This window comes from Nannobrachium achirus, assembly GCF_963921795.1.
Source record: "Nannobrachium achirus genome assembly, chromosome: 18".
Classification (NCBI taxonomy): domain Eukaryota; kingdom Metazoa; phylum Chordata; class Actinopteri; order Myctophiformes; family Myctophidae; genus Nannobrachium; species Nannobrachium achirus.
The window spans coordinates 39,033,997-39,105,765 of NC_137825.1; the positions used below are offsets into that span (position 1 = coordinate 39,033,997).

General features: G+C 42.2%; 5 protein-coding genes across 6 annotated transcripts in view; 4 read left to right on the forward strand and 1 right to left on the reverse strand.

Annotated features, from left to right (window-relative positions):
• The first annotated feature begins 2,570 nt into the window (after window positions 1-2,570).
• On the forward strand, window positions 2,571-26,854 carry LOC308303709 (methionine synthase-like). The gene is made up of 33 exons (XM_080748183.1): window positions 2,571-2,685; window positions 4,091-4,302; window positions 6,057-6,146; window positions 6,564-6,633; window positions 7,192-7,284; window positions 7,393-7,499; window positions 7,679-7,738; window positions 7,854-7,948; window positions 8,445-8,545; window positions 9,011-9,072; window positions 9,500-9,567; window positions 9,830-9,909; window positions 10,848-10,960; window positions 11,038-11,178; window positions 11,569-11,754; window positions 12,147-12,326; window positions 12,744-12,860; window positions 13,257-13,397; window positions 13,867-13,956; window positions 14,168-14,320; window positions 14,974-15,081; window positions 15,804-15,904; window positions 15,991-16,058; window positions 16,322-16,442; window positions 16,591-16,672; window positions 17,263-17,361; window positions 17,950-18,025; window positions 18,142-18,297; window positions 18,849-19,048; window positions 21,317-21,517; window positions 22,882-23,077; window positions 23,497-23,609; window positions 24,420-26,854. The coding sequence occupies exons 1-33, from the start codon at window positions 2,649-2,651 to the stop codon at window positions 24,507-24,509; spliced, it is 3,807 nt and encodes a 1,268-aa protein (XP_080604309.1). The 5' UTR covers window positions 2,571-2,648; the 3' UTR covers window positions 24,510-26,854.
• Window positions 26,855-37,170: 10,316 nt separating this feature from the next.
• Window positions 37,171-46,186, forward strand: LOC308303088 (tectonic-3-like; the record flags this gene model as incomplete). The annotated part of the gene is made up of 14 exons (XM_080747408.1): window positions 37,171-37,646; window positions 38,068-38,182; window positions 38,274-38,371; window positions 39,298-39,419; window positions 40,349-40,457; window positions 41,699-41,811; window positions 42,668-42,706; window positions 42,894-42,968; window positions 43,426-43,545; window positions 43,678-43,776; window positions 44,252-44,355; window positions 44,939-45,086; window positions 45,450-45,584; window positions 45,944-46,186. Exons 1-14 carry the CDS (start codon window positions 37,304-37,306, stop codon window positions 46,184-46,186), a joined length of 1,863 nt encoding a protein of 620 aa, XP_080603534.1. The 5' UTR covers window positions 37,171-37,303.
• A 258-nt stretch (window positions 46,187-46,444) lies between these two features.
• Window positions 46,445-60,080, reverse strand: mto1 (mitochondrial tRNA translation optimization 1; the record flags this gene model as incomplete). Its single annotated transcript, XM_080747022.1, has 13 exons — window positions 59,941-60,080; window positions 56,251-56,456; window positions 55,015-55,214; window positions 54,785-54,902; window positions 54,170-54,468; window positions 50,642-50,754; window positions 49,944-50,134; window positions 48,720-48,850; window positions 48,265-48,469; window positions 47,979-48,150; window positions 47,613-47,722; window positions 47,069-47,226; window positions 46,445-46,621 (listed from the first exon to the last, which is right to left on the reverse strand). The coding sequence occupies exons 2-13, from the start codon at window positions 56,441-56,443 to the stop codon at window positions 46,445-46,447; spliced, it is 2,067 nt and encodes a 688-aa protein (XP_080603148.1). The 5' UTR covers window positions 56,444-56,456; window positions 59,941-60,080.
• On the forward strand, window positions 57,523-58,899 carry LOC308303089 (beclin 1-associated autophagy-related key regulator-like; the record flags this gene model as incomplete). The annotated part of the gene is made up of 1 exon (XM_080747409.1): window positions 57,523-58,899. One exon carries the CDS (start codon window positions 57,523-57,525, stop codon window positions 58,897-58,899), a length of 1,377 nt encoding a protein of 458 aa, XP_080603535.1.
• Window positions 60,081-61,364: 1,284 nt separating the features above from the next.
• LOC308302674 (ataxin-2-like protein) overlaps window positions 61,365-71,769 on the forward strand; it is a 16,208-nt gene continuing 5,803 nt past the window's right edge. The window contains exons 1-17 of one of the 2 annotated variants that reach the window (XM_080746960.1): window positions 61,365-62,069; window positions 63,235-63,274; window positions 63,591-63,647; window positions 64,037-64,108; window positions 64,514-64,673; window positions 65,586-65,707; window positions 65,889-65,980; window positions 66,468-66,716; window positions 67,041-67,468; window positions 67,745-67,855; window positions 67,963-68,076; window positions 68,302-68,382; window positions 68,617-68,678; window positions 69,156-69,493; window positions 69,816-69,885; window positions 70,146-70,280; window positions 71,133-71,193. In XM_080746960.1, the coding sequence (XP_080603086.1) occupies window positions 61,945-62,069; window positions 63,235-63,274; window positions 63,591-63,647; window positions 64,037-64,108; window positions 64,514-64,673; window positions 65,586-65,707; window positions 65,889-65,980; window positions 66,468-66,716; window positions 67,041-67,468; window positions 67,745-67,855; window positions 67,963-68,076; window positions 68,302-68,382; window positions 68,617-68,678; window positions 69,156-69,493; window positions 69,816-69,885; window positions 70,146-70,280; window positions 71,133-71,193 (2,317 nt within the window). In that variant the 5' untranslated portion in view covers window positions 61,365-61,944. The remainder of the gene's footprint in view (window positions 62,070-63,234; window positions 63,275-63,590; window positions 63,648-64,036; window positions 64,109-64,513; window positions 64,674-65,585; window positions 65,708-65,888; window positions 65,981-66,467; window positions 66,717-67,040; window positions 67,469-67,744; window positions 67,856-67,962; window positions 68,077-68,301; window positions 68,383-68,616; window positions 68,679-69,155; window positions 69,494-69,815; window positions 69,886-70,145; window positions 70,281-71,132; window positions 71,194-71,769) is intronic. The other variant, XM_080746961.1, reaches the window with a different exon arrangement.

Sequence of the window (71,769 nt, forward strand, 5' to 3'; positions counted from 1 at the left end):
ACATTCACCAGGTTAACATTCACCTGGTTAGTATTCACCAGTTTAGGTTTAGGCATAGTTTTACTGAGGTTAGGGTTAGGATTAGGGTTAGGTTTAGGCATATTAGCATTCACCAGGTTAACATTCACCAGGTTAGCATTCAACAGCGTCGGACTAATGGGAACAATGGAGGAACAATGAGACGTTGGACCAATGCAGTCAAATGCTCTACACTGAGCTATACCCCCAATGCCATGTCATCGGCTTCTTCCGGGGACTGTGAACTAAAACTACCGCTCCGGTCCCAATCTCACTGGTGCCTCAAAAAAAACTGTAACATATATACAAAGATATATATTTACAGTGCCAGGTACCAGGTGCCCATTTGGCTATTGCTGGTCCATAGCCTGCATGTCATAGCCTTGTATCCCACAGCTTGGAGGAATGATTGCTCTACAATAAAAATCTGGGTCGTTGCCCACTGTCAGTGTGCCGTGCACAACAAATAGGAAGCTGATCGGCTGACCTTACCAGGCCTTACCAGTTATCACACATGCACACACATGTCACAGACACGCACACAAACAGGGTTGACACATGATCTCCTGGCAGAGATAACAAATATTGCATTTCATGTATTTGACTGAGGTCTGCATTTACAGTACCATGGTTTCCACTGGCCTAATTATGAATGTATTTCTATTTCTTTCTCTCACGCTCACATTCTCAAGTTGCACAAGTAAATATTCAGAATCAAGTTGCATTATTATTTGAAATGAATGGTGCCACAAACTAATTTTGATTTCCACTTTCTAGGAATCATAAAACAATTAACATATTAAATTGAAGATTGTTTTTGTGAACCTTGTTAATGTGACAACACATATCTAATTTGAATTAGTTACAATACCAAAACACTTTACAATAACAAAACACATAACACATCTGACTACAATGAGATCTGTAGTCTACAGTATGCTATCACTGGAAACAACTTTAAATTCTAAAACATAAAGTTGAAAAGCTGGTCTAGTATTTCACCCTGTAGTAATCACTGAAAAACATTAACAGCAAAACGGAAAGTTGTTTTACTTTGTCTTTGATCATACAAGAAAACTAGAACAAATAATAATAATAAACAATAAAAGGTAAAATATATATATATATATATATATAATAAATAATAATAATAAAAAATAAAAAAAAACAATCTCAATGAACCATAAATCATAGATGCGTTAGGAAAGGAGCAGGAATCTTATTGTCACTATTCTGGAAATGGACTTTCCGTCTGAAATACTATCCTGTCGTCTGGCTAAACGCGACTAATATTTAGCAGGTGCATGCATAATCTGTGCAATGTAAACCACTATGGAAGGAAGGAGATGACTGCATTTGTGGTGCAAATGCCCAGGCCTACCCTACTGACCTAAATGTATTTTTAATAAGCCAGCATAAGAAAAATGGATATAGGTCAATAGCTTTAATTGAAGGATGGGGATAGGCTACACAACATAGTGCCTTATTAAGCATGTTATCAGAGATACAGTATTTGAAATATTTAAGACATTTGAACATCTTCACAATAAAACACAGTTTTTTTAAAATGTGGTCGTCGTGAGGGGTTTCCAAGCTGGTCCCCAGCTAAATGATTATAGTGTGTAGGCCTACAAATGGAACTAAATACACATTTCATTGTGTAGATTGGGGTTCCAGAGAAAATTAAATAGTCTACTTCTGGGCAAGTGACTGGTAGACACACGTACATGCACGCGCACGCGCGCGCGCACGCACACACACACACACACACACACACACACACACACACACACACACACACACACACACACACACACACACACACACACACACACACACACACACACACTATGGGGTCCATGGCATATAATGCAAGAATTTAGTACAAAAGGACCCCAATGCAAACAAGCCATTTCACTTTCTTGTGGTCTAAATCCTTAGTAGACCTTGTATCTGAATTGTTCTGTATCCTATGCAAACTTCCAATAAAGTGTTCAATCAATCAATCAATCAATCAATCAATCAATCAATCAATCAATCAATCAATCAATCAATCAGCAAACTTCTAATAAAGTATTCAAACAATCAATTGGATCAATCAATCAATCAATGCATATATTGGATCAAGAGTCAAGACTAGATGTAGCCTATTTGTAGCCTACTATTTTATCTAATCTGACATGCCAATCTATTGCCTGTCTCACTGTCTGTCAGACTTGATGAAATACATGACATCTATGTATGCATTCATTGTGACATTTCAAATGAAAAAGGTTAATCGCAGAAGAAGAAGCAGAATGGATAGGACAGGTGGTATGGAAATATGCACCGTGATAAAAACGTGAGGGTAGCAGTCACGTTTGGCACCCGTTGGCACCACCACTCAGCTCCCACCCGGCACCCACCCATGATTGGGCGCGCACCAGTCACGTTACCAGTGACCGTTCATTCAATCAACCGCTGCGCATGCGCACTTTGGGCACTCGTAGGACGCATCATGATGCCGGTGGAAAAGTTCTCATGAAAGTTAAAACATTTCTCTTCCAAACTGGATAAGGTTGGTCCTCAGAAACTGGAACAGAGTTGACGTGAAGTCAACTTGGACACGCAGACGGATACTTCTACACCAAATGGCCCCAACAGCCCACGAATACTCATCAGAAACAGGTAAAGAAATAACTCAGAACTGTCATTAGCCTCTAGTAGCCTGTTAGCTTTCTACTTTCAGCTTTTGTTTACTTATGCAAGTCCTGACTGTCACTGTCAATCTGACCATGTTGCTGCTCACCCATGCAGCAGACATAGCCATAAATTATAACTACCAGGAGATATGTCGCTAATATGTCGGACGTTGTGTCTCTCACAACGTCCGAATATTAGCGACATATCTCCTGGTAGTTATAATTTATGGCTACAGCAGACACACAGCCAGTGGTGGAAAAAGTATCAATACTACAATGCAGAAATACTGTTAGAAGCAGAAGTCCCTAGAGTGAACAAAAGTATTGTTTCAAAATGTACTTAAAAGTAAAAGTACTCATGCAGAATCTCACATTAAACACTTTTTTAAATGTAGAAAACTTTTGAAAATGGCAGATCTACAAGCTTGAGTAGAAGTAAAGGTATTGGACATTCATAGGTCTATGTCTAGACCTATGAACCTATGAAAGGTCTAGATATCAAAGCATTAAACATATGAGGACATAAATCCTAGAGGTAAAACCACTAGACACGTGTATTCTTCTTTAGCAACAGTACGTGTAGGGATGGATTGGACAGGTAGAGTAGCTCTGGTATATAGAGTTCTAACGCTATGGATCAGAGCTATTGAATACCCTAAGTGCAGCCATTGACATAACGTCAACACTTACATATAGCTCTGTTATATTGAGTGATAGTGAAATGTTTGGCATTTGACTGGGTATTCTTTACTCAATTTCACCATACCCCAACTCACTCTGTATCACTAAACTGGCATCAACAGACTAATCATGCATAAATAAAAAATATGCTTTAAACTTAAATTTCGTTTTCAAGATACCACATACCATTGCATCATATAGCAATGTAATGACCGATACGTTGAATTTGTGAGCTGCAAAAATAACAAACAACGTCCCTTTCTGGAAAGTCAAAAGTCTTCAGGATAAAGAAAGTAAGCAGTCAATAACGTCTGTAATATGTTTGGTTAAATGAAAAGCAACAACATTGATTTAAGGTTTTTGCAGGACACTTTCAATAAAACATTGTACCATTACCACCCGTCATGTCATTGATTGATTGAAGAATTTATTAGAAGGTTGCATAGGAAAAGGTACAGTTTCATGACAGTACAAGGTCAACTAAAAGGAGGATCCTAGTAAGCTTTTCGACATATTTATTTACACAGGAATCACTTTATGTATCTCATATACAGTACATGTAACATTGAGTACTTTGCATAGCATATCATCAATAACAAAAGGGGAAAAAAGCAGTCATAAAGAAGAAAAAAAGAAAGGGAAAATAAAAAGAAATAGAAGATATTTACAGTGATATTTACATTGATCTTTAAATGTTATTATCTCCCCAGGAATGCGGTGTCCCCTGGAGGTAGAGCTGCGCTCGGTGCTCCAGAAAAGGATCATGGTCCTGGATGGAGGCATGGGGACTATGATCCAGCAGCACAGACTGGAAGAGGAGCACTTTAGGGGGAAAGAGTTCAAAGACCACCTTCACCTGCTGAAGGGAAACAATGACGTGCTGAGCATCACCCAGCCGGATATCATTTACCAGATACACAAGGTAAATGGTGCAGTTTATCCAAGGCGCTTTACAATGTGCATTACATTCATCCATTCATACACAGACGGTGGAGGAAACCATGCAAGGCACTAGCTTTGGTCCATAGCATTAGTGGAGTTCTCCCTAACGCTATGTTCGTCTTCCTCCGTATCTCCTTGGCAAAACCGGAAAACCCCGCCGTCTGGTCCGAAAATAACAAAAACGGTTTCGCCCCTCACCAAACCAAAGGTATCAGTGGACAGTTGAAAGCTGATATTATTGTCTAGATACAGATAGACTATTATGTAAATATCTTAAGTTGCCCTTATGTGGGTGGGGTCGGGTGGGGGGGCGACAATCTGTCATTTACATTGACTTCTTGTGCACTGGGATTGGAATTTTCCATTCAGTGTCAAATATACTACTCGGGGATCTCAGGACAACTCTTGGCCTACTTGTTGTGTCTTGAGTGTGTTATATACAAGCTAACTTAACCAAGCTATATTTATCTCACAAGTAAACCTCTCTGACATATAATACTGACAGCAGTCATCCAAGGATTGGATCACTTTGATCACATGGGCCCGGGCATCCCAATGGCCATGATGTTGTTAGAGAGCATAGCATAGCACGTGCGTGCCCTGATCAACGAGTCCCTGATAGGATTCCAGGCCAGACAATTTACTGAATGTCATTCCTCTACTCTGTATTACTTTCTCTCTGTCCACAGTTGCTTTCGATTAAATGTTTAAAAAGTAAAAAATACATTAGATGTTCACTATTTGTTGTATGAAAATGTGTATAGGGCTTAGTGGTGATCTACATACAGCATTGCATCTTGCCACAGGATACCAAAGAAATGTATGAGGCGATTGAAAGGCCTCTTTGCATTTCAAGGATTTTCCACACAGCAAATCTTCATTTCTGTCTGTCTGTTTAGGACTATCTGGTTGTTGAATGAGAACAACAGAGACAGCAAGATAGCGAAAAGTGTGTGTTGTACTTTTAGGGGGAGCGAATGCCCCATTTTGAATAGGACTAGTGCAGTGTGAATAATCTTGTGTGAAATCCATTGTGCTGTGCAGTTGACACTCAGTGATACAGACAGACATGACAACTGTGTGGAAATTCATTTGAGTTGTGCATTTATTTGGGTATGAAATCCCTTACTAATAGGGGATATAATTATACGCAGACCTGGGCATTGTGCGGCCCGGGGGCCGTATGCGGCCCTTTGGTTCACTCTGACTGGCCCTTGTAGGGTTAATGGCAAATTACAAAATAAACACATTTTCTAATTTTACCTCATGCATGGACTAAAGCTGCATTTCTTTTATTTTGACGTATTTTATTCACCTACATATGGCAATGTGTACATCAGCACGTGTGTGTGATCACTGGATTGTTGTCTCAATAACAAGCAGGTGGTCAGACTGGTCACAAGTCAAGACGACCTGCCCTTTAGCCTTTAGTGGCAAAAAAAAGAAAAGTCGATGCCAAATGCTGGGTTTTCAACAAAAAATGTAGGTCGGAGGTAAAGCTGTGTGTTTAGTTTGCGGGGAGCACATCTTGCGGGGAGCGCTGCTTTTTGGCCCGGCCCTGCACAATATTTTCTGTTGATCATGTGGCCCCATGGAAAATATAATTGCCCACCCCTGAATTATAGCGACAGAAAGCATTTATCACATCAGTGTGTGTTTGTTTTAAAATAGACGGTGCTGACACAAATCATGAAACGGACACACTAATGTGCATTTCTCTGTGCTTGTCCACAGGAATACCTGCTTGCTGGTGCAGACATTATAGAGACTAACACATTTAGTAGCACCAGCATTGCGCAGGCTGACTATGGACTGGAGCACATGGTAAGAACTGTCATAACAAATATCAATCACCAATCAATCACTGAAGGGAAGTTTTGCAGAAGCTTACTCCATCAGTCACAAACCACAGCTGCTCTTAAGACATTCATACATTTGCGACTGCTTTGAGTTTTGACTTCATCAATATCTTTTTGAAATCATCAATATCTTCCCATTAGTAGGTAAAGATCATCAAAATCTCATCAATTATTCAGACCCCATGCGACAACGAGCTTTTGCATTGCTTATTTTAAGATACATTTTAGTTTATTGCCATGTATGAAAATGGCAAGGACTTGTACATAGACCTGTGTTGGCTGGCAATACAAAAATATTACAATTTCAACTGCAAATGTTTTCTGTATTTCTGTAAGTAATTGTCTGTTTTTGAATTGCGCTGTATCTGACTGTGACTTGCAGGCTTATCGCCTCAACCGAACATCAGCAGAAATTGCCAGGCAAGCAGCCGATGATGTCAGCAAAAAGACAGGTGAGCTGGGTTTGGGGGCTGTGGTGGTTGGTTTGCAAAGACAGACACTACAGGGTTTCCTGCAGGAAAAAGTCTTGACCAGGGGGGATTCAATTTTTTGATAGTTAATTAATTAATTATTCAAGTAATTAATTCACTTAATTTGTAATATTAATTCTTAATTTTGCCCTATAAAAAACACATAAATGTGCCCATGATGACGGAAAACACAACTAAATTAATTCCCTTATTTTAGACTAATTCTTATTTTTGCCCTCAACATAAAAGGAGAGGTTGACTCTTGTCTCTTGGCCAGGGGGGACAGATTTTAGGCCAGGGGGCCCCCCTGGCCAATAAAGTGCTGCAGGAAACCCTGCACTAGACAGGACAGCTCTTATGAATAGCTCTAATGATAACATGGGTCAATGCCACAGTTCTCTGAGTATAGACAGACAGTTCTCTGGATTGATGGATAATTCCCAGGCAAAGAAATGGTGACATGTCAGGGGGTTTCCTCTCCGTCTGGTCTGGGGATTTCCCTCTATCTGTAACACATGTGACCTGTTTCATCACCACTAGGTTGTAAACGTTACGTGGCGGGAGCATTGGGTCCCACCAACAAAACTCTTTCGGTGTCGCCCTCTGTGGATAGACCCGACTTCAGGAACATCAGTAAGAGAATGTTTTTTTCCCCAAAAAAATGTTTTTAATACAGAATCCACATTAATAAGTGGTAACGTATAGAGTATTTTGTAACATGTTTGGGTGTGTCGTCCCCAGCGTTCAATGAGCTGGCAGAGGCATACACAGAGCAAGCCAGAGGCTTATTAGACGGAGGAGCAGACATTCTATTAGTGGAGACCATCTTTGACACTGCCAATGCTAAGGTAATCTCTCTCACCTGACTGCTTTATCCCACCCAAATGTGTCTATAGATGAAGCATGGAGTTGTGGTCATCTATGGGCAGTGGGCACAAGCCTAAAAAGGACTTTAATTGAATGTTCAACATCCATAATGAGTTTTATCAATATATGAATCTCGTTTGTCCTTGGTTTTATTTTACAGGCAGCCTTGTTTGCCATCAGCACGCTTTTTGAAAAGAACTACGAGCCAAGACCAATATTTGTATGTACACTGTTATTTATATGCAATATACCGTATCTAGAATAAATCAGTTCTAAATAGTCGTGTGAAGGTTTGTGATTGCTCATTGTGATCGCTTGTTGATCTGTTCCTCCAGATCTCAGGAACTATTGTGGACAGGAGTGGACGTACTCTTTCGGGGCAGACAGGAGAGGCTTTTGTGGTCAGTGTATCCCACGCTAAGCCACTATGGTGAGGATCATTATGTTACATTTTGACATTATTATTAGTATAATCTACATATTTAGCAGGTGTGATCGGTAGATTCGGTATGGTATATCCCATACATGAACACTATTTTGACTAGTTTAACAGTTTACGCTGACACAGCTCTGTTGCACTTTTTTTGTTAATAAAACACAGGGCATGTGATTGTGGTAATTCTGATTCACGTTTGATGTCACAATATTGACATGGTGCATTTCAATAGATAATATTTAGACTGTACTAAACTGTTTTTTCAAATAGTTTTTCCCATGCCCACTAAAGGTCCATACTTCCCCTGTATTCTGTGCCTCAAATGCATTTTACTGGTAGTCTTTTAATGTAAAGTTAAGCATTCTGTTGTACATTTTTCCACCTAATATTGTGCATCTGTTACCAAAGGTTTTTGTATCTGCTTCAGTGTATTGATAAATGAGAGCAGTAACAGTTTGGTATTGATCATAACTGTATGTCTTTGTTTCAGTATTGGTCTGAACTGTGCACTGGGGGCCACAGAGATGAGGCCCTTTATAGAGGCCATAGGGAAGAGCACCACAGCTCTCATTATCTGTTATCCTAATGCAGGTAAACCCACTCATAGTTTAGGCCTAATGCCTGGTGTTAGCCTGATAAGCTTAATGCATGTTTTTTTATGGAAATAGGACTTAAATGGTTAATTTATGTCTGCGTGACAACGTGTTGTGCAACATGTCAGCGACAATAATTATGGAAATTCCGACAGGTCTGGCAATGGATGTCATGTACCTACTGATTGTTGTCGCAGACACTGTCTTAAGTGTGTATACTCGTGGGACATGTGATTGGATTGGCTGAAGCCAAAGCCGTAGTGATGATGCTATTAGAACCAGACTACTTTATGAAGGAAGACGTTCGGCTACCATATTTGCAGAATGTAAACCTCGGCTGGGCGTGGCATCTATTTGCCATAGCATCAATGTGCACTGCCCCTGAACAATTAATAAAAGTAAAACTTGGCTTGGAATAAGTACTTGCCTGGTAATGAGATTCCCGGGTTATGTTTTGTCTTAGGCCTCCCAAACACGTTTGGAGAGTATGACGAGACTCCAGATGTGACGGCTTCTCATCTGAAGGTATGTATATGGAGCATGGAATACACACACGCACGCACGCACACACACACACACACACACACACACACACACGTACAGATATTGGTGAAAACAAAAACAGTGTCAACATAGACATTATTTCACCTCTGTCAGATAATGTGCATCTGTATTGGCCTTTGCTTTCATTAGTCATCAACAGGGATGGGGATTGTTCCTTTTTCATCGATTTTTTTTATCGAACCTGCTTATTATCGATCCAATTCCTAATTGATCCCACTATCGATACTTTTCTATTATTGGCAGTTGTTGACAAATTTGTGCTAATATGGGGCACTCTCACTTTTATTTAATTTGATAACCTTCCTGTACGCTGAAACCTAGTTGACACTGTTCTGGAGCAACTGTTGGGCAGATTTGTGTTAATTTCCCTGTTTATCTCAATCTGTAGGAGTTTGCAATGGATGGTCTTGTGAATATAGTAGGAGGCTGCTGTGGAACCACACCAGCTCACATCAGGTCATTATAGCCTTATTTATTATTTGCCTGTACTGTATTATTGCAATTACTGTCTTTGTTATTATACATGGTCCTCATGTGCATTCTTGAATGGCATAGGGAGAGAACTTACAATAGGCTTTGTCCAAGTTCACACACGTTTTATAAATGTACTTAATTAATATACATTTTCTATTTATATCACTGTTTTTTAAATGCACTTTGAAAACACATTTTTAAACTTATGATTTTGTTCTCTCTATCTCTCTCTTTGACTTTCCAGGGCCTTGGCTGAGGCAGTCAAGCAGTGCCAGCCTAGAGTGCCCCCTGCTGACATCTTTCGGGACTACATGCTGCTCGCAGGTATAATCCTGAGTTTTCATTTAACTTCAAAGATGTGCTGCGGAATGATGTGCAGAGTGTGTGTTATGGGGTGTGCACATTATAGGAGGGATGGAAACTAATTTGCTTGCATGAGAATATGTAGCAGCATCCTAAGAAATGTAGGAGAACCCAGCAAAATGTAAGGAGCAGACCTGCAATTGTAGATTAGGTTAACCCATGGAGGGAGTACAATGTATTGAGACAGACGGTGTTGATAAATGTGTAGAAGGATTGCTTTGCTATTGTGAATATAGATGATCAGTAAAAATGGAATAACAGTACATCATACTTTGAAATGAAAGTAGCATCACTACCAATAGTGTATTTATGATTAATAAAAAAGTAATGTGGGTGCATTTGGTGTTGTCCTCCTCATTGATTAGCAAGATTCTGAGTTGCAGCTGTTGGCAACTGTGCTTGCTTTGCTTCTACATAGTTATTCCATATCCGTTCAAAGACATGAGCGTCAGCAATGGATAGTAACTTTGTACTTAATATAGGCTATCTCAACAGTTAAAAGACACACTAATAACAGCTTGATGTGGGAGTCGGGAGAAGTGGCAAATGTTTTACACTCACAGTCACACCCATGCGTCCTTGTGGACCAACACTGGTAGCTAACAGTATGGAGGTTGCTGCAGTGTACACGGTGCGTGGTAGCGTGCACGTGTGCGACCCACGTAACGGTGGACACTCTAATAACAGCTTGATGTAGAAGTTGGGGAGAAGTGAGAAATGTTCTTCCGCACTGTCGCGCCGCAAGCCTCTTTTTTTAATTTTGAACGCACTTCACGTTGTGGTACCGCAACGTCTGTGTTAAGTCCGAGTCACACACTGAAGCAGATACAAAAACCTTCCTTAAAACCTGTTCAGCATAGGTGCCTACAATAACCTAATTTAAACTCCCTGGTTATTAGGGCTGGAGCCGTTCAGGATCGGGCCCTACACTAACTTCGTCAACATCGGAGAGCGCTGTAACGTGGCGGGGTCGCGGAAGTTCGCCAAACTGATAATGGCAGGCAACTACGAAGTGAGTCAGATTTTCTGTTGTTTGAATGTTTTTGTGTAGCCCAAAACAGAGATTAGCTAATGTCCTCTCCTCTCCAGGATGCATTGAGCATAGCTAAGGCCCAGGTGGAGATGGGAGCCCAGGTTCTAGACATTAACATGGATGAGGGGATGCTGGAGGGTCCCACCGCCATGGCTCGCTTTTGTAACTACATCGGCTCTGAACCTGACATAGCCAAGGTGAGACATTTGACCTGTTGTGGGAACGTTTTATTGGATTTCTCTTCTTTGGAATATTATTAGACAATTGAGTTCAGGGGTGCAACAGCTATTGAATCAATTATACAAATACTCCATAATTTAATATAATCAAATCATAATGGATCCATTTTTTTTTTCTTTTTGGCATGACATGACACTACTAAATAATAAATGTTGTGAAAATATCCGAACTACAAGATCACAAAGTGTCGCGTTGGCGAGTTCTGAGCTAGTAGCTATTCAGCTATTTTCAAATGTTTAGTATAAAATTGGGCTTGGGTTAATTCGCTGGAGGAAAAAAAAACAGTGATTATTTGATTAATCAAATTGAATAATGGCTCTCGTGTCTTGTCGTGGACTCCTCTCCAGGTTCCTCTGTGCATCGACTCCTCCAACTTCTCTGTGATCGAGGCGGGGCTGCAGTGCTGCCAGGGGAAGTGTATTGTCAACAGCATCAGCCTGAAGGAAGGTGAAGAGGAGTTCCTGGACAGAGCTAAAACTGTGAGGCGCTACGGGGCTGCTGTGGTGGTCATGGCCTTTGACGAAGAGGGACAGGTCAGTAGCCGCACGCACACACACTCACGCACGCACGCATGCGCACGCACGCACACACACAGATGGATGTGTGCACAATGCGCACCAGGTTCATGGAAGCTCTGACTGGAAGCGGTGCAGAATAACTAGCGTCATGTCTACAGGGTGTACATTTACATCATGGCCCTGGAACATATTTGTATATCAAGCCGCCTCACGCTACAGACTCAGGGGATGGGCTCTTGACATATGCTTAGTATAGCATTTACTCAAGTGCCATCTGTATGCCAAAATGTCCACTTGCCCACAATATAGCTCAAAATGTAATGGGCGATTGGGCGCACGCATTGTCATGAAACTTTCACAAACAATAGTGCACACACAAGCTCTCTTCTTTTTCCAATATTCTGCAGGCAACAGACACAGAACAAAAGGTCCAGATCTGCACTCGAGCCTACAACCTGCTGGTGGACAAAGTGGGATTTGACCCCAACGACATCATCTTTGACCCCAACATCCTCACCATCGGCACAGGCATGGAAGAACACAGTGATTATGCCATCAACTTCATCCGTGCCACCAGGCTTATTAAGGTAGTGTGCACACATACACATTACACACTCCTATTGAGCCATGTGTGTTTTGTAGGCGTTTGATTAATGATAGATTATGTATCCATATCATGATTGGATGACAAAGGCTGCATGGTAGTCCTCTGTACCAAGTTTTAAATATTTTAGCGAGATAGAATAACAAACTCAACTGTACAGAGAAATGGAAAAGAATGTGATCCACATACTGTAGATTTTATTTTTATGCCAGCTGCCAGTTGATAGCTGTAAACTCATTGCACTGCCTGCCCATGCTGTGTCCCCCACTGTTGTCAGCAGACGTTAGGGAAAATCAATGAATGTATTGGTGGCCTTGGTTCTGTGGCATGCTTGTGTCTCATGTATAATTGTGTGTGTATGTGCATGCGTGTGTGTGTGTGTGTGTGTGTGTGTGTGTAGGAGACCTTACCGGGAGCCAGAGTAAGTGGCGGTCTGTCCAACCTGTCATTCTCCTTCAGAGGGATGGAGGCCATCAGAGAAGCCATGCACGGAGCATTTTTATACCACGCCATCAAGGTAGACGCACTATCACACGCATACACTGGTACACACACCACCAACACACATGCAGACCCAAGTACAGCCACCACCATACATGGTTTTCTCTGTATAATAGTGGGTTGGGCATGGTGCTAAAGTGCTAGAATCAGAGCTGGAGCCAAACATACACTAATGGAGAAAGGCAACCTTCAAACAATGCTACTTTTGAAGGAAGGAAGGCATACACCTGGAGCATGGTGTATGCAAGCTCTCTCACACTCTCTCTCTCTGTGTATCTCTTTCTCAAATTCAAATACGTTTTATTAGCTGGACAAATTGCAAACAGGGAAAAAACTAAAGGGATACAATCTATTAGTTCCAAACCTTAAAGGTTGACAAGTTATGCTCTTGCCCTCTCGCCTTTGCCCCCAGGATGGCATGGACATGGGCATAGTGAATGCGGGCAATCTACCTGTGTATGACGACATCGATAAAGAACTGCTGCTCATGTGTGAGAACCTCATCTGGAACAGAGATGATGACGCTACCGAGAAACTGCTGGCCTACGCACAGGTACACACACACACACACACACACACACACACACACACACACACACACAAAACACACACACTTGTATACACAGAGATGCTTCTACCTAGACATACTGTAAACATGATACAGTATAATACACATGGATTGCTCATGCAACACACAAATTGAGATGCAACATGTGTGCAGATAAGTGCTACACATAGATCTACACATCGATGACCACACACACACGCACACTCGGTTGTAAAATACTCTACATCTGTTGTTACGAATATTCATAGATCAAATAGTCACTTGCACACTTGAAAGATTTCAACCACTGCCTTATATATATTTCATTATGCAGCAAATAGTGAAACTATCTGCATTGTGATGCTTTGTGAGCTTGTTGATCAACAACATCTCTTGATCAACAACTTAAGTCCAAAATGGGGACATGTGCTGAAACCACCGAATCCTTTGTAACTCAAAAGACTGTTGTCTACAGAACCATGCCAAAGGAGGGAAGAAGGTGGTTCAGACAGATGAGTGGAGAGAGGGAACAGCAGAAGAGAGACTGGAGTATGCTCTCGTCAAAGTAAGATCTGTCATCTGTGATTATAGAGCTATCTCAACAAACATTATGTTAATAAGAAAGTTTGATTTACCAAATAATATATTCAACACTCCACTCCCAGTCCAGACAATATTTTTCCAAGATGTTGTTTGGGACCAAATGGAGGGATGGACCCACACACAGCTATCCATTGAGCCTCACTTCCTGTCCTCATCTACTTGTGTATGTTCAGGGTATAGAGAAGTACGTGGTGGCGGATACAGAAGAGTGTCGATCTCAGGTGGAGCGCTACCCGCGGCCCCTCCACATCATCGAGGGTCCGCTGATGAACGGCATGAAGGTGGTTGGAGATCTGTTTGGAACTGGCAAGATGTTCCTCCCACAGGTAACGCACTCATAGGAATGGAACCATATGAAAATGTCACAATTATTGTGACCAAAGAAATCACGATTTACGATATTATCGCGATAATCAAAATATCAGCAACATCCTATTATTCTGGGGCGGAACGTTTGCCAAAAAACTGCCGATCTACAAGCCCACTGCAAATAAAAGGTGAATTGATCCCAGTGCATGACGGAGGACGATTTCACGATAAATTACATCTCCACAATACGATTACCATGAGTGTTTTTATCAAAACGATAAACGATAATATCGCTTATTGTCACATCCCTATACACTCAAGTTGTACACAATCCCAGAATAGAGATCAACCACATGGGGTTAAAGGTGTCTCTGTGTGTGTGTGTAGTACACATCTGTGTCCGGTTTCCTTACAAAGTTGCATAGTAAACGATCCAGTCCAATTTTCTGACAACATTTCAGATTACCTGTTATTTTCCAAAGCCTGAAATGATTCTGAAACAGCTGCAAACAGGACAGAGGAAAAAAAACTCACATTAGTGCATGAATGTGTTTTCTCTAACCCCTAATAATAATGTTTCATGCATTATGAATGTGCATTGCACTACTTGTGTTATGTACTGTATATGCATTATGTACTGTAGTATTGTAGTATATGTGTGTCTTTGCAGGTGATCAAGTCGGCTCGTGTGATGAAGAAGGCGGTGGGCTATCTGATCCCCTTCATGGAGAAGGAGAGAAAACAGATGATGTTGGCATCAGGGACGATAGAGGAAATGGTTAGTCAGCAGCGAGTTACTGATCCAAATGGAATATGCTGATAGTCTATGATCTAGAGCCTAGATCAGGGGTCAGCAAGTAAGTCTGATCTCGGGCCAAACTTTTTCAAAGATGGTGGGCCAGAATACAATCAATGGCTAATTTAGGACCTGGAACTTACAACAAACAACCTTATATAAAATAATAATAAGTTAGGTATAATAATTGATAGAAAAGCATGTGGAATCAAATGTTACAGGAGCACACAGAAATGCTAATGTAATCATTTTGGCTCTTTAAAATGTTTCAAAATAATATTTTATCTGGAGACAGATACTCCTTTTTGACCAAGAGCTCTTTTATGGTTCAGGGTCTCATAGAACGGAGAGAAACAATGTATTATTTAAGGCATGTGTTTTTCATCCAAAAGTCTCAAGAGGAAAGTTGACAGTGAAAACATAACATTCAAAGAAAGGAAATGGAACTATTTGTTCATCCTACCCGATTATCAATTCAAATATATTGCTGTCCATATCCTACCTGGACTGTCAGTCAGCTATTGTAAATGATTTGCAAAATAATTTGTCGAGCCAGATGTTATCGCTGGCGGGCCAGTTCTGGGCTTCTAGCCCACAGGCCGCCTGTTGACTACAACTGGCCTAGATGGTAATTACTAAAATCTCAGCAAGTGACACTTGTGTTTACTTTATGTTCAACTTCACGTTCTGTACGCCTGCTACAGGATCCATACCGGGGCACCATTGTCTTGGCGACAGTGAAAGGAGACGTCCACGACATCGGAAAGAACATCGTAGGCGTGGTACTGGGCTGCAACAACTTCAGGTAAAGGACTTAAGTCTGTCAGAGTGAAAGATCTGGATGTTCCACGTCTTTCAGAGTGATAGATCTGGGTGTTCCATGTCTTTCAGAGTAATAGATCTGGGTGTGATGGTACCGTGTGATAAGATACTGAGAGCAGCCATAGAGCACAAAGCCGGTAAGTTCCTACAATCTTTTACATTTTTTGAATTTTTCAATAAAGGCTTTGAATTTGTCTCCTAGTTCTGCGGCAAAACTTGATTTGTATGTCGTTGTATGACAGTGTTGCTCAACACCGACTTAAAATAGTCAGTCTGCAAGCTCACAACATGTCGCACCATGAAGTGTTGTGAGCATCACTCACGGCCATTAGAAATGGTCTGGGAAAGGTAGTCTTGGCTAAGGAGTGGTTCTCTGTGGTCATGTGACGTGTTCCTCCAGACATTATTGGTCTCTCTGGCCTCATCACCCCCTCTCTGGAGGAGATGATCTACGTAGCCAAAGAGATGGAGAGACTTGGCGTGAAGACTCCACTGCTTATAGGGGGAGCTACCACATCCAAGTAAGTCTGTAATACACATACAGTACTTACATTCACACATACACTCATGTACATTCAGTCATGAATATATATACTTGCAACTTGTCATATAATGGTTTTCATACAGTACTTACAGTGTTTGTGTTGTATTGTTTTTGGTGTTGTGTAGGACCCACACAGCGGTGAAGATTGCCCCTCGCTACAGTTCTCCTGCAGTTCACGTTCTGGATGCCTCCAGAAGTGTAGTGGTGGTAAGCTGATTGAGCGGCACACTACAAGTCATCACATTTAAAAAGAAAAAATATAATAATATAACTCATTGGGCTTGTTTCCATCACCTATGAGTTGGTTTCAGATCCACATGACCATAAACAGTGCACAGTTTTTAAATAGTTCGTTTTAGTTATTTAAAAAATCTTTATTTTTTAAATAACTTTTTTGATCAACCAGGCTTTCAAAGAAGGCTTATTTAGCAATAATAGTTGGAGAGCTTCTGTTTTAGGCTGTCATCCCCTCGCGGAAGTCCTCTCGTTTTAGTTCTTAGTTTTGTTCATAAACTGGCCACATACACAATGTACCCACATTTAGCTAGAGACTTCATTTGGGCCTATTTGGGTTAGTATGTAGGAATAATGTTGCACAGCTATTTGTAATAATGGGAGTATACTGATATATTCACACAGGGGATATATATATATATATATATATCACACAGGAGATATATATATATTGATAGCATGATCTGCTCTCTTATGTCTCTGTGTTAACCACTGTACTGCAGTTCTGCTACTGACCATTGTCTCTCTGTCTGTTCCTTACCACTGCTCTATGTATGTACCAGTGCTCCCAGCTCCTGGATGAGAACTTGAGGGACGAGTACTTTGAGGAGGTGACTGAAGAGTATGAAGACATCAGACATGAGCACTATGATTCACTAAAGGTATAGAAGGTTTCTGGCAGCTCACTCTTATGGCAGCTCACTCCTTATGACAGACCTAGAATGAAGCTGCCAAGAAGGTTTAATATATTTATAACGTATTTATAACTGCACCTTAAGATGACAATAGCACGGTTCAAGTGCCCCTTGAGTCTGAAGCATGTCTGCCTGATGACACTGAGTTGTGACATCACTGATAAATCTTATTTAAGGTGGTTAGATGAAGTGTATAAAGAATATGAAGAGATCAGAGAGCATTACATCTGACATGTAAGTGTGCATGAATATATATGAGGGCTGTACTTGAACAGTTGTCAGCCTTCTGATTGGTTTTGAAAATCCAGAAAAATCCACATTATGCACAGTAACTAACCAAGTTTAACTAACCAAGTTTTTTGGATTTTGGATTTTTGTCCAAACAAGCAAAGGAGTAGTACCACATTAGGCCAGAAGAGTGGCAGGACCACGGGCGGGACTTGACAAAGGGTGTCTAGTGTTGTCAGATTAGTTATTAGTATGATGATGTGAGGTAAAGTAGCATAGAAACCGTAGTACCATTCTCATAACTTCTTCCCCTTTTGTCCCTTTCAGGATCGTCGGTACCTGTCTCTGTCCCAGGCCAGAGAGAAGGGTCTGCATATAGACTGGCTCTCACTACCCAGACCAGGTAAATGTTTTTTCCTAAATGTCTCCTGGGTCTGGGAAGAAAAGAAAAAAAATCTTACATATTGCAGCTTTAACACTCAGGATATTACAGTTTATGTGTGCGTCTCTCTATTTTAGTGCGTCCTCAGTTCCTGGGTACCCATGTGTTCAAGTCATACGACCTGCGTAGTCTGGTGGACTTCATCGACTGGAAGCCATTCTTTGACGTCTGGCAGCTGAGGGGAAAGTACCCAAACAGAGGATACCCCAAGATTTTCAAGGACAAGACCGTGGGTATGTGGAAAGTATTTTATCCCTGGTTTTGTTGCTCACCATGCCCTTTTTAAATGACTTAAGTTGTATTTTGAGGAGACATTTTGTATATAATTTGAACAAGTACATTTATGTTAAAGACAGACCTTTTCATATATCGTTGATTCTCCAATAATAAGCGAGTTGTAATCTAGCGTGAACATACCTTAACACTCTCTTAGAGTAGTAGATCGGGAACATTTATTTCTGTCTTTAGTGGCTATAAATAGAGAAAATCAGTCTCTCCTTGGGTAAAATGTGGTGCAGGTTTATTTCAGGGTTGAAGGGCAGTTGATTAATGTTAACTTTGATATGTTTTGCCAGCGTTTTTATTAATGTGATGTAAAATTTGTTTACAGCCCGACAGATTTCAAGGTGTAATCGGACGCTCCATAGCTATCCTTAGAAACGTTTAATTTAAACCCTGCTGTAGATGATAGAACCCATTCTTTACATACTAAAATAAAAACCCATATGCAGTTAATAATCCAAGAAATCATTATGATGGAAAGTCTTTCTTTTGAATGATGCAGGTGCGGAGGCCAGGAAAGTGTTTGACGATGCACAGCGGCTGCTCAACTGTTTGATTGACAGCCGTGGTCTCCAGGGGCGGGGCTTGGTGGGGTTCTGGCCTGCTCAGAGTGCCGGCGACGACATACATGTTTATGCTAATGATGTAGCGCCACACGGTGACACTGAGCCCATAGCCACGTTCTATGGCCTACGGCAACAGGTGAGGTTATATAAAGCCTAAGAGACACATTTTTTAAGGGCAGGGATGTTATTACATGTTTTGGTTAGACGATTAACTCATAGGATGTTTTTTGATTATAATTCTTTTTTCTTTTATTTGCCATCTGGCATCCCATGAGTTAATCGTCATACAAAATAATCGCGATTGACGAATATATTGTCTATTTTTCCCCCTTCATTATGTACCTATACCACTATTATAGTAGGCTATAAGCTTTGATAATCCACATACTGTACTCCTTAATGAAGGAAAAGAGCAATTTAATTGCTTTTTGAACATCAAGAAAGACTAAAATGTCTCCCACATGGAGAGAATTCAGCTGGAAAAATGTGTCTCGTTTCTTCTGTACTCCAGCACAGAAAAGCAAATACTCTATTCAGACTGACTGCTGGAGATCATGTGGAGAGACGTTGGCGAACCATTTTCATATTTTCTGGGGTTGCCCTTCTGTGGTTCCATTTTGGAGAAGTGTTCACAGTGTCCTGGAAGCAGTTTTCAGAGTTACAATTGAATTTGATTTCAAAACCTTGTACCTAGCTGATATAGAAGAACTTCACTGTTCAAAGCAGGATCAATATTTGCTAAGGGTACTATTAGTAGCATCTAAAAAGGCCATAACAAAAAAATGGCTCACTAATGTTATACCAACTATAGATGAATGGATTGATTTAATCTATAATATATATATTATGGAGAGAATCACATTTAACTTTAGGGGTCAAGGGGAGATTTTCATCGACAACTGGTCTAAATGGCTTACTCATGTCGCTAATATAAGGCCTGATTTAATTTTTTCTTTTATATGACATTTATTCTATGTATATTTTGACCTCCTGTTAAGAGATGTGGTTTGAGTTCGCCCCATAGCGGACCGTGCATTTTGAAATGAATGTGCTATATGTATAGAGAGTAACTAATGTGTAGAGTGGCAGATACCTCCCCCTTGGATGTGTGTGTATTTCTATAAGTGTTTATTTTTTTATTTTATGATTATGTTTGCTTTGTTTTTGTGATTTATATGAAAAATACAATAAAACATAAATGGAAAAAAAAAAAAAGAAAGACTAAAATGTTAGGATGGGACTAGTGGAAAAGAGATCGACCCAGTTGCACTCTGAAAATAGAAGATCTACAAGATCAGAACGCGTCGCGTTGACGGGCTAGACCAGCTACTGCCTGTTGGACTTGCCATTGCCGTTTTTCCCAGTTCTGCGTATTGGTGTGGGCGGTGGATCTGTAGATTTGTTGTATTAGCAGCACGTCTGACTGGCTTCTTTTTATGGCAAAGTGTACAGATCGCTTCCTCCACGTTACTGGACTGGGCTCTCCTTTATTGTTGGAATTAAAACCGCTCGTACCACAGCGGTGCGGTGGTACGTGGCTTTGGAAACAAACTTTCATCCTCCATGACACAAACTAGTTATCCTAGCCTCTATGCTAGCGCATCCGACCAAGACAACCTGACGACGACGACACAAGAAAAACATTAACAACAGTGTGGCTGCTGCTGCTGCGTGTGCGTGCTGCTGCCTGCTACTGCGTGTGGTTGCAGCTGTGTGTGCCCCTTGCGGCTCGCAACACGATGATTGCGAGCGAGTAAAACATAGAACTTTGTTACATTTCTGTTGATTTCAACCAAGGGTCGAGTTTATTTTATTTTTGATTCCCCCATATCCATATAAAAATACACATGATGATAGAACAGAATTAAATTACGTTTCACAGAAGATCTTTTTAATTCAAATGGATAATTGACGATAATCGCAAATATGAAAAATAATCGCAAATTAATAATAATCGCGACTTCCCTAGTTTTGGTATCCTAATGAAACTGAAGGTCTGACATCAGTGAACCTGATTATATGCACACTATTAATCCCTGTATACGACGAATAGCGAAAATAGATGATCAAGTAGGTTAGCTATTTTTGAAAAACGTTGATGTTTTTGGAATCCTTGAAATTTTTTGAAAATGTTTGCCTATAATGAAAGGTGTGTGTGTGTGTGTGTGTGTGTGTGTGTGTGTGTGTGTGTGTGTGTGTGTGTGTGTGTGTGTGTGTGTGTGTGTGTGTGTGTGTGTGTGTGTGTGTGTGTGTGTGTGTGTGTGTGTGTGTGTGTGTGTGTGTGTGTGTGTGTGTGTGTGTGTGTGTGTGTGTGTGTGTGTGTGTGTGTGTGTGTGTGTGTGTGTGTGTGTGTGTGTGTGTGTGTGTGTGTGTGTGTGTGTGTGTGTGTGTGTGTGTGTTGCAGGCAGAAAAGGACAGTGCCAGCTCGGAACCCTACATGTGTCTGTCTGATTTTGTGGCTCCCAGAGACAGCGGCGTGTCAGACTATATAGGTGTTTTCGCTGTGGGCATTTTCGGAGCCGAGGCGATAAGCAAGACGTTTGAAGCCCAGGGAGATGACTACAACGGCATTATGGTCAAAGCCCTTGCTGACCGTTTGGCTGAGGTATGGACCACGTTATGGTCACATTCACACAACACTGATACACAACACATACACTTAAAGCTATCTCCAGTCTCAGACACTGTCCATGATATAGGACAATTGTCAAATATGTGCAAATGTACAGTGACAGAAAATACCCCAAGGGGGTGGGACTCTCCAAGTAGACAATAAATGATTTTGTAATGGAAGTCCACAGGGCTCAGATCGGGCTGAAACCTTGCCTAAATTTGGAGTCACAAGTGGCGTTTCCATAAAGCCACTTTTTGCGCATTAACGGCTTATTCGCAAAATGTTTTTATGGAAACACTTCAAAATGCGAATAAACTTTCATTATCCGCAAAAAAAGTTATCCGCTTGGAGGAGGATGATTTTGAGCCTTTATCGAATAAACTAAATGCGCATAAGTGAATGGAAACGGGTCAGACAATAAATGCGAATAGATTATGACGTTCTAGGTCCATTTCCCCTGCCGCTTTACGTCCATGGTATAGCGTTAGCCCACAAAACAAACCAGTTGTTTGTTACACACGGAGTGACACGGACCGTGTGTAAATTCCTCCCGTTTTCACCTCAAGCCATCGGTGGCGAACCCTTCCTCATCCCACGGTGTTGCGTGCCTGTAGTGCCCAATCTACAAGCTCAGAGCAGCTCGCATCCACGTCTCCGCGCCGCGTTGTGAGTTTGCAGATCGGCCACCTGACCTTCCAGAGGACGCTGAAACTTGCAGGATGAGCAGCACTGTGTAGCGACGCGACCGCGGTTTTCCCGGTGAACCGGTAGCTTTATGTATTGAGAGGAACTCTTGCCAATTTCGTAAGAGACTCGTTGCCAATTGTAATATATTTAAAAGTTATTTGGGGCCATGATGATGACTGATAACCCCCTTCTTCCCACTACTAGACAGCGACCGAGTCACAGCAGTCAGACGTGCAGACGGTGCAGTGCTCAGGTTCGGTCTGAAAAAAAATCAGCCCGATCAACTCTTGCGACCGTTGCTAATTCGAATGACACCCGCAAATGGAAACATGCTAAATTCGCTTTGTCTTAATGCGTATTTCTGATAATTCGCTTCCCTAATTCGAATACGTTTATGGAAACATGGCTACAGTTATGTCATAGAAGACAAGTTTGCCACATTAGGTCTGAGATACAAACTGGAGCCACACTGTTCCCATGTGCATTCCTGAGATCCACGATTCAATTTATTTTACTAAGCAAACATCCACATTTCACAAAGCAATCAATCTACCTTGATTTAGTTTAGATTGATGTTCTAGATTGATGGCTTTCTTGAACAACCCTTAGTCCCACTCCGATTCCACATGTTTGTCACCCATTGGCCTTCTCAATCTGTTTCTCTCCAGGCCTTTGCAGAGGAGCTCCACGTCCGCGTTCGTAGGGATCTTTGGGGCTACAGCACAGAGGAGGGACTTCTAGAAGCCGCAGACCTCCACAAAATCCGCTACCAGGGCATCAGGCCCGCTGCAGGCTACCCCAGCCAGCCTGACCACATGGAAAAGACTACCATGTGGGACCTAGCCAGCATAAATGAAAAGACGGGTAGGTACACAGCCTTTCACTTTAAAGATTGAGTGCTGACGGCCTATTTCCTAAAAAGCTGTATTTCAGCTCATCAAAATGTCTTTCCCCAAGATATTCTCTAGCCGTCTGTGTCCTTTGTCAAATGGAAATGGTGATCTTTTTAAACGCTTGTCCTATTATTAAAACCAATTAGTTTTATACATTAATTACACCTTTTCCTTATTTCTGTACACATACAGTACCACTTACACTACATTTTAATTGCTTTTTGGTACAAGTTCATGGATTTTTATTTGGCTTCTTTGAATCAAATTATGACGGCAACAGGAATATTCCAAGTAGAGAATATTTTTGTTACTGATGTGATCTTTTTTTTTTAAACGTCTGCTGTATTATGCTGCTCTGATGCCTTATGATTTGTGTGTGTGTTCCTTCAGGTATTAGTTTGACAGAGTCTCTTGCCATGACTCCAGCTGCTTCAGTCTCTGGACTCTATTTCTCCAACCCCCAGTCCACCTATTTCGCTGTGGGAAAGATCACTAAAGAACAGGTCACTGAACAACTCCTCATGACTTACTTTAGTGACGTAACATATCGCTGTCAGGCAGAAACCTTGTATCTCCACATTGCATTGAAATTAATGCCCTGTTTTATACTTGTCACACACATATAGACAATATGACCAATATTGGGACACCAGGTTGAAAATGGTTAAAGCTGTTTGTGGATTTTGTAAATATTTAAAGCTCAACATTTTTTTTACAACAAGGGTGAATGTTAAAATGTTTTCATTTACCCCCTTTCTATCGTTTTCGCGATTATAGCGAGTGGGTGGGGGCATGCGTACGGTGGCTAAATAAAGACAGAGACAAAATAAGACGTTTATTTTTTTATTTTTTGCTATTTACAGTAACACTACCAAGTCACATCTGCCCGTGAAAGATTGCAGTGCGTCTTGGGAATGGGCCTATTGTGTCTAAAAAGACATTTAGCCACTTGTACATATCAAAATCAAAATCCTTAAAATCGCTAAAACGATATAAGGCAGTAAATGAAAACATTTTAACTCACACAATTACTATTTAAAATATGAACCCTTGTTGTAAAAAAAACAAAGTGGTCCTTTAACCAAGAAAAATAACAAGAACTTGACTAAATAGTAACTACGTATATTTCTTGAAAAGTAACTGCTTTGTACTTTTGTACTACATGTTTTCCACCCAACATTGATATGAAATTTTGTCCATTACTCAAGGTGAATGGACAGGAACCCTTATCTCTAATGTCTATCTGTCGTCATGCTTCTTGTCTGGTCTCCACCTACAACTCATGTCGCTCTATTCTGTTCTCCTCCATCTAGGTGGAGGATTATGCAGAGCGGAAGGAGATGGCTGTGTCAGAAGTGGAGAAATGGCTGGGGCCCATACTGGGATATGATGCTGACGAGTAGCCCGGGTGTCGCTCTCCATTCCGACATGTCGCCACTCCGAAATTGACTTCTTATTGTCGGAGTGGCGACACTTCCATAGAGGTTAAGTTTAGGGTAAGGGTTAGAGATAGGGTTAGTGTCGGAATGGAGACATGTCGGAAAGGCGGGGTGTAACCGAGTAGCCCAGAGATCCTTGGACCCCAATCTACACTGTAAAGTCCTCAGTGCTCTGAGAGTGTACAAATGGACCTGACCTCTGGCGGACAAACGTTGACTCAACAGCAGTACATCACTGCACATCAATACAAGAGAGAATCACATTTCCAACCTTCCAGACGCCAAAGACACAATCTTACCATGACTGCAAAAAAAAAACTGTCTACGCCTTGTCTTGGTGCCTGTATGAAAAAACAAACTGTCAGAGATGACAGACAAATTTAATTTTCAATGGTTATAAAAAAAGAAAAACACTAAGCTCTAAGCGGAGTTCTACGTTTACTGTGTGTGAACACACCTGTCCTGTTACATCAGGTTGCCTCACAATGAACAAATGTAAGGCGCAGAGCCTTACTTGTGTCTGCTAGAGGAGGTATTCTGGAGGATATTATCTTATTTTTTATGCTGCTATTATTACTACTACATGTACTCACTGGCCACTGAATTCTGCATGTTGCAGAAAGCAGACTAGTGGTTTATTAATCTAAAATAAGTGACCCCTACCATGAGACTTTTACTGCCAACTGGAGTGAGATTTTTTTTAAACGACAGATGAAGAGTGTCTGAGCAATTAACAGCAGCAGACGGAGCACTTCAGATATCCAGAGCGCTTCACATGCACAGGACTAGGATTGGGGGGTAAAAAGTAAAAACGGTTCCAAAAGTCATGGAACCGATTCCGGTTCCAGTGTCAAATTACAACTCTACTTAAACGAGACGCCTCTTCTCAAAGATTGTGGGCATTTCTCTTCAACCTCTCTGCATAGGAAAGTGACACCAACAGTGCGTCTTTACTATTTACCATAGAAAAGCATGGCAGAAAGGTGCTGGCAGCTCAGAAAAGGCTTTCTGAGGACCCGGTCCCTGAATGGTCCTAATAGTTAGAATGGGAAAGATTCAATTAGCTGGGGCCCACAGAGGTATGGATTCTCCCCCATCCGAATGCATGTCTTGCCGGTGGGGATATGTTTTATCCAGCTTGTGGTCCGACTGAATCAAATAAATGCATTTCCTTTTGGGAAATGTAGACTGATATGTTTTATAATAGTTTGATATATCATCACAGATTGGTATGTTAACCACATTCACTGTGGCATAGCTGTTTTCTCTTTCCATCTTTCTTTCAAAGAACAAAATGCAATTCCAAATTATCTTAAAACAGGAGAACTACAAGCTCGCTACGTGTCGCAATGTGGTGATGTTTGCTTGGTAAACAATGTGCAGCAGACAATGGTTTACCAGGCTACTGCGTTATGAGCTTGTAGATATTGTTGTGCAATAAAGTACAGTAGTACAATGGTTAAGAGTTGGCCCACAAAACTAAACTAGTCATATAAATGTATTCATTGGTTTTGGTACTGTAACTGACTGTACAAGTGTGGGGGTAGGCCTTTTCCGTTAACTCTTAAACACTTACTGTAAGCCCTATTTTAAATGTATGAAGATACAAATCATATTGATTATGAACAATTTTGCAGATTGCGTTGCAAAGGTAGATTGAGTAATCTTTCTTTTACTTTTTTTTTAAAAAAATTTTTACATTCAAAACACAACAAAAGCAAAACTCAGACAAACGAAAAACCCCACAAAAAGCAAAAAATACAAAATAATCATCTTTCTTTTACTTTGAAGTTTGTAAATAGTTTTCTGTATTAGATTAACATATTAGATTAAAAAATCAAACGTTCAAGTTGGCTAGAGATGCGTCCGATACATTCACTCATTGATTTGTCATTGCTGAGCACTTGTTTAGTGTGTGTGTGTGTGTATACATTTGTGGGAGGTGTAGATGGCTGCTTTTATTCAGTTACATGATTTTGTGAAATTCAAGTGCAAGTTGTATTTAGTTGTATTCACATTCTCAGGTTCATCTCATGTGGTACATCTTACTGCTCAAATACTCAAAGAAACATGAAAAATGAAGGCAAAAATATATCTGTAAGCTCCCAACTTGACTGCAACGCATGAGCTACAACAAATCATGGATTTCACAAGCCCCTAATGTAATGTACAGTAAATTACTTAGGGCTATAAATGTCATTAATCACACATTTCTTTGTAATGCATTTCCAAATTGTCTTTCTTAAATGTTTTGTATTTATGATGGGATCAACATTGTTTATACTGATGACTCAAATGTTTTGTTTAAAATAAATATGCAATGGCTCAGCCCTTTGACTAAAGCATTTTACTACAATTTAGCAGAGCGACATTAGAGTAAGCAAGGTAAATAACCACATGCATAGAATGCAGAGTGAATGAATCAAAGGAAGCAGACCTGGAATATATCTTGTACATTTATCCCATAGTACATTTTTTTTCAATGTAAAACATTTTTTTGTGTAAAGTTATTTTAGTGCAAAAACATCACTGTCTACTCACTTTGTTAGACGGTGCAAACATTTTTCGTGTGCATATTGTTTGCTATAATTATGGCACCTGTGAGGTTTTGCTACTATGCACATTCGCTTTTTTCAAAGATATCTATATGGGCCATGCTGGTCAGCAGACCTAAAAACGTGGATGATTTTTCTCCCATGTATGAATTTTAATTTCTTTCAAAGTCACTCTTTGAATGGAGTGATCACCACAAATACAACATTTAGGTATGTGTCCTATTGCCTCTCATGTGACGTCTCAAAGTGGAAAGGCATTTGAAAACCTTTCCGCAGACTTTGCAACAGAATCTTTTGAGCCCAGTATGATGGCTCTTCATGTGCCTTTTCACATTTCGGCGATATTCAAATCTTTTGCCACAGAAACTGCAATAAAACTGGTTTAGCGGTTTTTCCCCTTTATGATTACTCTTAACATGCATTTTCATGTTTCTGTGATACTTGAACCCTTTCCCACAAAACTGGCAATAATAATGGTTTTGATTAGGTTGTTGTCCACCCTGATTGTCTCTGCTGTCTTGACTTGGAGCTACAAGCAGGTGTGGAGAGCGCAGTGGACTTCCTTCAGTTGCATTTAATGCTTCTTGAGTTATTTCTTTCATCTGCTGGGCTGGGCTGCTTGGCCCGCAATCTCCTCCGCTCTTCTCTTTCAACTGGATGCGGTGGAGAGGTATGGAGAGATTCTTGAAACTTGGACTTGAGGTTGAACCCTTTGTGTGATTTTCAGGATCAGCCTGAGTATTCTGACTACACATATCATCAATAGCACTGGAACTGGACATCTCTTCCTGCAGGATCTCTGGATTCTCCATCATCATGTTGGCTGCAGCCTTTCCTGGACTGGACTTTGGTTCTTCATCTTCTCTCATCTGATCTATCCAGGTGCAATCCATTTGCCTGTTCATGCTTCTGCGATGCTTTGGCCCTTTCTGACAGACATGGCAATTACATTGGTTTTGATGTGGCATCTCCTCAGTGTGTTTGCTCCTCATGTGCCTTTCCATGCTGCTGCGATGCACAAACCCTTTCCCACAGACAAGGCAATTATACTGGTTCTGATTAGATTGTTGTCCACCCTGATTGTCTCTGCCGTCTTGACTCGGAGCTACAAGCAGGTGTGGAGAGAGCAGCTGACATCCTTCGGTTGCATTTAATGCCTCTCTAGTTTCTTTCATCTGTTGGGCTGGGCTGCTTGGCCTACAATCTCCACTGCTGTTTTCCATCAACTGGATGCCATGGAGAGGCATGGACAGATTTCTTAAACTTGGACAGTCTTCAGGATCAGCCTGAGTATTCTGACTACACGTATCATCAATAGCACTGGAACTGGACAGCTCCTTCTCTTCCTGCTGGATCTCTGGATTGTCCATGTTGGCTGCAGTCTGTCCAGGACTGGACTTTGGTTCTTCATCTTCTCTCATCTGATCTATCCAGGTGCAATCCATGCTTCTGCGATGCTTGGACCCTTTCTCACAGACATGGCAATTACACTGGTTTTGATGTGGCTTCTCCTCCTCAGCGTGTTTTCTCTTCATGTGACTTTTCATGCTTACACAATACTTGAACGCTTTCCCACAGACAAGGCAATTATACTGGTTCAGATTAGATCGCAGAGAGCACTGGGGACGTCCTTCAGTGGCATTTAATGCTTCTTGAGTTATTTCTTTCATCTGCTGGGCTGGGCTGCTTGGCCTGCAATCTCCACTCTTCTTCATCAACTGGATGCGGTGGAGAGGTATGGACAGATTCTTGAAACCTGGACTTGAGGTTGAACTCATTGTGTGATCTTCAGGATCAGCCTGAGTATTGTGACTAGTCTGACTACACGTATCACCAATAGCACTGGAACTGGACATCTCCTCCTCTTCCTGCTGTATCTCTGGATCATCCATCATCTTGTTTTGATTAGATTGTTGTCCACCCTGATCGTCTCTGCTGTCTTGACTAGTTTCTTTCATCTGCTGGGCTGGGCTGCTTGGCCTACAATCTCCGCTGCTGTTTTCCATCAACTGGATGTGGTGGAGAGGTATGGACAGATTCTTGAAACTTGGACTTGAGGTTGAACTCATTGTGTGATCTTCGGTATCAGCCTGGGTGTTCTGACTACACTTATCAATATTACTTGAACTGATTAGCTCCTCCTCATTACGCTCCTCTTCCAGTTGGATCTCTGGATTGTCCATCATCATGTTGGCTGCAGCCTGTCCGGGACTGGACTTTGGTTTTTCATCTTCTCTCATCTGATCTATATCTATCTGAGGAAAACTGTGAGCCTCTCCTGGCCCTCCAGACTCTTCCTCGTGGCAGCTGCAGAGGTTGTCCTCCTTGTCCGTTTGTTGGCACTCAGTGAGCTCTTCAAACCGGAGGCTTGCAATAGAAACAGGATATACTGTGAACTGGGAGTCACTGCTGTCAGACTCCTCCTCTTGAAGCTGTACAGGGAGAATCTCCTTTTTACATACAGAGAAGTGAACAGAGTCAGAGTGTTGGATCTCACAACGTACATCTGGAAGAAAAAGAGAGAAAATGTTGAACCAGCAACTCTGATTCTGGTTATTTTTCTAGATACAGCTTGATGTCAGCCAAAGCTGGTACAAAAGCAACATAAAATAAGTCAGGAGAAAACACACATTAAAAGACCGCTCTCCCTCTGCCCCTCCCCTCCAAGAGGGAGATGATGGGGACAAGAGATCCGAGGAGATTTCATCTCTTGTGATAAGGGTTACAGGCTTACAGCCAGTGGTGTGTTCTAGACTTTTTTTGAGGGCATACTATAATCTATGATCCGCGGCTATTTGTGTGGCCAGGGCATACGCCAGTGCATAATGCCTATCAAATACTCTACTTTGAAAGGTTCATGAGGGCAGACGCTATTCATATTTGTATTTCCGACAGCAGGCGCTGAATACATGCGTTACAGGTAGAACACAGCACTGGTTACAGCTGCAACTATCTTATTCAAATAAAAATAAATTAAAATCCCATCCAATTCCAGCACTTCGATTCACGAGGGGGTAACGTTGCGTCCGTTCGCCTATTCCTAACATATCGGTCATGTAGGAAGTCACCCATTATGCAGAAATATATAATGCATGCTATGATGAAAGTAATAAAGTAAATGTCATGTTTTCAAAATGCATATTACCGTGCAGTTTGTGTTTGTATGCCTACTGCACAATCATTAGTAGTGCTGCAACGTTTTTCCAGAGCTTTTAGAGAGAGAGGGGTGGGGGGGAGAGATACTTGGTTAGGAATGAGCTAAACCTCATATCAAATGCCTGGCTACATTGTATAGTACCTGCATTCTTTCTTTGGTCCCTGGTCAAGGAATGACCTTCAGACCAGACTCAAATTGGCTGTGCTAATTACACTGAGAAGCTTTAAAAGAATCACCTTAGATATATATAAACACTTGCTCGGATGTTTACTAGGTTCTCAGTAGCTGTTTTTTTTTCTTTTTTTTTTTGCATACTGTTTGTGTAGTACTACCTGAAGTATGTAAACTTTATTTGTGAGGAATTGCACGCAAAGAGAAAGAGTGATTATTTTGCCAATGCAAAAATACACATGACAGAGACAGAGAGAGGGGTGGGAGGGAGCACAAGACTAGAGACACAGAGGGGCCTTTTCCACCGGCAAAGAACTGGTTCCAGAACCAGTGCCGGACCGGTTCAACTTTCTTGTAACCTTGGTTCGTTTTTGATAACCGGCTTGCGTTTCCACCAGATTGAACCAGAGGAACCAAGGATTTTGTGGTTCCCGTTCGGAACCAACTTTTACGGTTCAGAACCAACTCCGGTTCTCGGTGGAAAAGCTCAGCTCTGGTTCATCCCATAGACGGGAGAAAGAACCAGGACCGGTTCTTTGCCAGTGGAAAAGGCCCTAATCCAGTTCTCTGTCTGGTGGCTCAGCTTGTGTTTGTGTGCAGAGTTCCTGGACCAGTTGGCTGAGGGGGCACCTCTCTAAATCTCACAACCAAATAGGGAAATTGGTTCTATCACTGAGTCCAGTATTTTAAGCCAGGTTTTTATTGAGATGTCTATTTTGATGTTTCTTTTTATGGCATTCTTGCCTTGTCTCTCAGGTCTTTTACAGCTTGGTTGAAATTGTGCTGCTGATGTTTAGTTTAGGCCAAGGTAGGTGTAGTTTTTTTGTTTGCTCTAATAGCTCTGTTGCTTAACGCTGGTTTTTGACATCACCGAAACGAAGCGGATAAAAGCGCAGAACTTTTTTTTAGGCTTCTTTAGGACCTAACAATGGATTTTATAAGGGTAAACATCATGGATTTTTGATGTGTACCCATATAATATCCATATCAAGTTGGGCTCCCATAGACTTTCTATACAGGAGGAAAATACCCAGAAAAGAAATCTGCTTTAAGTAGGATGTGAGGGGTCTAACTAGGGGTTTGTCATGATTCTGAATCCATTGCAAGCATTTGTTTTGCACAAAAATCTTTCCTTGGGCGAGAAATGGCCCCCAAAAACACCCAAAAACCTGTGAAAAATGATGACTCATCACTAAACCATCATTTTGTGGGGCCATTTCTCGCCCAAGGAAAGACTTTTGTGCAAAACAAATGCTTGCAATGGATTCAGAATCATGACAAACCCCTAGTTAGACCCCTCACATCCTACTTAAAGCAGATTTTCTTTCTGGGTATTTTCCTCCTGTATAGAAAGTCTATGGGAGCCCAACTTGATATGGATATTATATGGGTAAACATCAAAAATCCATGATGTTTACCCTTATAAAATCCATCGTTAGGTCCTAAAGAAGCCTAAAAAAAAGTTCTGCGCTTTTATCCGCTCCGTAACGGTAATTTCACTAAGCCATTGCACTATAATGGGATTGTATTAGAAAGAATTGCTGGTTTTGGCGGCTGGATCTCTTTTGAAATATCTCATGATTTTAGTCTTGATCAGGTTCACTGTCAGGGCCCACTTCTGGGAGAATTTGTGCATGAGATCATTTTGCTGCTGGTTAGAGACAGCAACAGCAGGTCATCTACAAAAAGTAAACATTTGACTTCTGTTTTGTCTGGGGTGATGCCTAGTAGCCTGGGGCCAGCCTATATACTAATGCAGCTATAACAGCAGTATTGTTTTAACATGTGTGGGGATGTCTAGCTGCAGCTAGGCTAGGTGCCTGGTGCTGTGGACTAGTCTCTCTCTCGGTCTGACCATCCCCCACCACCCCTTCACGCATCATTGAGAATGAGATCAATCCAAAAGACATGAGTGTAAGTGCAGTCCCAAAAACAAGCATTTCCACAAAAAGCGCAGTGTATGGTTCCAGTGGCTTTATCACGCAATTACGGGCTTACGTAAATCAAATGTAAGCTACTTCACATTACACCAACTAGAAGCAGTGCTCTTCCGAGCACAGGTCTCCACCAGGCCGTGCGTCCTGGTGGTGCTACTGTATAATAGGCCAATGTAAAAAGGGTGGCATGTGTTCTTCACCTTAGATCTTTCATGGCAATCGGACGCTGCATGCATGATTTCAAGCATTGTGTTCCAAAAATGTGTTTTGCTAAAGTCTACCTGCTGGTGGCGCTATAACAGGACAATGTTAAAAAGGTAGCATTTGTTCCTTGACCTAGTGGGAATATGTGTGGCAAATGTCACGGTAATCGCAAGCTGCGTTGATGATTTGAGGCATTTTGTTCAAAAACTGAGCAATCCTGCAAACTTTGGAAGCTAATATTAGCCAATCAGGATGGAATGTGAAATATCAGACGGATCGGACTTGATCACATGACTATAGAGATACTGTGTACCGATTTGCATGATTTTTGGATAAAATCTCAAGGAGTAATATCCAAAAATGTGTATTTACATAAGTCGGCCCAAAGGTGGCGCTATAAAAGGCTGATGTGAAAAATGCAGGGCAAAGGTTTATCCTTAGCCTCTAGGGAGTGCGCTTACAAAGTTTGAAACTGATCGGTGGAGTTATAGGTAAAACCACAAATCGGGCTGTTATAGCGCCACCATGAGGCTGATTAAAAAAAAATTAAGTGGCATTTCTTCCTCGGCCTAGTGGGAACGTGTGTGCGCGATTTCATGATAATTGCACTTTGCGTTTGTGATTTGAGGCAATTTGTTCAAAACGGCTCAATTCCACAAACTTTGGAAGCCAATCTTAGCCAATCAGGATGGAATATGCAAAATCGGACAGATCCGTGTCGATCACATGACTGTCGAGATATTGCCTACCGATTTGTAGGATTTTTGGACAAAATCTGTAAGAGTAGTGCACAGAAATGTGTTTAGCAAACATCGGCCACTAGTTGGCGCTAGAAAAGGCCCATTTGAAAAATTTAGGGCAGAGGTTCTAGATTGGCATCCAGGGAATGTGTGTGCTCACTTTGGCAGCGACCGGGCCAACGGCGACTGAGATTAGGTGTTCACAAACTGCGAGGACGCACGCACGGACGCACGGACGCACGGACGCACGGACGCACGGACGGACGGACGGACGGAGGGGAAAACATAGTCTCCCCTCAGCCTTCGGCTGGTGGAGACAATGAAGGCTTCCAGGATGAGTAATACCTGCTGTGAGTATTGTTTGTTGTGGAACAGCAGCGGCCAATAGTTGGCGTTGACGGTCGATCTCCTCCTTTGCCAGACGAAGTTCTTCTTCATATTTCTCTATTATATCAATTATTTCTGCCGAACCCGCGTTAACTATCTCGGTAATAGCCGAAATAACGTGTTTAGCTGTTAGAAACATGGTCGCGTAACAAGCGTTGCTTTATTTTTTATTTTCCCCACAAGAATTCATACACCGCTGAGTGACCACCGACAGCACCGTTGGTCTGAAAACTGATACTGGGGGCGACCGGGGTGAGCCGAGCGTCCATAGAGTTAAGTAGGAGCGATCATTCGACGTGCTGCGTGCATTTGTGTGTGTTTACTGTTTGAGAAGGAACAGCTGTCTGCATTTCCGCTACCCACTGTTCTGGAATGTGAACTAGGCTAAATTAGCCTGCTTCCAGACCAGAGACCCCGCCCACTCTCAGAGTGGACTCTTTCTCTGAGTCTGAAATCAGGCTAAGGCTAAATCGTATTTCTACCAGAACTAGCTTTGGTTACTTCAATAAATGGGGAACAAAAGGAACACAATGAAAATCAATAGCCTACTACTTCAATTTTGATTTTGACACTTTCCATTATACTTTCTACTCCAGGACAGGACATATCTCAGAGGCAAACATGCTTTTTACTACACCAGGCCTACAATCATTTGAAACTTTGCTTCGTAACAAATAATTCATAAAAGTTACATACATACATTTGTATGTATGTAAACATTTTGTTTTTGGAGCTGTGTGAAACACAGGCTCCCTATACGTGGCTGTGTGGGTCTGTCTGTGTGTGTGTGTGTGTGTGTGTGTCTGTCTGTGTGTATGTAGCCTGAACTTCCTAAACTTCGGCACGCCACTAGTCCCACAGTTTTGCCACCACACACTCGCGCCATATGTCAAATCGACCGGCTTACTCGGGAATCGTGGGCTATTACTTTTCTAAGAGAAAGGTTCTATAGTTTAATTGATATTAATTTATTAGTGAATTAATTTCCCCCATTGACTTATAATGGGAATCGCAAAAACTCACATTCAACTAGAAAAATATTGTTCCTTCGAAACAATTGTGGGCTCGCTTCAAGCCAGAAAACAATGGCTATAAAAGTACAAAATGTCAAGATCGCAGGCAGTGCTCTCTTTGACGTTACTGACGTCAAAGATTGGTCCATTTTGTTCCAAAAATGTGTTGTGCAAAAGTTGACCCGCTGGTGGCGCTATAACAGGCCAATGTAAGAAGGGTGGTATCTGTTCCTTGACCTATTGGGAATGTGCTTGCAAGATTTCACGCACATTGCAGGCTGTGTTCATGATTTGAGGTGTTTTTGGCTTTGGCCACTTTATCGCTGCTTGCAGCTATATTCATTATTATTATTATTTTTGTGTGTGTGCACTTCATAGGCATATTAGATAAAGGTCCTTAGATTGTGTGTAGAATGTTTCATGCAAATTGCAAAAAAAAATCCTAACGGGTTTAAGCGTTTCACAAACTGCTCAAAATGATATAGCGCCCCACTTTGGCCAATTGGGGTAAGATTGGTTTTAGTGATATTTGGACTAACACTCTACATCTTTGCCAAATGCCATGAACATGTTACTTGTATGATTTAGAGGCAGAAGAATAATTTGCATAAAACTGCAATATTCATTGAATTTATTTAGAAAAGCATGTTTCAATTTTAAAGAAATCCGATCTGACAGATCTTTAGATATTGGTCCAAAGTTCACGTAAAAAAAGTTTTGTGCACATGACGCGAACATTCCATAATAAAAGTGGGTTTAAGTGTTTTACAAACTGCTCAAAATGGCGGAAAATCTTAGGGCGGAGCTTACTTAACAACGACACAGATGTCTTCCGCTTGAGTCAAAGCACGCGTGTAACAAGTTGCATGTCTTCAAACGAAACGAGTCATGACTTATGCCCGTTTGAAGTTTGAATTTTCAAACGCTTCGTATAGCGCCCCACTTTGGCCGATTGGAATAAGATTGGTTTCAGTGATATTTTGACTAACCCTCTACATCTTTGCCAAATGCCATGAACGTGTAACTTTGCATGCATGATTTAGAGGCAGAAGAATAATTTGCATAAAACCGCAATATTGATTGAATTATTAAAAAATAATGTTTCACTTTAAAAGAAATCCGACCAGACAGTTTGACCGTATTGGTCCAAAGTTCATGTGAAAAAAGTTTCGTGCGCGTTATGCAAAAATCCCAGGGGAAGATAGATTTTTACTGTTTTTCATATAATTCCGAATTGTGGGAGACCTAAAGGTCAGAGGTCAAAAGTTAGAGGGTAAAAGTTGTTCGGCATGAGGAGACGCATACGTGTATACAGGTTTCATGGCTGTACCTCAAACACAGCATGAGCTATACCTGTTAAAAGTTCGCACTTTCGAAGGCTTCCTACAGCGCCACCATTTGGCCGATTGCTATAAAAAATAATAGCACACTTCGCCACTGTAAACTGAACACATTGATGTTTTTATTTTCATTTTCTCACTAAGTATGTAGGAGTAGAAAGGAACCGAATATCCCGTCTACTGATTGCCTGCCTGATAATGACAATATCTAAAGTGTGCTCGCCTTACAGGCGAGCCCACAATTATTTGTCTCTCGCAAACCATAGGGGCTAGAGTTTCAAGACTTGGAGAGGAGGTTCATAATGATTTCAAGGATTAAATAAAAAATAATTGTGTCATTTGGCCGCATGGTGGCGCCATAACACCCCACTTTACGTTTTGGCCTGTAACTCTTGAACCGTAGGTCGGAAAATTAAAAATATTTTTTCCCTGGATTCCTTGGGCCATGACGCATCTCCCCATATAGGCCACGCCCATTTGCGTCATGATAGATTTTCCGCCATCTTGAATTTTCTCCAAAACACACTTTTTGCTCCTTTTTTTATTAAATAAAGATGAGCATGCCCACTTTTACTACTGTAGACTACTGTATATTAGTATATACTTTTATCAAAGTAATATTTTGAATACAGGCCTTTTACTTATAACATACTATTCTTATTTTGTGGTGGGAAGAAAAACCTGTCTCTTCTTTTTTTTTTTAAGATTTTGTTTTTGGGCTTTTTATGCCTTTATTTGACAGGACAGTAGACTGACAGGAAATGGGGAGAGAGATGGGGAATGACATGTGGCAAAGGTCGACCGGATCGGGAATCGAACCGGCGACGCCAGCAGGCATCTCAGCCTAATATGTGGTATGCGCCTTGACCACCAGGCCAGCGGGCGCCCCAAACCTGTCTCTTCTGTTGCACTCAGTTATAATTATGTACTACACCAATTCTTCAATATTTACGGTAACTCAGTACCATGGAAACGGATATGAGTGCAGCAGCTTCCTTAGCAACGGGAAGCTTTTCTATGGTACTACAGCACATTTGCACAACATTACAACAAGGCATTGATGTGAGCCATTTTAGCCAATGAAGGTTAAATGAAACCATTTAAAAGATCGATTCGCTCTTTACCCTAATTTTAACAAGAATGTTGCGTACAATATATCGTTGGAGCTGCTAACACGCGGTTAGCTAGCTAGCATAACGTTCCCCCAGAGAGGGCAGGCATCCTAAGCACTGCACATAGGCGTCTTTGGATGAGATGAATGCCTGCTGTTTGAGGTGTTCAGTGCTACTTTTTATGGTCGTGTTGTACTTGTGTGGACGTTTGGCTTGTGCCACTGATCCTGAGTTGACTTCTCCTCCAATCACCGACACGAACCTGGCAGATGGTGATACGACCAGCTTTACAACCTCCACTCCATGGTGGTGGGCTACAGAGCAACAGGAGGTATTTGAAGCCACGGGGACCACTGAGATGGTAACCCAAGAAGAGGCTGATTCCACCACAAGCACAAACCCGGTTCCATCAGATTTTCCCACTACGGTGCAGAGTTCTGCAGCTCCATCTACAACCACTGCTAAACCTGTGGTGATGACAGAGGGTAGAGCATAACATTCTGATGTATCTAGCACATACTCATATAGCAGTGGTTCTCAAAGTGGGGTCTGGGGGGGGGGAGTCAAATGGACCCAACTCTGAGTGTACACTCAGAGTTATGGGACTTCCATGGCCTCTTGTTTACCTTGTATTTTTTTGTTGTTGTTGTAAAATAACTGAGCTGTGCTAGCCCCCGCTGAGTAGCCTAACATGTAGGGCTGTCACAATTATATTGTATATTTAGGTTATGTGTCATATCTGCAATGTGCAACTCCAAAGCCTACAAGCCAAACAGAAATGTAATTGTCAACGACAAATACACAATTAAATCGTTAATCGCAATTATTTGAGTGACAATTAATCGTCATGTAAAATGTCACAATTCTTGACAGCCCTACTAACATGGACGATGTGTGTTCTTTTAGTGTGTCTCTGTGATTTGACCCCAGACTTCTGTGACATCGGTTGCTGTTGTGATGTAAAAGATTGTGATGTTGCTGACTTGAGGTCTGTCTTCACTGGATGTCCAGAGGAAGCCATGTAAGTAGAATGTTGGTGTGTTAAAATCTACTGCACACATGCAGTCCTTTTAGCATGCAGCATTTAAAAATAAATAACCATTGTGTTGCAGATCAGGAGTTTGCATTGATAAGTGGCTGATGTTCAAAGCCAATGTGGATGACTCTCTCGTTACTGTCACCGACTCCTTGTTCTGTGTTCGACCAGAAGGTAAAGTCTCCTCTTCTTGCCCACAAGAAGATCATTTAATTTTGTAATTCTTTTTATTTTTTTGAGCGGTGCATCACACACTGCAATAGTGCTGTGTGACCAAGTGGCGCTGTTGAAAACACACACACACACACACACGGGCCAGGGACCCCTGAAGAATTTCTCCACAACAAGATATAAGGAGTCCACAAAGAATACACGATAGAGATCAGGATTTCTTCATTGTCAAATGGATTGAGATAACCATAAGTAGTGCATTACATTCCCTATGAGATGCTTAAGGGCAGGTTTCATTTTTGCCGTCTCCAAAGCTTTTGATGTCGGGCAGAAACCTCTTAGCTCCATATTTAAAACTTTTGTATTTTTTCGTAAATGAATGCCCAACTTCATCATACTACAGCGTCACACAAAAGTATAAAAAATAGCAGATATGCAAGCTCGAAAACTTGAGCTTGTAGACTTGCAATTTTTTTATTTGAATCCGGAAGGAAAGTACTAGGACAACTTTCGACAATATAAATCTTGCTGGTTGCTACTTTGTTAGAAGGGATTCTACAGGAAATCAAACGGAAATCTGTAGTCGGACCAAATGAAAGTGTGGCACACTTTTTTAATTGTCTAAAATCTTCAAAAATGTCTAGAAATGTGCAGAAAATGTCATTGCGATGCATTTAAGCTTGCAGATCAGCTATGTTTGCTATGAAAGTGTTTTGTAGGCATGGGCACCAAGCATCATGGTTACATGACATGCCATGGTAGTATTGCAGGGAAATGAAAAATATCACTATTGGCTGAAATAACCATGTGAATGACCTCATACTAACAGTTTCAATGTCTTATGTTTTAATCGTCCCTATGAACGAAAGTTTCATATTGCTTAATTTGAAATAAATATCCACTTTTTCTCCTAACTTGTGTTTCCACAGGCAATGTAACAGTACCACAGACTCTTCCTGCCTTATCTGAGTATCCAGTGATAGGGGACTCCTACCATTTCTCACCACCACCACCTATAACCACTGCCCTCCACACGAGACCTTTCTACAGGGTGAGAGAGGCAGTTACAACACTGATTCCCAAACTCTGTTGACGCCGTGAAGATATTACGGGCCCCCAAATAATTGGCAAAACATTACGATTTGAATTATAATGTTAATATAAAAAATGTCACAGTATTTAAAACCTTGAAAATCTGTTTTCATTGTGATACAGATAAATAGCAACAGCAACTTAGCAACTACATTAGTTCCATTGATCCAAACTGAAATGCAATCGTCGATTGATTGATTGAGCATTACAGTAAAAAGGCACGCTTTCGGCTGCAGTGTTAAGATGGTCAGATGGGTGGGCCGCAAAGGCTTTTGAGATTTTCAAGTGGGCTCTGATCTAGACAAGGCTGGGAACCACTAAGTTAAAATGTCCAGGTCTCCCTGTCCACAGGAATGTGGACAACTTTGTCATTGTATCCCCATTTGTAATAATAATTAAAAGGAATCCTCCAAAAAGGCTTGGAAAGTTATGTATGGTTGATAAGCAGCAACACTGCCCCCATGGAAAGATGCCATGTTTATCCCTTCAGGATAAGTGGAAGCTGGTGTAATGTTAGAAAGAGTGATAGCATTATTTGGTGTCAGCCCTTGTACCATTTCTAAACTTATGACGAAGTTCTTTGAGACTGGTGTAGTCAAAGACAGACCGCAAAGTGGCCGTCCCAGGAAGACAACACCCCAAGAAGACCGGTTCCTCACCCTTGCTTCACTGAGGAACCATAGGCTTTATGAGATTGACAGGCAAGATTTGCACAACGGTACCACAGACAGATATTTGTCATGGTTGTAGGACCTCTCAGCTCAGGTGCTAATCACACATCTTTGGTTGCTATGATTGAAGGGGAGAAATAATTGACCAAAGTTAAATTTCTGAACGTTTTTTTTTTTTTTTTTTAAGAGTTTATATAATTATGATGCTCTGTTTTAGGCTGATGATGTCATCCTAACTTATTTCACCAAGTCCTCTGTGCGGGGCCTTTTTCGTCAGCCATCTCCAGGAGTGGCATCTTCATCCTGTGTCAACCGCAACCCTGCAAGTAAGCTTACACATTATCTTAGCTTCATTTCCGTAAACTAAAGCCTAATTTTTACAGTGTACAGTAAGTCAACCCCTAAGACTCCTGGGCTCATTGACATAAGTTCAATAAAGGAGAGATCACACCGATTTGAACAAGAAAAGATTTACTTGAATAATAGGCAAAGAATAAATACAAAATACATGTTTGCATTGCAAAATACATGTTTGGCAATTAGACTCCATTAACATTAAACATATAATTATGTTTAAATAACATTATACATATAGATTAGAATTTAATAGGGAGAGCCCCCCATGGAGTCTAGAGTCTAGACGCTGGTGGTGGCAGTGCAGGTGAACCTCCGTCTTAACTCTTGACAAAGGAGACGAGGTGGAGCTGGGGATGGAGGTGGGTTGCTTGTTGCAAGCTGAAAAGAGAATGACATGGTTCAGAGGCAGTGGAGATATTTAAAGGCGGAGTCCAATCGCCTGATTGGCTGGGCTGCATATTGGCTAGAAGAGCACGCCCATAGGCTAGAAGAGCACACCCTTTGAGCTGAGAGTAACAACTTAGATCTTTTCATTGAACCTGCGCTGACAGCTACATTTCAATGAAGGCTCACATTGATACAAAATGATTTAGTGAATGAGCGTATATGACAGCGTGGGGAAAAAGGAAGTGACGTGGGCTTAAAGCAGAGTGCGGTTTAGATCCTTTTTATTGAACTTACGCTAAAAGCTACATTTGCGATGCCTCACACAGACTGAGTGTCTGAGTAACTTGTGTATATTTGATTGACTAATGCTGCATTCACACACTAAAAAGCTTTTCATTTTCATTCATTTTCAACATGAAGATTGTTGCAAACTGATCCCCAACACTTGTAGCTTTTGATGCCAGCTACAAAAGTTATAAAACAAGTTGAGCTGGTTTCAACACAGTGAAGTGTCAATCATAATCATAATGTTATTGTTTTACTATTTCCTCTCTCCCCTCAATTCCTGCTTGTCATGGGGTGGAAATAAAGGATTTCCATCAGACACTTCCCTGCTCTTTCTACCTCATTGCTCCCACACCGGGGGTACACTTAATAATATCAACGAGCGTGTTGTACAACACTTTTAACAGTGACACGATGACAGCGTGCCGCGAGCTTTTGTAGCGGCTAGTGTGAACGCAGAATTACATTTGATATATAGCAATATGAGAATCATTTTGTATTCATTATCATACTCTGCTTTGCCCTCCCATGCCTCCAGAGTTCCTGAGGTCTGCGTCTCTGTCTTGTACCCGAGTGGTAACGTCACAGTCCTGTGTCTCAGAAGCTGGTCTCAGTGCACAATCCTACATCTCTGACCTAAACCTCATCAAGGTCAGTGTTTCCACTTGCAGTAGATGAGGTCTTGCACGTCATTCTACCTGCAGTACAGGCTGCCATGGTATATCATCCTACGTTCAGTACATGCTTTCATGCATGTCATTCAATTAAGTTTAGTCAGGAACACTCACGTCTAAGTAGATTTAACCATTTGTGTGTGGGTTAGGGTTAGTGATGTGACGTAATGACCAGTAGATATGAGAATGAGACCAGAGCTGACTGACAGCTGACCACAGCTGGGCGGGACGACTCCCATGTCCTGTACAAACTAACGCGGTCGCTTCAATTAGTAAGTACATCAACATCAATACATCAAATGCATAGAAATAGTAATCTAATGAAAAATGCTAAATTACATTTATGGTCATTGAGGGTAGGCAAGTGCTATGGTAAATGCTATGGGCTAAGATGGAGTCTGAAGAGGTGATTCTTCAGACTATGGCAGAAGCTAGTGAGTGAGTCTGCAGTTATTTTTTTTAAATGTATCTGTTTTAGGCTTTTATGCCTTTATTGATAGGAAAGTAGACTGACAGGAAATGGGGAGAGAAATGGGGAGTGATACGCAGCAATGGTCGTCGGGATCGGGATACGAACTCGCAACACGATGTCAGGCATCAGAGCGCCCAGAGTCTGCAGTTCTAATTGCAATGAGGAGTTCATTCCACAGTTTGGGTTCCAAGAGGGCGAAGACTCTAGGACGAGTATATCGTTGTCCTGGGTTTTTTAGCGAGGGCTCTGTCAGCTTCCCTGTGTTAAGTGATCTGCCTTCTTTTTCAGGGTTTCTTTTGATTCATGTAATTCTACAAACAGTACATTCAAAGTCAGCAAACAGTTAATGTTTTCTTTGCAGCTCCCAGTACCAGAAACAGCGGAAGTAACAGATTTGCTGGTAAGAGAATCATTGCAGATGCTGAAAACAATATTTCATTTTTTTTTACCAAGAATTCAGCCTTTGTCACCCGCATTAGTTTCAATAAGGCGCTGCCCTTATTGAGTATTGTACTGAAAAAAGAGAATATTCTGTTTAAATGAAACTGAGTTTTTATGATGTGCCATTGCACCTACCCTTGTTTCAGATCAACGTTTCTTCACGGTATGAATGGCCTGCGCCAAGACTACGAAATGATTCCTGTCTGAATGTGGTGTCAAAGGTTAGTATAAGAATCCAGTGCATTGGATACATCTGCATATGACATACTTATGAACTTATAAATTCTGTATGCAATAAAGGATAACTCCGGGTCACCTTTATTGTTTATTAAAAATATTGGCCTAGATTTGTCATAGCTTGTCAATTAAAGCAGTATTCTTTGCACAACTGCACATATCCCCAAACATCAGCTTGCAGGAACTAATTTGTCTTTAGAATGAATAGATATTAGTAGTTATTTCATTTTTATAGTCATAAGTTTGTCATAGAATAGGGTGCAGTGCTGCCATCCAAAGACAGATCGCACCAAAATGCTTAAAGCCAAACAGTTGATGTGCCGATCTATGGGGCAAAAACAAGATCAGTTGTTGACTGTCCACATAAATCAATGTAAAATTTGTCTTTATCTTCGATCTGGAACCTTTAAACGTTTTGTACTTTCCTTCACATTTCTTCAGGTGCAGTTTGTGATACAATACACAGGGAGAGGTGAAATCACAAATGCAACAGTCAACATGGTCTTAGCAGATGTCGCTGTGAATCAAGTGCTGTCACAGACCCACACTGTGCAGTTCCAGGTTTGTCAGACCTGCTAATTCTCCGACCGGCATGATCTCGCTATTTCAGGATTTATTCAAATCGGTGTTGTTTTAATATATTCAAAGATATTGCATATTTTCTGTTAAGCTGATATAATTTCTCTCCTGCAGTTAGCCACGCCCCACCTTGGTCCAACAACACCAACTGTTGGGGTCGGGCTTAAAGTGGGGTCTCCAGTCATTGTTCGTGTTGGTGAAGCTATCCAGCCAGTATCCTTGCCTCAGACATCACATTAAAAGTTCATTTTTGTATCAATATGGAAACTTGCATGAAAAGATGGGAATGAACCTAGAATTTCCACCAGTCTGAAAACCTTAGTCTGTTTTACACAGCATGTTCAAAGTGGGTAAGGTTGCAACATTTGTTTGTGCTTCTGTGTAAAAAAGCCACAGCATTAATGATGGGTCTTTGTTACGCCACTATTGTGGGATTGCTGTAATTAAAAGCATGTCTTTTGCACACCTGCAAAGGTGACAGAATAAAGAAAAACCCTGTTTAAAACAAAACAAATGTGGCATAGGAGAAGACCAAACAAGGGCCCAAACGCAGCCATCAAATGCAAGAAAAATCTGAAGAGATGAAACATTATATTCCCATTAAATATTTGATGGGATTGCTGTAATAAAAGTGGCTTCTCATTCGACTATCTAGCACTGTACTCCTTGTTCCTTGACAGAGAATCAGCTTACTGTTCTTGGGATGTTACAGGGAGGAGAGTGCTCTCATCATCCCAGCACTCGAGTCCCCGTCCTCTTCACGGACAACACTGTCACTGGCTGTACCTTCAGGTGAGGCAGCACTGTCCAGCTTTCCCTTTGTTAAGACCCCTGTCCGGTTTTTATTTTGAAAAAGCAGAAAGGGCAGTCATGTCCTGTTCTTATACCAGATTTAAAGATGTTCTTTGCAGTCTGAATGTCAGTCAAATTTGTGATGAAATTGCTGTCCAATGGGATAGTACAAGGCTGTACCATCGTACCTTTTGAGCGGTGGTCACACCGTCTCCATAGCGTGGCCGTGTGTGTATCCGTCTATGTATGTGGGTGGGTCCGTATGTAGCCTAAGTACCCCTGGTGACCAGAGAGGTGCTGTTGAGTCTAGTCTGCCCTGAGCATCAACTGCAATACCAGTGGTGGCCTGAGTGACATGGATGGATGGCTCTCTCTCTCACATGCAAGCAAGCACCCCCCCCCCCCCCCCCCATATATATATATATATATATATATATTTATTATTATTTTTTATATTTATTATAATAATTATTATTATTATTATACATTTGTTTTGCTGTTGCGCAGCCTCCACGACCACCGCTCAGTTCACACGGGTGTGATTTTTTCCTTATATTTTGTCTTTCTCTGTGTCTCATGTCAGTTCCCCGTCTAATAACTGTTCTGAGCTGCGATCCCGGGTCTATGAGATTCTCCAGGGACAGGCTACTCCTGAGCTGATGGCCATGAACTCAGGAGCCCAGCCGGAATGGACACAAGTCATCAATCAGCAGTGCACAGTCAGCACGCAGGTAGTACATGGCACAGCACAGCACACACTGGGGCTACTAAACTAGTGGGGAAATACGTTAAATTCTCTGCAAGTATTTGGAAATGCAAAATGTTAACATTTTAAATGTTTCGCAAATACCCATAGTCTGCAAAATCTTGGCAAATTCTAAATGACAGACCATGGAATTATTCACCTTCACTACAATATCTCAGGAAATTGGAATTTAATCCTTGAGTTTATAACAGGGGCTCGCCAGAAAAAATGTATAAAAGGGAACCAAATTAACCTGTTTGTAAACTCTCAAAAAGGAACACACCACTGATTAAAAAGGTTGAATATCACTGTACAAATATTGCTTCTGTACTGTTGTTCCCTCTCTCAGGACACATGTGAGTCAGGCTGCCTCCTTCCTTGCTCCCTCTCTGTTCAAGTACTGTGGGCTCGAATGGGTCTGCAGGACTTACCACAGAATTACATCCTGGGGGCCAAATACCGTTTCCAATGCCATATGGTCAAGGTAGGCACACACATCTCCACTCCTGCTGAGCCAATTGTCCTTTGGGATGAGTTTATATATTTGAATAGTTGTGGCCTCCCCCCCTACCACTCTGCCCATCAATGTTTTAGCTACAATGATCTAAAAGATGTATATGCTGTTTTTACGTTTGTTCAATGTTGATACGCCAATGCAATGCTGTTATAATAATTAAATGTTGAATGGTGAATTTGTCAGCTGAGCTGATTAATGTTCTGAAGTATTATCTGACGTGCCTAGTTGTGTGGAATACTCAAATAATCGCTATGTACTACCAGTAAAACATTTTGTTCATTCATGCACATCCCTAATATTGCTATCATTCAACCTTTTATTTTCAGTGTCCCATTGCATCCCCTCTGGTTCTGAGCACCGAGGTGAGGTTTGCTGATGCTACAGTTTTACCAGAAGCCCCCAGGGGCGTTCCTCAGCCGAATTGGAGGTTTCCCTTTGGTTTCTTCAGTAGAGGAGTGGCTGAGCTGGACGGCCACACCACTAGCAAGAGCAGTGACCTTAGCAAGGTCACTTGGAGCACCATGTTGTTCACAGTAATGATGATGGTATTAGAATTCTTCACTGCGTAGATAGTTCGGCACCAGTGGAATTGTTTTTGTACACAGTATGTTATGTTATGGTACAGTTGTTTTAGATTTGTAGGACATTCAGAAATGACTTCTCAAACTTTTTGTTCATGAATGTGTTTGCGCTTTAGTCAGCATTTCAACTTTTGTACAAAATGAAACATTTACATACAGTATTTTCCTAAATATACCTTAACTTATTTTTTGTACATTTTCTAGATTACAGACTAAAAAAGAAAAGAAAAAAACACTGTGATAATTTCACTGAGGTAATGACACACTGCTAGCACATAGTGCTGGCTCCTCCTCTGTCTTCTTTTGTTCTGTGTGTTTTTTGTGCGTTTGTCTCTCGTGCATGTCTCCCGTACGCTTGACGTAGCGGAGAAGGTTCACAATGGCAGCGGGTGTTATCCCAGGTAGTCGGGTAGCAGCTCCGAGCTGAAAAGACAAACCGTGGCGTGGAATATACCTGTCATTGTTTGCAACAGCAACGGAATCTGTTAACCCTAGTGTCCCTTTTCTGGGCATGTCATAATTGGCGAATTTGGTGAAAATAGATCTACAAGCTATTACGTAGCTATTACGTATAGCAAATGTTGTAGATCTGCTGTTTTAGAAAAATGTAAATTGTGCAAATCTTTGAATATATATTTAAAAAAACATTTTAAACTCAAATAATTGCTTCTGCGGGTCCCTGGATTTTCTTTTAGAGATTTTTTTTTTTTTAGATCGGGGTCGTCGGGCAAATACATATCATGTTGGGGGTCCTTGACCTGAAAAAGCTTGAGCACCACTGATATAGCAACATAGGTTTTTCAGAAAACTGTTTTGAAGACATCGGCCTCAGGTCTTAAGTGGTTGAAATTAAAAAGTGAGTAAACTCACAGTGCTGGGTCGGGCCCTGTCCAGAATCTCACGGACCTCCTGAGACAGGGACACTCTCAGGGAGAGGTAATCCACGTCTTGTGGGAGAGACATGCCCTCTTCTCTCTGAATTCTCTCCATCTCTCTCCTCTGCAGATCACAGTGGGGTCTGTACACACCTGAATGACACACAGAAGATGTGTATCATGAGTAACCTGCAGAACAATTTCCCCAACAACGGCGACTAACAATAAAAAATAAATTGTCGTTCACCCCCCCAAAAAGACATTTTTTCTATTGTTTACAATTTTTTTTGTTCTGTAACACATTGCCATCTTGGAGTTCAATAATATATTTTGTTTTTTGTCACATTCCTAAGACAATAATTTGATGACAATAAATTTACCCCCATTGATTCCGAATCAATGGGGGTAAAAGTCATTTTGGGGGTGAACTACTCCTTTAACATTAACATTTCCTACCACTGTTAAAAGCAAAACTGCCCATTAAGTTGTCTAAAAACACTGCCAATACCCATACGTGCCTCTACATTATTTATCTTTACCCTCAATCTTGAGCCTTTGTGAGAATTCCATGTAAGGAGAAAGGCACTCTGGGAAGGCGTCAGCCAACATTTCAAAGGACACATCTTTGTACTGCAACAGATCTGAACCACTGAAAAGAGAGAGAGAATCAATAGACAATATACTATAGTCTGACAGCTTGGAAAATTACAGTAGCAGGTGGAATAGGCCAATCTACCATCCAAATCTGGGAAGTACAGTATGGCCTTTTTTATGGGGGTATGCACTCTTATTTAGACCCCGTACCATCCAAATTGCATCAGCATTTACAGTAGCTGGTGGCTGAGTTGTGGTTTACTTTTATGCAAACTGGAATACAGAGGAAACTTGAAATATTTGTCACTCACTTCATGATGGTGCTCTTGGTTTCACTGATACCGATGTTGCCTAGCTTCTCCTTCCAGCGGCTGGTATGCAGAGCCAGTGACTGGAGGGCCACAAATGCGTCCTGGAGACCGTCCCTTACTCTCACAGCCTCCTGGTGGCGCCGGGAGGACACACATCCCACCTCCTCAAACCCTGAAAGAGGACAAACGACTTTCATGACGTAGCGTTAAAGTCAGCATTGACATCCCTAAGTTCCCTCACACATACACGCGGTCAAAAGGACACGTGAGTCACACTATGCTTTACCTCTTAGGGTGAGCCGGAGGTCCGCGTTATCGGGCCTCAGCGAGGTTCTGAACTCGGCCCGGCTGGTGAACATACGGTAGGGTTCTGTAACACCTCGGCTCACCAGGTCGTCGATAAGGACCCCAATGTAGCTCTCGGTACGAGACAGCGTGACCGGGGGAAGGCAGAGGGCCGAACGGCCGGCGTTCACTCCTGCCCACAAGCCCTGGACAGAAAGGACAAAAGAGGTTCTGTTTTGGGAATGGAATAATCCACTGGTTCTCAAAGTTTTTTTCCTTTGTTTTGAAAATAGCTTATCCACAATCAAGCTTGTACTATATCAGTTATTTCTGAAAGGAATTGACAAATGGTGACAAATCATGATAATTATGGGGGTCCATGGCACAAAACATTTTCAAATGGGGGTCCGCTGCCAAATACATATCAATGTGGGGGTCCTTGACATGAAAACTGACCTGTGCTGCTGCCTCCTCATATCCTGTGGTTCCATTGATCTGTCCAGCCAGGAAGAGACCCTGGGTGCTTTTCACCTGCAGTGCAGGAGTCAGCTGGGTTGGGCACACAAAGTCATACTGCACTCCATAACCTGGACAACAGCAAACACGAACAAACATCATTGAGAGACAGAACATTCAGACCTTTCTGAGCATAGTATACTAGGGTTGATTACATGTAAAGGCTACCAAGTGACAACATGTTGCCTGTGTGATCCAGAGGTTGGGTATTTGACTGGAGCTGGTATATACAGTATCTCTGAGATAGTCTATAGACTGCTTTTCAATTTTTAATCTATTAATACATAATCCAAATTTAAAGCTGCAACCCAGGACTTATTTTATTCAATACAACTATGTGTAGGACACCTACTAGTTGACAATATCAATAAAGTTACTGGCATAGGGCAGGAGCCTATCTCCTGTTTCTGTAATGTTAGGTGGCTTGATGTACACGTACACCCTCTGGACATGACGCTAGTCTGTCGCAAGGACTTACCCCAATCCAACCTTGCGAGGAGTGAATTCGGCCTGGGTTATTTTTCGCCCAAGCCACGAGGGGCGTGAACCTTTTACAATAACCCAGGCCGAATTCACTCCTCGCTCCAACCCTTGGTGCTGAATGCCAAGAAGGGAGGCATTGGGTTCCAATTTTTATAGTCTTTGGTATGACCCGACCAGGGAATCAAACCCCAACCACACAATCTCAGGGCGGACACTCTTAAACACAAGGCCACAAACTTGATGTTAATGTAGTTTGGACATCATAGCAATTACCGCTCTCTGTCAGGAGAGGGAGACAGTGCATATAAAACTTAGATTACAGTTCACAGTTAGCATATCACTCTTGTGTTTCATGCCCATCTCGTTGACAACTGAATTTCCCACATGGGACCAATAACAGCCTACCTATTTAAGGCACAGTATAGATTGTAGCTTTACATACATGTTTTTAAAGATGTATTTTGGGGCTTTTTATGTCTTCATTGATAGTTTGACAGGAAATGGGGGGAGAGAGATGGGGAATGACACGCAGCTAAGGCCGTCTGAATCGAGACTCAACCCCGCGACACTCTGTCAGGCTACATTGAGCCTAGGTGCCCGAAACGCTACGCCAGACGTCTGGGCCATAGCTTTACATTTTTAATGAATACAATGTACGGTATGTGGTTTCGGGTAGCGTACCAGGTGTATGGATTTCAGCCCTGTGCAAAGGTGGGATTTCTCTGATGAGGCGTAGCTGTATGTCAGGCGGCATGGTCATAGACAGACCCTGAGGATATAAAAGGTCAGAGTTCAACCCTTCTGGCTCCAGCCACACCTGGTGCCGTCGCCCAGGAAACCGTAGCACTCGCGACTCGATGGAGGGGCAGTACCTGAAGGACCCAGTTCAATCATTTTAGTGATAACACTGCCAATAAACCACTTAAAGGCCCTACAGCAAAAAGAGCCAATCTAAGCCCTACATACTTCATCGTATGATGAAAAGCAAAAACAGCCAATCTACAAGGTCACCATGCATCGCATTGTGACACGTGGTTTTGTAGATCTGCTATTTTTTTAAACATTTGAAAACACTTTAACGCATTTAGGACTGAGGCCGATTCTAAAAACCTTCTAAATCATGACCTTTTTTTTAATGAAAAACATCAAATATTTATTCAAAAATTACAAAAACATTATGCTGCTATATACAGTACTGTACATAGCAACAAGAACCCCAAAAGGGGTTCCCGTCCTGAAGGGTAAAAACACCAAAAGGGCTTCCTGCCCAAAGTGGGTTGAAAATGTGAAATGCAAGGGTTAATGTGGTTAACTGTGTGTGTGTGTGTGTGTGTGTGTGTGTGTGTGTGTGTGTGTGTGTGTGTGTGTGTACTGCATACCGAGGGCCCTTGACATCTTCCTTTATGTGACAGTTGAGATGCAGACTGTCTGTCACTACTTTCTCCACTCCAGGGGTGGTGTAGGTCAGATAGCAGGGAAGTTGCTCCTCAGGCTGCATTGGAGTTTAATTATAGAATATAAGATTCATCATTTGCACTCAAGTAACACCAACACAAAATTACGTATAGCATAATTGTCATTGCTTTACAATGCAATATTTTTACAGACTGGAAACAGCTTATGACATGTTTTCTCCTAAATGGATAATTTATTGTTTTGAGGAATCATTTTGGGTGTTTTCACTTAATGTATATATTTTTTAAGAGAACCCACTGTGGACCCAAAAGTAACCGTAACAGACTTGAAGTGAGCCATACTCAGACCACTTCCAGCGAACATCTGCATAATATGGTTCGTTTCAGAGCAGTCTGAGTTCTTCTGGAGTGTTTCTGGAGAGTCCACTTCAGAGGCTGAAAACACCCCTGGGTGACTCTCCATCAAACAGATTAAGAGAGCATCAAAGAGAGCTTAAATATTCATACTTGCGGGTTGCTTTAGTTTGGTCTTGTTTATGAAGTGTAGGTTCTTATTTGGGCTTGCTCGCAAGATTATTATAATTATTATTTTTAATAATATTGATCCCACGATTTTGTAACGCATTTTTTCACCCAGTGCCAATTGCCTAAGCTGTAGTCCTGGTTTCTGCTCTCCCTCTGCCACGCCTGGGGAGCCCCGGCTGGCCAGGGGGAGGCGGTATAGAAACCAGGACTACTGCATGTTTTTGTGAGGGTATCTACCCTAGGAGACACGGGGAGAACATGCAAACTCCACACAGAAAGGCCCTTTCGCCAACCCCACCTAGGGTGTGGGCGCTGATGACGCGGAGGAGAGAACACGCCCCCAGCACCTACAGCGTTCCCCGGCGGGAATCGAACCCAGATTCTTTTTGAAAATAGTTGATGTAATAGGGCTCTAGTGGTGAAACTGGTCGTTTCTTTTGGGCTTGTTTTCATAGACCTGGTCGCTTGTTTCACTCACAGAATCTCACATCAAAACAAAACACTCATACCATTTTTGCCAGCTTTGCTTTAGAGTTAATTGATTGGTTTAGGAAATGAGAGTCGAGATTGAGAATATCATATGGCATCTAGTTCAAATGTGCAACGGGCAAATGTCTCTGGCTTATTTAGGCTCGCTTCTGCACCAGTAGTCAGCCCTGAAACATATACGGGCTGACTAATACACGAACGTTGTGTGATCCATGGCAAATGGTAAATGGTGCAATAGCGCTTTTATCCAAGGCGCAGTGATGTTAATAGGTTTTTAATGTAATGAGTCCCGGGACCCAAGAAGGGTCTTTCGGATGAGTCCCAGGGATATTTTATGGGTCCCACAAAAATTCAACGCGTCATGTCATTTTTGACAAAGTGCAGCATTTAACTTGAATTGGTTATTATATGGTTATTTACATTGTTTATCTTACAAAATACATACAAAAACGAATGAAACAATTAAACTATAATAGTACCTTGAGATGAAGAAGCACTAGGGATGGAGCTCGTTAATTTTTATTGATAATGAGCACCTTATTGATGTTGCTTATCAAGCCGGGCTTTTATCGAGCCCACTATTGAGCTTTTTTCTGTTATTTTGTGGAAAGACATGATGAGACACTAATATATATATATATATATATATATATATAATTACAGTACTATTCATGAATTAATAATAATAGCCTACTGTAAAACTATACTATAAACTATAGGCTAACATTTCCATGTCTCTCCTTTTTTTTTTTTTTTTTTTTCCCATTAAATACATTTGACCAGGGCCTTCAAATACAGTACTTTAACAGACAGAAGGCAAGTCAACCTTTTTATTTTTGGAAAATATTTGAAGAAACTAAATGTGTACCGTCTCTTTAACAGTGTAATTTATAATGCATAGTACGACGGTGTCACGCAACAAAAAAAATACCCAATCAACAAGCTCAAACCGTGTCTGCTCGCACCGTGTTGTGATCTTGTACATCTGCTATTTTCGGAAGACTGAGAAGAAGTCGCGCTGGCAACGCTACGGATTCATTCGCACGGAGCGATACATTATAACTCTATGGCAGTGATTTTGAGTGTCCCAAACGGATTATTATCGATGGAATCATTCATATTTTCAAGCACCACGTACTTTGGGTGGAAGAGAACAGTTGTCGCGCTGCTTCAACAGCCCGCGTTGGAGTTGTTTCAACTCGTCTCAGACTACACTCTGGTCCATAGCGTTAGTGGAGGAGAACTCCACTAACGCTATGGACCAGAGCTAGTCGCAGACGTGCAAAGTTATTGATTGCACTTGGGTCTTATGTGATGCACTATGGACAAGTGCTTGGCTCCGTCTGCATTGTCGAAGTGTTCCCTCCCGAGCATGATGTAACAACCGTGCTGCATACATGTATTTAGCTCTCCCCTTGTCTTTTCAAAAAGGTAACCAAACTTTTTTAGTGTTTCACGCGTTCCACCGTTGTTCCGCGGCACGCATGCACTTCCAAAGCACACAACTATCGATGACGCATTGTACCTCCCGGCCCCCGGCCGCTATAGCAGCCCATGACGTGACGCTTACCCGATAACAGGCTCGACAAGCCAAACCCACGTTCGGTGGGGGAACCCTTCTTGGTGTATCACCTAACACGCTGTGCCACTATGGTCAGAGAGCGGCCCGGTGCTACGCTAAAACTAAGGCACCCATTGAATTCTGTGACCATGAACGGCGCACAAAATAGCGTCGGTGGATTCCAAACACACACTGTCGTTAGTTCTATCGTCTGTTTTAAGACTTTCTACGCGGATTTCATTTGTGTTAACGTAGGGTACAGTAGCATGCCTTCACCCATGAACAATGGTGGCGTCTGTGGACTTTTTAAAATATTTTTTTTTTTCGCGATGTGGTAAATTATTTTAACGTGGACTCCAATGGAGGCGATGCGTCCGTGGGACCCCAGAACACTGACGTGAATGCGTCTCTAGGCAACGTGAATGCGTCAGAGACGCGGGACGCGCACGTAATGACGTCACTGATAGATTGTGCATTACATTCACCAATTCACACACACATTCATACACCTATGGCGGAGGAAACCATGCAAGGCACCAACATGCTCACCGGGAGCAACTAGGGGTCCAGATTCTTGCTCAAAGACATTAATTCAGGGGGAGCCCGGATTCGAACTGGGAACCCTTTCGTACTCTAATGATGGTTTCTCTACCCCTGAGCTATGCCGCACCTGTACATGGCTACACCAGTACCAGAGGTCCAATCTATAGAAGGAGTATTTACCACCCTCATCACTACACACGGACATCGACGGCTACCGAGGTTGGCAATAACCGAACATGCTCAGCACGGCGATATCAACGGCAAGTGTTTCCTGCCGGCAGGACACACTTTTCGACTTTTTCCGCGGCCGAGTTGGGACGACGTCGGCCGGGTGGAGAGTTGGCTTTAGATTAGAGAGTTTCACATTATCTCACCTTGCAGCGTGTGTGGGAGTTCAGGAAGCTGAAAGGTGTGGGCTGTTTGTCAGGGGCATGAACCTGGGCCAGGGAGAGGTCTACTGAGTCCTTCACAATCCTTGGGGGCGTACCAGTCCGTAGCCTGCCCACCTTCAGCGCCAACTTCTCCCGCAGTGTGTGGGATAGCCCAGCACCCGATGGGGGGTCTCCGATTCTCCCCCCCGGCGAAGTGGTTTGACCCATGAATAGGGAGCCAGACAGGAACGTGCCAGTGGTAAGTACCACTGAGCTGGCTAAGATAGGGTGGCTTCTGTCCACTGAGGAGAAGGACAGATAAAATACCTGTCAATTACTGAATCTTAATTGAACTCTGAGAGCATACAAATGTGTACTCTCTCAGAGTTACTCACCTGTATGGGTGTTATGTAAATGGCAAGTGCTTTTTTTGCACATACTGAAATGATAAAAAATACAGGATAAAAAAGCCACCTGGGTTAATGTCTCAAATGAGACAAACAAGAGAAGCAATAACAAATTAAACTTCACAACATGAAAACGGAACTGAATGAAATGAGGAAAAGACTGATTGGACAACATTGAAATATGATGGCTGTCGTGTGCTGAGCTCCCTACCTAGACGTATCCCGATAACTCTGTGACGCCCAGCGTCATCTGGGTTTGGTTCAGCTGTCAGCAACTCCTCTACCGAACCCTCCAACACCGTCAGCCTTGGGGTGGACAGAAGCTCCGACTGAGAGAGAGAGAGAGAGAATTCATTGAAGACAGAGGCAAAGTTACAGGAGGGTCCAATGTTATTTTAACAGCTGGTGCATGCTTTTATGCCATGTCTGTGCTTGTGGTACCTGAATGAACTGGCGGTAGCGCTCGCGGTCCAGCTGAGCACGTGGGCCCCACACAGCAGGACCTTTACTGCGATTCAGGATGGAGAAATGGATCCCTGCCCAGTCTCCTGCTCGTCCACAAAGACCATCCAATGCATCCACCTCTTTGACCAAATGACCCTTCCCAACGCCTCCCAGAGAGGGATTACAGGACAGGGCACCTGGGGGAGAGGGCCAGAAAATCATTTAGGGTTGCAACTATCAATTATTTTCTTAGTGATAATTCTATCTACTACTAATAGAATCATCAAGAAGCAATTTTCTTTTCTTTTTTTGATGTGAAAAAAAAAAAGATCTAGATTTAATTTGCATGCATAATTTCTTTATAAACGACAATTAGTCTTGTTAACCACTTAATTAAAGGAGCTATAGTCAACTTTTTCATTGTAGGGCCGACACTTTGTTTACATCCTAGTCTATAGACTAAAATGTAAACAAAGTGTCGGTCTGACAATGGCCAAAATGATTATTTTATCATTGTTTTACGCTTTTTGTTGTCATTTTTGAATTGAAACACATATTATATGAAGCTTATTTTTTTTGAGCGGTGGTCACACCGTCTCCATAGCGTGGCCGTGTGTGTATCCGTCTATGTATGTGGGTGGGTGGGTGGGTCCGTATGTAGCCTAAGTACCCCTGGTGACCAGAGAGGTGCTGTTGAGTCTAGTCTGCCCTGAGCATCAACTGCAATACCAGTGGTGGCCTGAGTGACATGGATGGATGGATGGCTCTCTCTCTCACACGCAAGCAAGCACCCCCCCCCCCCCCCATATATATATTTTTTTTTTTATTATTATAATTTGTTTTAATATTTTTTTAATATTTTTTATTATAATTATTATTATTATTATATATTTGTTTTGCTGTTGCGCAGCCTCCACGACCACCGCTCAGTTCACACGGGTGTGATTTTTATAAAATATTTTCGAAACATTATTTTTATTTTAGCAACCGTTTTTCAAGAAAAAGTTGACTATAGCTCCTTTAAGCCCTATTTTACGCAAAAATAATGAAAATAGCAAAGACAGCAGTTTGTGAAAAGAAATATATTTTTTTAACTTTGCACCTGTAATGCCCAAAATAGGGATTGATTATTAAATTATAATTTTATAAAATGATCTATGATTTATTTTATAACCGATTAACTTTAGCAGAATTTGCACCCTTAAAACACATACAAAAAGCCCCTTCTCTCACCAATGGTCTGTATTTTCTGGGTGATGAGGAGGGTCTCTGCACCCACTCTGGCAGCTGCCGCTGCTGCCTCAGTGCCGGCATGGCCCCCACCCACCACAATGACATCATACTTCTGACTGGCAAGATGACTGGCAGCCTGGGCTGACGCCTTTAACAGGACCCTCTGCAACGGGGGCAGTTTCTGTGTCAACATGAGCCGTGCACTGCTGTCAAGATGAACAGAATGTCAACACTGATTAGTTAGCCCTGCAAGCAGCACCACAAATGACTGTATAGGTACTGAAGCACCTAGTTAGTAGATACACAGCATAATACTCATTATGTGTATATAACTGATAGTTGTACTTTGAAATGTACAGTTGTTAGTTGTTGCACAAATGATCTGCAATATGTATAAACCAGTAAGACGCCCTAAGGGCGAGAAGCGACCTCGCGCACATGGGCGCGTGCACATGGCTGCTTTGGCATGTATACCCTTCTGCTGAGCTGGTCGAGTCATCATTGTGATGTCAGAACAGTTCAGCTATATCCATATATGGAGTCTATGAGGTCAGATGTAGAGGTATTGACCAGCTCCATATATAGAGATCTAGGTGATGATCTAGTCATCTCCATTTATAGATATCCAGGGTTTGATGAGGTCAGTATCGTGATCTTCATATATGGAGTTCCAGGTGATGATAGTCAGCAGTCTTGATTTGCAAATGAATTCTGTCTTGGCCATATATGGAGCGTCCAATATGGGCATTGCCAATTACGGGCATTCCCAGATATGCGCTTAATATTGATGACATCGGGACAGGGATATCCATATATGGGCATAAAAGGGACAAGGACGGAATTAATCTGCGAGTGTGACTCGTATCGTGTCAACCACACTGGTTCGACTGACATTCCCAGATATGGGCTTAATATTGATGGGCATAAAAGGGATTATTTTAGCGTTGTTGGCCCAACAGGGCATCATCTGGGAATCAGATGTAGAGGTCAGCTCCATATATGGAGGTCTAAGTGATGATCCAGTCGTCTCCATGTATGGATAATTGAATATCCAGGGTTTGATGAGGTCAGTGTTGTGATCTTCATATATGGATATCCAGGCAAAGATAGTCAGCAGTCTTGAATTGCAAATTAATTCGGTCTTGACCATACATAGGCATTGCCAAATATAAATATAATAATATTGATGACATCAGGGATCTCCATATATGATTGCCAGAACAGGCTGTCTTGGAGGAACCAGGAAGTGTTGTGGGACAGAGGAGGACATCTATGAGGACGGAGGAGGGGCTGTTACTTCACAGAGACCACAACAACAGGCTGCCTTTCGTGTTTATCATCAACGTGACGACACCCCTGGCTTACTACCGCCCCCCGGGAAACGGGGGCAGTGTGATGGAGGGGTCAGTGGACGAGGAGCGATGTCTGCTCTGCAGCACAGCCCACCGCCACCTGACCTGCGCCCGTTGCATCCGGGCCGGAGACTTCCAGTACATAGACGGGAGGAACCCTGAAAGATACATTGATAAACTACAGACCCTGAAGAAGCTTCGTGAAGACAAGGAGCAGCTTCAACAGAGTGTAATGCAGGCCGTGAATGGGAAGATTCAGGCTGATCAGATGAAATGGAAGATCATGTTCTGTAAGATGAAGATTAAACAGCTGAAAGAAGCTATCTGCTGTGGGAACGACGAGGTGAGAACATGCAAGGAGGTGCTCCTGCGCTCGCAGGAGGAGAGACAGAGGCTGCAGCGGCACGCGGGGAGACACCAGGAGAAACGGGCCAAGATCGAGCGCCACAACCAGCGCCTGGGGGAGGTGCTGGAGAGGAGGCGGAGGGAGCTGAGGGAGTGCCTGGAGCTGGTGGCTCAGGTCCGCAGGGACAACATCAAGGAGCTCAGCAGGCACATCTTCCCCCTGCAAGAGGACAAACAGGACACCCAGAACGGCGAGACCAGCATCAGCATCGCGGGTCCCCCCGTCACCCTGCCCAGCAACGGGGACTGCTCCACCTATTACAGCTGGGTAGAGGAGAAGAGCACCAGCCAGAGACCAGAACTGGACCATATAACTCCTGCTCACACCATTAGCGCAGCACTGTGCTACGCCACCCAACTAGCTAACATCTTGTCTCACCTACTGGATGTCAACCTGCCCAAGAAACTCTGTAACAGTGAGTTCTGTGGAGAGAACCTGAGCCACTACCGTTTCACCAGAACTCTGACCAAACTCAACACCAACATACTGTATCTCTGCTTCTCACAGCATGTTGACAGTGAGAAGATCCACCCCCAACACACGCTGAGGAACCTCATGTTCCTGGTCACCCCCGACAACCCCAGTCTGGGCAGGACGGGTCCATTCAAGGCGAGTCCAGACCTGGAGGAGTCGATTGAGTTTGTATTGCCAGAGGAGGGTGGCGCAGAAGAGAGTGGAGAGGAGGAGGTGACCGACGAGGAGACAGATCTGGGGACTGACTGGGAGACTGTCCCCAGTCCACGCTTCTGTGACATGCCCTCACAGGCCATGAGGGTGTCTCAGAGTACGCTGATGCAGGTCTCACAGCCAGCAGCCAATTCTGGAGGGATGATCTCATCCGCCACTGAGTCTGTTTCCTCCTGGTTTCGAGCTTATATGGGACAGCGCTGACACACACACACACACACACACACACACACACACACACACACACACACACACACACACACACACACACACACACACACACACACACACACAAATATAAAAAAACTCAAATAAACATAAACTAACGTTGGTTTGAAATGGACCTGGACTGGTTATTCTGGGGACAGAGGACTGGTTGTTAAAACTAAACCAGTAGTTTCCTAACTATTCCTAACTGACAATACTGAGGACTCCGGACCCCACTTTGAGAACCACCGGACTTCAACCCTAACACCTTCAACCTCTTTTCCGTAGCCAACACCTAATACCATTGCTGAAAATAGCCATTATACAATATGACACGTTGTGCGCTCTTAGATCTGGCGTTTTTGCTGAATATTCGTCCCAGAATTGGGAAATTATAAAAGTAAAGTATTGTTTAGGTCAGTTTGTCAGTAGGACTTATTCAAGGTCAAGGAGTATTAGGGATATTGATACCTGGTCCACTCTTGTACTGAGCTAAGAGTTAAGATAACACGTCACAAGTCTCAACTATATGAACAGACCAACCTGTCAAGAGTACAGTATGTGAGAAAGTCACAAGCAAGTTACACATCAAATAGAAGTATGGATTGACACTGAGCCTACTTCTACAGAGATTGAGAACAAGTTACTACTACTCCCAAGCTTTGCTTTGGAGCAGATCCTTGTTCTTCTAACGTTGATGTCTCTGTTGTCTGTCTTGAACTTTTGTGAAACCACCTTCCCATCCATTTGACTGACAATGAAGGGATTATGTTAAGTAACTGTCTTTTGTACAGGTAGAGACCTAGAGACTGGCAGACTAGACGGACCTGTGTGTGTGTGTGTGTGTGTGTGTGTGTGTGTGTGTGTGTGTGTGTGTGTGTGTGTGTGTGTGTGTAATTACACATTCTAATGTAATCAGTGCTGCATTACAGTGCTGATTACAGACACAACTATTTTATGACACCAAACACAGGGCTGACACGGTTGATTTCCTCTGGGTCACATCAATTAAAATGTGTATATTTTAGTGACGCTTACCAATGTCTTTCATAAAAAAATACCGGCTGGCCAAGTCCCACGTCGTTGGCTAAAATAATCAGATTTTGCGCAAGATTGAAGAAGACCCTCACTCACTCCGAAAAATCACATAACAAGACGCAAGACACTTTGTAAGGAGGCCGCCATCTTTGTTAGCGGTAATACCGTAATAACTCGTTTACACGCGCACTGACATAGTTCAGTTGCGTTCCCACGCGTGTGCAAGGTACAGGCAGGCTTGTGACCACTATTTAAACTGGCTTGACCCACATCATTTCTTACAATTGGTGGAAAGGTGCTATGAAAAAACAAATACAATTAAAATAAATGCTCTTATATAAAAACGTATTTCTACATTGCAGTATTGATACTTTTATACTTAAAAGTAAAAAAAAAAAGAAAAAGGGAGGGAAATACTTTTTCGACCACTGGTGGTGTGCATGCCACGTGTACAGTAAAACATACCCTCCCCCGGCTATTTCACAGGCAACATTGTAGCTATAGACAAATATTTATCATACGGGGGCCCCCCGCACGCGCTCACTAGTAGGTCAATAATGCACGCACGCGCACGCCCATGCCCCCTCTCAATATTGTTACACCGATGTTAGTGTCATCGAATTGTGTCTCTCTAGGGGACGCCTTTTTTGGCACCCTGGCTTAATATCCCTCTCTCTACCAAAAGTCAAATAAATGCCTAAAATAAAAATACTTCTTAATAAAGAATTATAGTCCATTATACAATAAACAAACACCCACTGACTGTCCTGCTCACCTGCAGTCCTATCACATTTGTCAGGTTTGTCTAAATGTGAAATGAAATAGCAATGACATTAAGGCTTCTTCTGTTGTCTGGGACAACTAATAAATCTTTATGGATTGAAGTGGCTCTTGGTTCTGTGCTGTATGCAGATTGCAGACCATGGACTGCCGATCGGAGTGGTCTGAGTGGTAAAAAAAAACATCCATCATCATTTTTATCCGGACAGTAATTTTATGAAATAATCAAAGAAACATCTAAGAAATTCAATTTTCCCTACTTACTACTTGTCTTAAAGGTTTGTTTTCTAATTTATGGAATTTCTTAGAGTTTTCTTTGATTTCTTCTTCATGAAATTACTGAAAAGATCATTGAATTTTGTGTTTAATTCTTTTTGGATTTTGGGGGGAATATTTTTTGAAAATGTTTCGAAATTAGGCTATAACAATTAAAAACAAAATGTAGGAAACCAAAAATTAAGGGACCCATGAAAATGGGCCCGCGACCCACAAAAGGGTCCCGACCCACTGTTTGGGAACCAGTGCAGTAGTAGCGTGTGGGGGTCCCCGAGTTTCGATAGGTCACCGATTTCGGCATTAAAAAAAACGCAACGTAACAACCGGTCTCCCACTCTACCCCGCGCGCGGAGCGAGTGAACCTCATCTACCGTGAGGTAGTGCAGGTTTTTAAAACAAGAAGCCGTCACGTTAGAAACTCCCCAACAGCAACCCGACAGAGAAACAACACTAAAACACGTCGTTTTCTTTGTGATTCCACCGGGCTGGACCACCGTGCCGAGGAGAAGTGAACGCTAAAAGGGAAAGAAAGAAGAGACACCTGGACATCATAGGGGACCTCAAGCTAACACTAGTAGCCAGCCCTGCTAATAATCGCTCCGGTGTCCTTTTAACAACAGCTCGCTTTTTTTCCCCACGTAAATAGCTGTTATTTTGCTTGCTAGTGGATCGGCCATTTTCTGTGTTTGCTTTGAACGGGACGTGACCGAGTGGACCGCCGCGTTTCAGCGTGTTTCAGCTTGCTTACAAGGAAGGCCACAAAGCGACGGCTATTTAGCTAGCCAGATTAGCCAGGATAGCCGGGTGTGATAGATTGATATACAGATAGATAGAGGGCTCGCACGTCCAGGGCTGAAATAGCGATCTCTTAAAATTAAAATAAACCTGGATTGATTTATTATCAGTGTTTATAAAGGAGCTAAACGAAGTGTCGTGGAAAGGAAGGCCATGTTGAAGCAACAACAGCCCGGCTCCGGCGGGCGCAAAGCGTCTAACGGGACCCCGGGCCCCGGCGGTGTGTCGTCCTCCTCCGCGGCCAGCGGGAACAACAACAACAGAACCCCGGTGGGAAGGTGAGTAGGCTGGGGCGCGCGTGCTTAGGAAAGCCCGGGGATGTCCCCGTTTTGGTCGAGGCCTACCGGTTTAAGCGTAAAGTGGGCGCGTCACAGAACCGACGTTGTGCGTGGTCCTATGAGATGGGTTTAGGTTAACGGACAGTATATTTAAGCCAATCAAGACACCCCGTGTCCAAACTGACCGCATTATTGACAAATGGGGGACACAAAAATGCGACTCCAGAAAAGCAAGTGAAAGCGACATGGAGCCGCTAATCTAATGGCAGATTTTCCGAGATGGAAAGTTTATCTCGCCATCTGTCACTTAACCACAGGAGGGTCATTGATATCGTTATGAAAATGAAACGATTTAGACATGTATTGTTTATGTTATTGCAGACAGAGAACACGAACAATTAGCTAGTAGCCAAGTTGCATCTGTTCGCTCTGGGACAAAAACATTACAATGCAAGGGACATTGATTGAGAGACATGTAACTGAGAATAAATTCTCCCTGTTAGCAATTCTATCGTGCGAAAAATATGATAAACGTCTTTTGCACAGTAATGATTGATTAAATCACCATTCAACACACTGCATCCCCTGTCATTGTTTTGCCACAATGAAGGGATGCAACTACTGTATGTGTGACCGTGTGAGTGATGTGATTTACATTTGTTTAACTTCACATTTGTTTAGTCTCACCAAATATTGTAAAACATTGTCTAACATTGTTTAGGGATCCATTTTTCAATATCATTTAGGTATAGAGTGCTTGTAGGGAAATTGATACCTGGTCCACTCTTGGATGCATAGTGACTGAACTAAGAGTTAAGATAGCCTTAGGCTTATTGCTCAGTTGAAGTTCAGTAGCAATATGTCACAGTGTAAACTTAACCTAAAATGAACTGTTGCTCAGTCGAAGTCTAAAAAAAAGAATGTCCATGTAAACTCAATCTAAAATGAACTGTAAGTGGAATACATTAAGTGTAATGGAAATGACAGACCAACCAGTCAGGATTATGTGAACATGCCACCAAACAAGTTACACTTAATGTGGAAGTGTGGAATGACACTGATACTACAATACTGTAGTAAGAAGTTGCGCTCTGCCAGTTTTGAGGCAGATATACCACGTTCTAACCCTGATGTCTCTTTTGTCTTGTCTTGTCTTGTCTGTCAGGAATCGAACATCTGTGAAGCCACCTTTCCAGTCGTCCGCTGTGAGTATCATCACACTCTTAATACCTGATTTAGATTTGGATATGTGCTTCGTCACGCACTGGAAATAGACAGATCTAAAAGTTCACAATACCCTTTAGCGTTGACACGTGAGCTTGTAGATCTGCTATTTTCTATGTGACACCAGCACATGACTGAGTATTAATCAAGTACCTTTTTGCGATGGACACTTTGATTTATTTTTTATGATAATCTTTACAAAAAGTTTCAGGCAGTGTCAGGTGGTTTTGTGCTCATCTTCATCATTTTTGATGACTTGTATTTCTATGCTGAATGATGTTGCTCTTCCATCTGTAGGCATTTGAGGGCGTGTACAACAATGCCAGAATGCTCCATTTCCTTACAGCTGTGGTGGTGAGTCATGTGACCATGTTATCAATGTCATTCAAGTAGCTTGATGAGTCAATGCTGCATGCAGCTTGATGAGTCAATGCAGCTTATCCCCCTAGAGATTCAATGGAGCATAATGTCACCCTGACCTGTCCATACGCAAGGGCCATATTACTTAAGTAAGTTCATTAAAAAAATATCCCATCTGTAATGTAAGGCCTGTTGATGGCCCAAGACAATTTGCAGATGGCTTCTGATCTCAAGGTAGAATCCCAGTCTGGGAAAATCTGGTAGTGAAAACGTTATGCAGTAGGTTGGGTAGAGCAATGCACCTTCTGCCTCAACCACTACAACTAGCCTTGGGTTTTGTGTTAATGCTTCACAAATTTATAAAATGCTCTTCTATTTCTTAGGGATCCACCTGCGATGTAAGAGTTAAGAATGGCACTGTGTATGAAGGCGTCTTTAAGACTCTCAGCTCTCGGGTAAGAACATGCAACCTCCTCGATTAAAGGACCATATCAGCGTCATTAAAAGTAATTGACCATACAATGTACATAGACACATTTCACATGAATGACTACCGGTATTTTTAGGTTTAGACCGTTTACTTCCATATTGTACTGACATTAAACCTTGAAAATTTAAATAACCATTGTGTGATTTGGAAAATTGTAGTAAATACCGTGAGTATTGCCATTAGTCGGTGAGCTAAACATGTCAGATCAGATTACAAAAATACTCCAAAGCCATTTACCAAAAGTAATTCTATCACTTAAGTGATGGATGAAAAAAGAAAGTGTGGCCTGTGTTCATGGGGCCTTTTAAAAGCTTTGCCTTGTCTTTTACGTTCACATCAAACATCCCCCTCTGTTGTGTTCTGCCCTCAGTGTGAGCTAGCAGTGGACGCCGTCCACAAGCGCGGCAAGGAGGAGAGCTCGTCGTCAGTCGCACCCCGCAGGGAGGAGATCATAGACACCATGATCTTCAGCCCCTCAGACCTAGTCATAATGAACTGCAAAGATGTGGACCTGAACTTCGCCACCAGAGGTACATACACAATACAGTCCTTGGTGTTCATTTGGTAACAAACGTGACCAAATGGACTTATGGGTTGAAATGTAACTTAGGACAAAAGGAATGTGAGCACACGAAATGTAACTGTGCAGTCACCACTTCCTGTTATCGTTTACACTTTCTGCTGAGACGTAGGGCATAATCCTCACCTTCAGTTCCAAGCATTCACATGCAGTGCAGTCTGGGATGGGTTACTGAATGAAAAGAGAGCTGTATTTTCCCTCTCTGATTGCAGGTAGGGCTGGGGCGGTATGGATTTTTAGTTACCAACGGCATGTCAGTATCTCCCCAAAAAGTTGTTTTGAATGATTTTTTTATATATATATATATATACAGTATTAAAAAGAATAATCATAGTTATTAACTCGACACCTCGGTATACATTACACAACTGCGATTATTGAACCCAGCCCTAATGGCAGGTTTTCAAATCCCAATTATTCTATAAGTTGTTCTTCCAAAACTATTGGGTCAGTTGAAAGAATTCATCATTTTATACTTTGATATGAAATGAAGAGAAAAGTGGGAAGTGCTAACATTTTCAATATTCCCCTATTGATCAATTGGAGGGAACTGATCAATGCTAGCTCACACTGATCAGTGTAATCTAAAGCTAATAAAGAGTACTGTATACTCAGCCAAGTGGTGGAAAATAAACAACCACAAATGCAGCATTATGTAAATTGGTGTACCTATTGGGTTATTATTAGCACTATCACAAAAGGAAGTAGTCTGCACACTGGAAATACAGAAAAGGTGCAGCTGTATTTTATTGCGCAAATGTTTCGATTAACCAAATCTTCATTAGGATGTATAGTATATGTCCTGATTATTATTATTAGATTAGACATAAGTATTAAGTAATGCTTTATCTATTGCGTTCAGACACGTTCACCGACACTGCCATCAGCTCAACTCGTGTCAACGGAGAGCACAAGGAGAAGGTGCTGCAGAGATGGGAAGGTGGAGACAGCAATGGAGAGAGTTACGACCTGGAGAACGATGCTGTAAGTCTCTCGCAAACGTACACTTCAACACACATACATGCCTTCATGTAAACTAATTAATTCAAACTTTTAAGTCACATCGGAAAGCGTTTTTAACTCAAACCGTTGCTTAAAAGTATTGTTATTAACGCCCAATTACACTCTGTACCGTAATGACAGGATTCTCTTTTCTTTCTTTCAGTCCAATGGCTGGGATGCCAACGAGATGTTCCGCTACAATGAGGTGAAATACGGAGTCACATCAACATACGACTCCAGCCTCTCGATGTACACGTAAGTCCTCATATGGACCCATTGTCCTCCAGAATGACCATCTTTTCCTTGTGAAAAACTACCCCAAATACTGTAGATGATGTTTAAAAGTATAAGAGGAGGATAGGGTAAAATGTATTTCTTAATGACCCCAAAGATGCTGCCTTTACAGTGGTTGATAAGCCTTAGACAGAAAAAATGGTCTGTACGTATAGTCATAGAAAATATAAATAACATTAGTAATGAGCCGTATTCTGTGCAAATATCTCTTGTGTTCTATAGCTCATCCTGTGACCATTATTATTCTTGTACTAAAAGGGCACTTGTCACATTAGTGTCAGAGACATTTTCTTGCAGAGCTAATTGAGTCTGCAATACTTTGTAGCAAAGCCCTTGTGGCTGCATTTCTTTTGAATTCTCATTAAGCTATTAATTCCACTGAGAAAGAGAAAGAAGCTGTTCCCTTGGTTTTGGTTCCCTCTTTAATCTGCCTTCTTTCTCACCACAGTACACAACTAGAGAAAGGCAGCACTGAGGGCTTCCGACAGAGGGAGGCACGTGCTGCCCGCCTGGCCAGCGAGATCGAGTCGAGCTCCACGTACCGCCACCGCGTCAACCTGGAAAATGAGGAGGGCAAGAGCGAGGAAGACAAGTACAGCGCCGTAGTGCGTGAAGGCAATGACCGCGAGAGGGGCCGCGAGAGCCCCCGTGACAGAGATCGTGAGAGAGGCCGAGACAGCCCAGGGGCTGGCAATAGGTGAGAGGGGCTTGTTTGAGTGCCGACAAATGGAACTCCTAGTTGGCAATGGAAGGAGTAGCCTGTATTAAACATTTTGTGTTGTACTAACTGACCTGTGTTCTTCTGATATGAGAATAAGGGAAGTCTATAAAGAATTGTAATAGAACTGTAAGGCAAACAGAGGCCATTAACGCCATTGGTAAAGTCAGAAGTCCCTGTAATGACAACATCACCTCTTAAAATCCTTGCTCGAGGCTTGTGTAGGGTGCTTTGGTGGTATTGTTTGACTTCCATGTCCCATGTTTGTCCATAGGTGTAATGTGATTATTCTTTTTTCCTTAGGGAGGGAAAGTACATTCCGTTACCCCAGCGCCAGAGAGAGATGAACAGAGAGCGGGAGCGAGCCGAGAGAGGTCCAGGTGGCGGCCCCGGAGGGCCCCCGCCCCACAACCGCCTCAGCGGCGGCTACCGCTCCAATCCTCAATCATCCTCCCGGCCTCCCCTCCCTTCCGGCACAGGCCCTCAGCCAGCCTCCTCACCCTCAGAGCGGAGCAGCCCCCTGTCTGGTCGTGGCGGGGCTTACGCCAGCAGCCCCGGCCCGGCCCCCGGTCCCGCCAGCCCCTACACACCTGCCTCTCCGGGCGGTCCCCTGTCTGCAACCTCGGCCTCCGCAGCACCCTCCCCAGCCAGCCCTCCACATGGACACACTGTCCCCCACTCACACTCGCTCCCTCACTCGCTGTCGGAGGCCGGCAGGCCTGTCAATGGAGGTGAGTCTTGTGTGTAGTGTTTTCCTGTTTATCTTTGCTGTGATGACTGATGTAATTAAAAGTGTTTACCGACATGAATAATATTGAAATAAACACAGCTGTTGCACTCTGTTTCTTCTGATTGTTCTGTCGGCACAGACGATGAGACTTGACAGCCATAACTGTTGTGCTAAGGCTTGACCAGCTTGAATAAAATCAGTTGAAACTGAGGACTGCTCATGTGAAAAAAGAATTACAAGCAGTTGTGCTAACCTTTCTATTTTATGTCACCCCCAGTGTCCTCCAGAACCTCTCCCAAGGCCCAAAGACCACCACAGTCAAGTAGAACAATCCGCACTCCAAATGCACACAGTCAGTCCACAGGTGCACACTCCCCTGTCACATTCAGTGAGCGACTTTCTTCTACAACACACTAAAGAATTATTATTTTGCTTTTGTGTCTGACACTGACCTGTACTTTTTTTCTTTTTCACCCCCCCTTGTCCTCTAACCAGCCGCTCGCTCCCCCAAGTCGGGCTCCTCCCAGGACACACCTTATTTGGACACATCGTCTGTCTCCATGCCTGTCCAGAAGACCTCTGGCCCCGCCCCCCTGTTCCCTGTAGACGGTAAAGCCAATGACCTCATGCCTCCTGCTCTTGTTATAGTCCCACATCCTGTCAAAACCAAAGTCAAAGCCACTTTTATTCTGTAATGAAGCGGGTGTAACCCGCGGTCACAGGAGACTTGCCGCTATCTGAGAATGTGATGGTTATTAGCAGGAATCTACTGAAGTGATACATTTTTAGAGGGAAGCTAATTAATCCCCTTTGTGTCCGTCTCCTCTTCCACAGTGAACGAGATCCTAAGCACGGCCGCAAAAGAACGCTCGGCTGAGAGCCCCAGCAGCACCGAGGACAGTAAGAATAATAAAGGTGTGTTGAAATGAACTTGCCAGAGATTTGTGAGTTTCTCAAATTATGTGTTCCACTTTGGCAAGGAGAGATGACCCATGATGAGTCTGTTATATTTTAAAAACCACTTCAGTGTAGTGGTCAACTTTGTGTTTGTGTGACCTTTTCCCCAAAACTATTTCAGGGCCCAAAATGGCATTTTAAAATGTTAACGTTTGTTTGCCTTTAATCATTTGTCCCTCTGCCTTGCTGTAGCTCCCTCAGTTCAACAGAGGTCCCAGATCGAGGAGCTGCGGAAATTTGGCAAGGAGTTCAGGGTAAGAGTTGAGTGGTCAGCCATTGAAGTGTTGAAATTAAAATGGAAATCTGTTGCAGATTGAAGGGCAGCATGCAGTGTCATCTCCAGAGTTGGACTACTTCACAATGAAATGAATTCTAAGTTTGTGGATAGTTGACACGTTTTTTAAAATTCCAAATGCTATCTTTCTGTTTCAGTAAAGGGGTTTCTGTGCGTTAATAATGCTTATCAATTTTGCCAACATTAAGCATTAAAGTAAAAAAGAAATATACAAATGTTAATGGTCTAAAATGGTTTGCTTGTTATGTTATGGATAACGTAGAAGACATATTGACTTTTTAGAGAATTCTGATTTGTCTCGCTTCTGTGTGCATTTAATCTGTGCCCCTTACCACAAACAAAAAATCCCATTTCTGTTGTTTTTTTCTGTCCCTCCTACCTATTAACATCGCTGCCTCTCCATCCATCCATTTATCCCTCCCTTTGCTTCTTGCAGCTTCAGCCCAGTGGAGGCGGCTCTAGTTCCCCTAGTTCCCCGGCAGCAGCGACACCCCCTGCCCCCGGTGAGGCTTCCCAGCCCAACCCAGTTAAACCTGACCTGATCCCACACCCGGAGCCTAAAGCCCTGACCCCTGCACCCAGCCCCTCCCAGCCACTGGCCCAGCCGTCACCTGCCATTGCTGATGACGCATCCAAGGAAAGGGCTGCCACGCCCATCGCTACAACGACCGCCACCACGGGACCCATTTCAGACAGGCAGTCACCAGCTGTCCCTCAGCCTGCCAGAACCCCAGGAGGCGAGGAATCGGCCGAACGGACGGAAGGCATGCCTGAGTGAGTGGTCAATATTATTTGTCTTAACTCATTCCCAGCCAATTCTTATTGTCTAGGCACTCCCAGTCAGCCAGATCATCTTTCATCATCTTTTTGATCATATTCCATCACATTCTGTTAACACCTGTGCAGTAAAATATCTCTACCTATTGAATTAATCCCTCTGCACAGGTGTTAACAGAATGTGATAAAAGATGATGAAAGATGATCTGGCTGATTGGGACTTCCTAGAAAAGATGATAAAATAATATTTGACTGGGAAAACGTTCTATTTGTGTGTTTGACTGTTGGTTGACCGGTGTCGTCTTTTGTCTTCATCCAGGCAAGTGAAGAAGTCGACACTAAATCCCAACGCTAAAGAGTTCAACCCAATCAAACCTCAGATGACTATGGTAAGCCATGGGGATCAGTCTGCCAAAACATGGAAGAAAGGAAGAAAAACTTCCAATAGCCTTATTAATTATTAGTGATTAGTAGGCAGTATGTCCTTGAAGATAACTATGCATGATCTGAAATTGTGGAAATACATTTTAAAAGTAATTAAGAAAAGCGGCTTTAATAATGCAGAATTCCACCACATTTGTTTTCCAATTGTAACTAATTGCTGGCGGTTACTTCAGTGATGTATTTCCCCTCTGTGTTTGTTGTGCAGTCAAAACCCAACACAGCCCCCACCCCACCTCGGCCCACACCTCCCAGCCCAGTGGTTCTTCAACACCCAGGGGGACAGGCCTCTCTCTACAACGCCCCCTACCTCTCCTATGTCTCACAGATCCACTCTGTACAGGTACAGAGGAACAATACCATATGTATACCTTATTTAAATGTAAACTAGTTTTTGTCAGGAAATGTTTGAGTGGCAGAATATACACGGCATTAAATCAAGTCTTTGTGTAAACTGGACATGGTGTTAAATGGAAACGTTAAGTTTCCCATATAAACCCAGGTGTGTGAAATGTAAAAAAGAAATAGACTGCAAAAATAGATCTACAAGTTCACAACATGTTACAATGGTGGATTGGCTACTTTCATCGCTTAAGTGTTTAATGGCTATCCAGCACAGTTTTCAGAAGTTAACTTACAGATCGAGCTCAAGTTAAAGGACAACTTGTTTCACAACAAGGGTTCATATTTTAGATTGTAATTAGAGAATGGATAAGATGAGTGTTAAAATGTTTTCTACCGTTTTAGTGATTTTAGCTATTTAGATTTCAGTGGTTTGGGGACATGTGTGCAAGTGGCTAAATATGTCTTTTTAGACACAATAAGCTGTTGATTTCTTTATTACTATTTACAGTAACACTACTAGCCCCCATAAGGCACATCTGCCCGTGAAAGATTGAGGTGCATCTTGGGAATGGGCTTATTGTGTCTAAAAATACATATTTAGCCACTTGCCCCCAACCACTGAAATCAAAATCGTTAAAATCGCTAAAGTGATAGAAAGCAGTAAATGGAAACATTTTAACACCCATCTTTTCTTTTCTCTTAATTACAATCTAAAATATGAAACCTTGTTGTAAAAAAAAACAAAGCTGTCCTTTAACTTGTCGATTTTCAGAGAACTTGCATGGGGTTAGCTGTATGCATTCCAATCTAGGCATTTTTCCACTGACTTGATCCTGCTATGTCTCACCAGCCTCCTCAGATGTACCAGTACATGTCTACAGTCAACCAGGGAAAATACCCCAGGCCCAAAGGTATGCATAGCCCACCACACTGTTACGATGTTTTGAATCAATTCGAATCACTACGTTCTGTGTATAAAACATTGTTAAATAAATGGACTCTGTTCAGTTCACATGTGGTCTGTTCCGGGGTGTTTGTTATCACTGTGCAATGTCATACTGGTCCATTGTGTAAGTACCATTGTGTGTATGCCAAATCTCTAAGGTGAGATCAGGTCAAAACATTTGAAATGGCGAGAACCAAACGACTTGATCGTAAACAGACCACAGAGCGTAAACACAGTTGACAAGACTCACTCTAATGTGCCACTATTTTACTTGTAGACACTGTACTCTGTCCAGATAGATCAAAACAATGTTGTTCTGCTCTTGAGTGTTAATCTAACATTTAAGACTAAAAGACTAAGACTTTTATATTTAGTCAACCAAGACTAAACAAATTCAGATGACTAAAATAGGACTAAAACTAAATGGTGTGTTAAGACTAAATCAGAATTTGCTGTAACACTGCTCTTGACATAGTCAATGATCTAAAACTGTCTGCAGTCATGATCTAAAACTCATATTTGCAGTGCACCATCGGTTAAT

Excerpts from the sequence above, each read along its gene's own strand:
- LOC308303709 (XM_080748183.1), top strand. The coding sequence starts at position 2,649 with ATGGCCCCAACAGCCCACGAATACTCATCAGAAACAG. Across the intron at positions 6,147-6,563 it reads ACTATGGACTGGAGCACATG|GCTTATCGCCTCAACCGAAC; the intron begins GTAAGAACTGTC and ends TGTGACTTGCAG. Across the intron at positions 11,179-11,568 it reads CTGAACCTGACATAGCCAAG|GTTCCTCTGTGCATCGACTC; the intron begins GTGAGACATTTG and ends ACTCCTCTCCAG.